Below are 51,296 nucleotides of genomic sequence, written 5' to 3'. Positions count from 1 at the left end.
TGATGATAGATTTGGAGACAATGAAGTGTCGTGGGGATCGAATCATTGGTGTTTCCTTGCACAGTGACTCTGTGTGCTGTGACCAGAATATTGGTGTGTGTGTTTTAAGTCACTCCCGGTGAATCCAGTTGCAGAAACCACTGAAAAGGGCTCTTGAGCAAGTCAGGAGCAGCCGCGGCAGACAGAGGCGGCAGCGTTAGAGTGAGTGCAGGCCGCTTGCTAGGGCACGTGCCCTCGGGGAGGAGAAGTACCCAAACCTTCCGGGGGTTATTGGGTGCTGGCTCTAAGCTGCTAATTCCTGAGTGCCACTGTGGCCCACTAGTCCACTAGCTAGAAGGGGGACTTTAGGCACTACAGGGAAATTGGTAAGTCAGATAGAATTCTTTTTTTTTTTTTTTTAAGTCCTTTATCCACTTTGAGTTTATTTTTGTTTATGGTGTAAGTTTGTGGTCTAGTTTCTTTTTTTCTTTTTTTTTTTTTTTGCATGTATCTGTCCATTTTTCCCAACACCATTTATTTATTTATTTATTTTTATTTTTATTTTTTTTATTGCTTAAAGTATTACAAAGGGTATTACATATGTGTCCATTTTATCCCCCCGCCCTAGACAGTCCCCTAGCCTCCCCTATCCCCCAATGTCTTATGTCCACTGGTTATGCTTATATGCATGCATACAAGTCCTTTAGTTGATCTCTTACCCCCCTACCTCCTGCCCCGCAACCCTCCCCGGCCTTCCTGCTGCAGTTTGACAATCTGAGAATTCTTAACTTATCCACACGCTCAGATTCCCAAACAGCAGTAGGAAATACAGTTAAAAACAATGAAAATCCGTCTGGCTGGCGTGACTCAGGGGTTGAGCGTCAACCTATGAATGAGGAGGTCATGGTTTGATTCCCAGTCAGGGCACATGCCCGGGTTGCGGGCTCAATTCCCAGTGTGGGCATATGGGGTGTGCAGGCGGCAACAGCTCAATGATTCCCTCTCATCATTGATGTTTCTATCTCTTTCTCCTTCTCCCATCCTCTCTGAAATCAATAGCCAAAATGTATTAAAAAATAATGAAAATCCAACCCGTGTTGTTCAGGGGTCAATTGTAGTAATAAGAGGCAAGTCAAACTGCCGCTGCTATTCCAGGTGATTCTTTATTGGGGAAAAATCAACACAGCCCCTGGCAAATGCTTCATTCTCTGTCCCAATAGGCAGAGAATCCAGAAGTCATTTGTTTTTACCTGGTGGGGATAGCAGCACACCTTTAAAATCTTGCTTCAGAGTTATGGCAACACAGCATCCAGTGCTCATGTCAGGGGTACACAATGTGGCATCTGCTCCCAGATGAGGGGGAGACAGCAGTGCCCTCACCAGACATCTCAGCAGCACGATTCTGAGCACTGGTCCTTGCTGCATATCCCCTGGGCCAGTTCTCAGACAGCATCCACTTTCTGTGCGCACAGACCGTTCATAAATGTATTTCTTTATAGTTCAGGCAGAAGTGTGGCTTTGCTTATAGCTGATGACATTGATGGGGGCACATACCGCTAGGAGTCTCTGGAGGGCAGTGGACACATGCACTTGAGAGGCGGTGGTGCCAGGAAGAAGCAGCACTTTGACCTTGACTCGAAGGCCCTGAGGACCTAGAGTGCCGGTAGCCGGTCCACCCTTGCTGCTTGACACAGTCGCTGCAGGGAAGAAACATCTGCACAGCTTATGTTTCAAGGGACCTGTCGTATATGGCATATGTTTGCTCCCCCTCTTAACGCTATGTGTTTTAAACAGGACCACCTCCCCGAGAAAGGTTGTTTCCCCAGGTGAGGATTTTTCCCTGGAGTTAGGGAGGGAATAAAACCCCTTAACTAAGTGCCAGGCGGGTAATTAATCACTTTAACTATGAACAATCACACTTAAGCTACATAATCTTTACTTAGGATAATCTCCTTCAGTTACTTCCTTGTAGCTTAATAGAACAATAGAGTAACCTTGGAATGGAGATAAGAAACGCCCTAACCTTTGGAATAGAATGGATAGGATTAAAATCAACTGGTATAAATACAGATGTAACAAGACAATAAACACAGAACCTGGCCACAGAACCTGGCTAGAGAACCAACTATGATGATCATCTGAACGCTGCCTCTGTGTCATTCCTTCTTCGCCGACTCCGTCCACACCTTTGGGAACCCTTGGACCTGCTGGGGTTTGACCCCAACATCTGGAAAGTGCAACACTAGAGCAGTGATGGCGAACCTATGACACGCGTGTCAGAGGTGACACGCGAACTCATTCTTTTGGTTGATTTTTCTTTGTTAAATGGCATTTGAATATATAAAATAAATATAAAAAATATAAATCTTTGTTTTACTATGGTTGCAAATATCAAAAAAAATTCTATATGTGACACGGCACCAGAGTTAAGTTAGGGTTTTTCAAAATGCTGACACGCCGAGCTCAAAAGGTTCGCCATCACTGACCTAGAGGGCAAGGAGGCCATATGTGCTTTCCTGACTGCTGGCTCCGAGGTGCAGTGTGTCTCACACCCAGACTTAGAATGGGGAGTTCAACTCCAGTAAGAGGTCGTTGGTCCGTGTCTTGTCTGAATATTCCTAAAGCAGAAGGCCTGAATCTGGAAGTAGCTTTGAAGTAGGATGCTGTCCCTTTCTTGGCAGCACCTAGGTCTTTTTTCACTGCTTTTATCTTTTGCCAAAATGTTCCAGTTGCCTTTGGGCCCAGTCCTATCCTCGGCTGAAGGCCTTATTTCACGTAGACACTACTGACTGTAGTGGGTTTACCAGGTTTTCAGCTGTCTACTCTCTATTCTCTTTCCTAATAGCATCGAGATTTTTCTACTGGGGAATTATTCCCCTCCCTAACTCCTTCCTGTTGTGTGGAGTTCCAAGATTTGGGGCTGATCAAGGAAAAAAAAGCATGACCACCAGGTGGCAGTAGCACCCAGAGAGCGGTGTGTGGGTGGTGCCTGGAGAGGGCTGCCTGGAGGGGAAGTCCCCAGTTGCAGAAGACCTTCCCGGAATGGGAATGGACCTCTTGGGGGAGAAGGGACTGGAGAGGGGATTTCCGTAGGCGTCTAGGTCCCTGGAGGAGGGGAGTCCCTGGTTGGAGGGCTCTGAAGGGCAGCAGTGGCTTGGGGTCTTACAGCCCTGAGGTTTGTCGTATCTATGGCCAGCAGACATTGGATAAAGTTTACAAGGTATGCAAAGCAGGCAGGCACTAAATGGGTAAAAATATGCTTATCCGGGCTATGCTTAAAGCAATTGGGTATATATAAATTTGAGTCTGCCTTCTGTGGTCTTTTGAGCCATCAGGCCCCAGCCTGCTATGAAGAAATACACACCACAGGAGCCAGTATACAGGGCTCAGCCATAGCCCATTCATCTGACAGAGGCGGACACTGTCAATACACTCTCCCCACTACAGAAGCGGAGGGAGCAAACCCCTCCTCCGCCTATCCTGCTGGTAGAGCAAGGACATGCATGTGGCTCAGCCAGTTAGACAAGTGCCCTCAGGGCTTTTCCTCTGGGTGAGGGACTTGACTATTTGGAGACTATTTGTGTCAGTTTGCATATTACCCTGTTACTATATAGGATAGAGGCCTGGTGCACGGGTAGGGGCCGGCTGGTTTGCCCTGAAGGGTGTCCTGGATCAGGGTGGGGGTCCCACTTAGGTGCCTGGGTGAGGGGATAATGGCTGTTTGCAGCTGATCACACCCCCTTCAGGGTGGGGGTCCCCACTGGGGTGCCTGGCCAGCCTGGGTGAGGGGCTGAGGGCCATTTGCAGGCTGGCCACAGCCCCTTCAGGGTGGGGGTCCCTACTGGGGTGCCTGGCCAGCCTGGGTGAGGGGCTGATGGCTATTTGCAGGCTGGCCAGGGCCCCCAGGCACCCAAGCTCCCAGTGGAGGCTGGCTGGAAGCAGGTATCTGTAATTTATTTGTCTTCTATAATTGAAAATGTTGCCATGAGCAGAGGCCACAGCCGGCTCAGGTTAGGTGGGAAGCTTGGCTTCCTCCATCGCCCGGGCAACCAAGCCTCCTGCTTGCTCCAGCTCCATGGCTGCTGGCTGCCATCTTGGTTGGGTTAATTTGCATATAGTTGCTCTGATCGGCTGGTGGGCGTGGCTTGGGCATAGCGAAGGTATGGTCAATTAGCATCTTTGTCTTTTATTACTATAGATGAGACTCACTGACCAGCCTGGCCCTACAGAGAGACAGTGCCATGCTCTGGCTTCATAATCTGTTAGAGCAGGTTTTGTCATCCAGTTACTCACTGAACCACAGAGCACAGAAGTGACTGAATGAAAATTTCCCCAATTCCTCCCAAAGCTTTTGCCTTTTCTCTTCCTTCCTTCCTGGAACTCAGAGACCCAGGCCAAGTGGTTGGGAGCTACACTAAGGATGGGATGGTAAGGAGCTACTAGTAAGAGGAGCCTGTGCTCTGATGACTTTGCAACCAGTAATGAGCCCTAGGTTGCCTGTTTTTAGATTTCTTGTCACATGAGAAAAATAACCCCTTATTTGTGAAGTGTGAGGCTGAAAAAATAGGACTCAGAGGGTGCCATCTTAACACAATTTTTTAAAATAAATATTTTCATTGATTTCGGAGAGGAAAGGAGAGAGAGATAGAAACATCAATGATGAGAGAGAATCATTGATTGGCTGCCTCCTGCACGCCCACACTGGGGATCGAGCCTGCAATCTGAGCATGTACCCTGATACTGTAACCTCCTAGTTCATAGGTCGATGCTTAATCACTGAGCCACATCGGCTGGGCCATCATAACACAATTTTATTTCTATCTCCCAATCTCCATTGAAACTTGTCCTGTGGGGATGGTTTGTCGCCACCCTTTGCATTGAACATAGGGCGGGCCCATGTCTTCTCTGGCTACTCTGTTGGTAAAAAGTTTCTGGGTCGCCCTGACCGGTTTGGCTCAGTGGATAGAGCATTGGCCTGCGGACTGAAGGGTCCCGGGTTCGATTCCGGTCAAGGGCATGTACCTTGGTTGCAGGCACATCCCCAGTGGGAGGTGTGCAGGAGGCAGCTGATTGATGTTTCTCTCTCATCGATGTTTCCAACTCTCTATCCCACTCACTTCCTCTCTGTAAAAAATCAATAAAATATATTAAAAAAAAAGTTTCTGGGTCACTTCAAATTAGAAAAGTCTCATTCCAGTAACTGCAATTTAAAAAACTGGACAGAGCCCTAGCTGGCTTGGCTCAGTGGATAGAACGTCAGCCTGCGGACTGATGGGTCCCAGGTTCGATTCCGGCCAAGGGCATATGCCTGGGTTGTGGGCTCCATCCCCAGTAGGGGGTGTGCAGGAGGCAGCCGATCAATGATTCTCTCTCATCATTGATGTTTCTATCTCTCTCTCCTTCTCCCTTCGTCTCTGAAATCAATAAAGAAATATATTAAAAAATAAAATAAAATAAAAAACTGGACAGAGCCTAGCCGTTGTGGCTCAGTGGTTGAGCGTTGACCTGTAAACCAGGAGGCCATGGTTCGATTCTAGTCAGGGCACATGCCTGGGTTGCAGGCTTGTTTCCCAACAGGGGGTGTGCAGGAGGCAGCCAATCAGTGATTCTCTCTCATCATTGATATTTCTATCCCTCTCTCTCCTTTCCTCTCTGAAATAAAAAAAATATATATATTAGAAAAAAAACACCACACGGGACAGAGTGGTCAGATTCATGGAGACAAGGGGCAGAATGCTGGTGCTGGGGCAGGGCAGGGGTAGTGGGGAGTCATTCTTTAGTAGGTAGAGGCTTCAGTTGGGGATGATGAAAATGTTCTTGAGATGGATGTACAACAATGTAAGTGCACGTGGTGTCACTGAATTGTGGTTAAAATGGTAAATTGTTATTTATATTTCACCACAATAAAAAATACAAGAAAATGGAAGTTCCTTTACAGTTAAAAACTCCTCCCTAGCACCTTCTTGGTCTGTTTTGGGTTGGCAGCATGCAGTGGGGAAAAGGGTGCAAGTGTGTGTGTGTGTGTGTGTGTGTGTGTGTGTGAGAGAGAGAGAGAGAGAGAGAGAGAGAGAGAGAGAGAGAACGTGTGTGTATCTGATTAACTCCTTCTCAGTTTCCCCTCCCCTCACTGCTCATACACCCTGAGATTCTCTTCCTCACACACTAGCCTGCTTTTTGCTCCTCCAGAGCTGAAGTGGGGGAGAGAGAGGACCAGGGCAAGAAAGCTCGTGTTCTGACCGGTTCTGTGTGAGCTGCCACAGTCTCCCCAGGCTTGGTGTGTGTGTAAAGCTGACTCCTCACCTAGTGGGTTCTTGTAAGTTCTTCCAAAGCCCTTTAGCGCCTGGTACCATTATCAAGGTGAGTCCAGGGATGTGGTGGATCCGCAGCTGGTAGCTCAGGCTTTAGCTTCTTGCTGCTAAGGTCTCATCTCTCCTCCAGGGGGCACTCTTGGACAGGTTTTAATAGGGCCCTATGTAGGTCTTTGCTCATATCTGGACCATGGATATTCACACATCCTTTATTCTCCTCCATAGATTTTAAAAAAAATTTATTTATTTAAAAAAAATCTTTTTATTGATTCAGAGAGGAAGGGAGAGGGAGAGAGAGATAGGAACATCAATGACGAGAGAGAATCATCAATTGGCTGCCCCACCTCCCCACCCTCGCCCAACACTGGGGACTGAGCCTGCAACCCCGGCATGTTCTCTTGACTAGAAACAAACCCAGGACCTTTCAGTCCGAAGGCCGATTCTCTATCCACTGAACCAAACCAGCTAGGGCTCCCCCATAGATTTGAGGGGTACCAATTCCAGTGCAGCAAACTGTTTTAACTTTATTATAAGAAACATAATAGGTCAGCGAGTCTGTCATGAGTTCTATTTTTTAAAAAAGTTGATTTCAGAGAGGAAGGGATAGGGAGAGAGAGATGGAAACATCATTGATGAAAGATAATCATTGATGGGCTGCCTCCTGCACGCCTCCTACTGGGGATCAAGCCCACAACCCGGGTATGTGCCTTTGACTGGAATCAAACCCAGGACTCTTCAGTCTGCAGTCCACTGAGCCATACCAGCCAGGGCGATTTTAAGAATCAGATTTACCAACAAACGACAAGTGTTGGAGAGGATGCGGAGAAAAAGGAACCCTCGTGCACTGCTGGTGGGAGTGCAGACTGGTGCAGCCACTGTGGAGCACAGTATGGAGTTTTCTCAAAAAACTAAAAATGGAACTCCCATTTGACCCAGTGATCCCACTTCTAGGAATATATCCCAAGAAACTAGAAACACCAATCAGAAAGGATATATGCATCCCTATGTTCATAGCAGCACAATTCACCATAGCTAAGATCTGGAAACAGCCTAAGTGCCCATCAGCAGATGAGTGGATTAAAAAACTGTGGGACATATACACAATGGGATACTACGTTGCGGTAAAAAAGGAGTTCTTACCATTTGCAACAGCATGGATGGAACTGGAGAGCATTATGCTAAGTGAAATAAGCCAGTCAATGAAGGAAAAATACCACATGATATCACTCATTTGTGGAATATAATGAACAACATAAACTGATGAACAAAAACAGATCCAGAGACAGAGAAGCATCGATCAGACCATCAAACCTCAGAGGGAAGGTAAGGAAGGTTAAGGGAGAGGGTGAGGGTGAGGGTGAGAGATCAACCAAAGGACTTATATGCAAGCATATAGGCCTAACGAATGGACACAGACACCGGGGGGGGGGGGGGGCGGGGGGCGGGGGGGAGGGCATGAGTAGGGGGGATAGGGGCTAACGTGGGAATAAGGACACTTATGTAGTAACTTAATCAATAAAAAAAAATCAGATTTATTGAGGTATAATTGACATAATCTAAAACTCAGCAATTTTAATGTATAAAGCCACAATCAAGATAAAGAACATTCCCATCACCCCAAAAGTTTCCTTGTGTCCCTTTGCCATACATCCTCTGCAACCACCAATCTGATTTCTGTCCCTACATGTTGGCCTTTAGCAAAGGAATCATGTTTTGAGATTTACATATTATAAGCAGAATGATAAAATATGTAATTATTCATATCTGGCTCCTTTCACCTTGTATAAAGCCTTTGGGAAGCATGCACATTATTGCATGTGTCAGTAATTTTTGTTTTTATATATCCATTGGTGGAGATTGGATTGTTTCCAATTTTTTTATTATGAATATAGCTACTATAAACATGTGTACATGAGTCTTTGTGTAGACACAGGTTTCCATTCCTCGTAAGTAAATATCTAAGAGTGGGATTTCTGGAACATATAATAAGTATATGTTTAACTCAATAAAAAACTATTTTTCAAAGAAAAACAAACAAACTATTTTTCAAAGTAGCCATACCATTCGTATCCCTACCAACAATGAATGGAAGTTCCAGTTGCTCTGTGTTCTTGGTGTCACTTAGAATTGTCAGTTTTTAAAATGTTCGTGTGTGTTTGTGCAGTGGTATCTCACGTGGTTCTAATTTGCATTTCCCCAATGTCTAACGATGTCAAACATCATTTTATTTGCTTATTTTCTGTTCATATATTTTCTTTGGTGAAGTGTCTGTTCAAATCTTTTGCCCATTAAAAAATAAGTTATTATTATTGAGTTTTAAGAATTCCTTGTACATTCTAGATACAAGTCCTTTACTGGATAAACATGTGTTATAAATATAGGGTATCCCCCCAAATGTATGTACAAACTTTGAATAATTATAAAGACAGTGTTGATTAAAATACCTTTCATTTTCAAAATTGAGCTGTTAAGGTGTGTATACATTTTTGGGGGGACCCCCTGTATGCTTCCTCAGTCTGTGGCTTGACCTTTTGTTTTCGTTTTCTTGCCTCTCCTCCCTGCTCCCCAATGCAAAAAGCTTTGTTGTTTCCATTGGTCCAGCGCATGGGCGAGGGCTTGAGGGTGGTGAAAAGGGTGCCTGCTGGTTTCAGGGCGAGGCTCAGGCAAAAGCCGGACACCAGGGGAACGCATGGGGCCTCTCAAAGGCTCTGGCTCCAAGGCTCCCAGCTGTGTTCCGTCCAAACACTGTGGAAGCAAGAGACAGACCCGGGCATCACTGAGGCACTGCTGCCCTTTTGTTTTCTTAACGGCCTCTTTTGAAGATCAGAACTTTTCATTTTTGATAAAATTCTATCTATCATTTTGCTTTTGTCTAAGAAAGCTTTGCCTAACCCCAGGTATGAAGATTTTGTTTTTAGTTTTCTTCTATATTTTTAGTTCTTATAGTTAGGTCTAAGATTAATTTTAATTAATTTTGGGGTATGGTGTGCTGTACAGGTCAAGGTTCATTTTATTTTTGCAATTATTCCAGCTGCATATATATATATATATATATATATATATATATATATATATTTGATTTCAGAGAGAAAGGGAGAGGGAGAGATAGAAATATCAATGATGAGAGAGAATAATTGATTGGCTGCCTCCTGCATGCCCCCTACTGGGGATGGAGCCCACAACCCAGGCATGTGCCCTGACCAAGAATCCAACCATGACCTCCTGGTTCATAGGTTGATGCTCAACCACTGAGCCACACCGGCAGGGCTCCAGCTGCATTTTTAGAACTTATTTTGTTTGTTAATTCTCACCGGAGGATATTTTTCCATTGATTTTTAGAGAGAGTGGAGGGGAAGAGACAGAGAGTGAGCGAGAGAGAGAAACATTGATATGAGAGAGACACATGGATTGGTTGAGAGCGAATTTGCAATCGAAGTATGTGCCTTTGACTGGAATTAAACCTGGGACCCTTCATTTGAGGGCCAACGCTTTATCCACTGATCCAAACCAGCTGGGGCTCTAGCTGCATTTTTAGAAAAGATTTTCCCTTCCCCACATTTCAACATTTCTTGAAAAGCAATCAACTATATGTGTGTGACTTAATTTTGTTCCAGTGATGTCACTGTTTATCCTAAATGGAGAGAACACTATTTTGATTACCGTAGTTTTAGAGTGGGTCTGAAAATTGAGTAGTTTGAGTCCTCCTACAGGTATATTTTTTAAATTTTGGGATACATTTTGGAATTACCAATTTTTAAGAAAGAAAGCCTGCAGGAATTTTGAGTGGGATAGTAAGGCTCTATAGACTCATTTAGGGCGAATCGACAGCAGCACTGATCCTATGGTTTGTGAACACGGTGTACCTCTCCACTTATTTAGGGCTGCTTTAGTTCACCTCTGCACTGTCTTGCCATTTTCCATGTACAAGTCTGTTACACACTCTGTTACATATGTCCTTGAGTGTTTTTTTAGTTTTCCCCATTGTCAATGGAATCGAGTTTTCTGCTATGGTAAATACTGTTGTAAGTAGTATTTTAAACAATTTCAGTGTCCCACAGTTTCTTGCTCATATAAAGAAAGGCAGTTAGCTTTCGTATATTGACCTTTATCCTTACATCCTGAGACCTTGCTACACTCAGCTGTAGTAGATTTTTAAACTAGGTTGCTTAAGATTTTCTGCATGGACAATCATGCTTTGTGAATGAAAGCGTTTCACTTATCCAACCTGTATGCCTTTTTAAAACCTTGCCTTATTGCACTAGCTGAAACCTCACATTTATAAGATTTAAAGTAGCTGTTCTAGAGTCTTTACCTACTAATGCTGTCATCGCTGTCATGTCTGGATCTGTTTATACACACACACATTTGATGTATCCGTTATTCTATTGATGAACAATGAGGTTGCTCCCATACCTTGGCTGTTGTGGATACTGCTGCAGTGCTTGGTGTATTATAAGGTCTCTCCACTCTGGCTGGTGGCATAGGAACTATTCCCACTTCTGTGTGAACTCCAGACATTGTTTGGTCTACTATTTTATGGTGGTTCTCTCCCTTGCCTTGGGTAGCTTCCTCTCGCACATGAATGTATCAGTTCTTACTCCAACCCTCCAGGAGAGCCCCCTGCAGGCATCTGGTGCTCTATTTCTAGGAAACTCCTTCCTCAGTACTTTGCGCTGCAAATCCCGGCTGCCTTGACCTCTGAACTCCAGGCTCTGAGCCAGGGTGTTTGCACTGTGCGTTGGTCTCCCCTCTGTTGTTCAATGTCTGGAAATATGCTTTGTATATTTCCTCCAGAGTTCTAATCGTTTACAGGAGGCCTGACGATTCTTGAGGCAGGTAATCCTTCATAGCAGAAGGGGAAGTTCCCCTCATAGATTTCTGAGGCATGGATCAGAGACATTCTACTATGTCCTCTGAGTTACTGAGGGTCCCTATTGCCTCCTCAGCTGAACCCTTAGTTCCTGGAACCATCGGCAGCTTATTGATCGATGGAGCTCTCTGAGTGGTCCTATGGAAGCCCCGTTCCCTGGACCTGTGGTAAGCAACAAACACACCTCCACTCCCTTCCCATTACTGGGGGGAGGTTGGTGGTGGGAATCACTGTGTAGATCCCGCCAAAGACATACCACCTCTACTTTCTAACCCCTTTCAGCTTCTCCAACTCCTTTTGTGAGCTGGATGGGGTGGTCCGCCGAGGGTAACAAAACTGGTCTCCATCCACCTCCTTTGCAAGTCCCGCTTGGTGGTGTTACCCCACTCTGCAACGTAGGAGTCATTGGCACCCATTGTCCTGGCGTCTAGTCAGTACGGAGACAGGTTCTCATGTCTTGTTACACTTGTTTAAACCACTGCAGGCCGGTTTCTGTTGAAATTTCTAACTCATGTAAGCCTTGAGAAGAAAATAGCTCCTGGGACACATGGGTAATTTTGACCTAATTTGGGCAACTGAGTGGGACTGGGTTAGGGGAGTGACAGCGAGCTTCTGTAGGGCTGGGGGGTGGATAGGAGGGGGATGGGGATGGAGCATACTTGGAGGGACTGTGGGGCTGAGAGAAACCAACAGGATCTAGGGCGGTGCTGCTCAACCTTCCTGAGGCCGCGACCCTTTAATACAGTTCCTCATGCTGTGGTGACCCCCAATTTCATTGTTACAAATCGAACATAATTAAAGCATAGTGTTAATCACAAAAACAATATATAATTATATATGTGTTTTCTGATGGTCTTAGGCGACCCCTATGAAAGGGTCGTTTGACCCCCAAAGGGGTCGCGCCCCACAGGTTGAGAACCGCTGATCTAGGGATCCTGGAGGTAGTGGGAGTGGTTAAGACAGGGCAGAGGGCTCAGAGGGGCTGGAGGTCATGGAAGGATTGGGGAAAACGGGAGGGATGGAGCTGGAGAGGCTGGAAAAACCAGGGGAGTGGAGGGGACATCCGTTTCACATGGGAAGAGACACGAAGCAAAACAGCAGCTAGGGCGAGCTGGAGAGGACTGGGGTGGGGGTGGCGGGGAGGGAGTAGCTGGGAGTGACCAGCAGCTGTTTCTTGTATAGAGAAAATAATTTGTTTCTTTCTTTTATTGTGGTAAAATAGACATAACAGTTACCATTTTAAGCATTTTTAACTGTACAGTTAGATGATATTAGGTACATTTACAATGTTGTGCAACCATCCCCCCAAATCCACCTCCAGAATTTCCCCATCTTCCCAAATAGAAACCATTAAACAGTCACTCCTCCTTATCCCCAGCCCCTTGTAGCATCTATTCTACTTTTTGTCTCAGACAGAGAAAATTTAAAGCATAATTTCCTTGTCCCTAGCCTTCTTCTTCTTTTTTTTAAATTAATTAATTTATTTTTTTTATTGCTTACAGTATTACAAGGGTATTACATATGTGTCCCTTTTTTTCCCCCGCCCTTGACAATCCCCTGGCCTCCCCTACCCCCCAGTGTCTTATGTCCATTGGTTATGCTTATATGCATGCATACAAGTCCTTTGGTTGATCTCTTACCCCCCTCCCTCCTGCCCCCCACCCCTCCCCGGCCTTCCCGCTGCAGTTTGACAATCTGTTTGAGGTTGCTCTGCCTCTGTATCTATTATTGTTCAAAAGTTTATAATGGTCTCTATTATCCATGAATGAGTGAGATCATGTGGTATTTTTCCTTCATTGACTGGCTTATTTCACTTAGCATAATGCTCTCCATTTCCATCCATGACGTTGCAAATGGTAAGAGTTCCTTCTTTTTTACAGCAGCATAGTATTCCATCGCTAGCGTTCTTCTTTACAGAAGTATGGGGTATGGGGACTGGGAGGCAGGGAGGGGCTGGGGAAAAGGGGGTTTAGGAGAGACTAGGAAGCCCTGTGCAGAGCTGAAGGCACTGGGCGGGGGAGCGGGGCTCACGGGAGGCCAAGGGAGGCCTCAGCCCTGTGGCTGTGTGCAGGTTCTTCCCACCACGCAGGAAAGAATTCAGGAAGGAGACGGATTCAGCAAAGCACAGCAGATTTGCTGAAGCGGTAGTACGCACTCAAGAAGGAAGGGAATGTGGGCGAAGTCAGAGAAGAGTCGCCCCAATGGGGTCTGAGTGGAGATTTGTTGTTGTTTTGTTAATCCGTCGATTTTTAGAGAGAGTGAAAAGGAGGGAGGAAGGGTGGGAAGGAGGGAAAGAGAGTGAGAGAGAAACATCGATAAAAGAGAGAGATACATTGATTGTTGCCTCCTGCACGTGCCCCGAATCAAACCCAGGACCCTTCAGTGTGCAGGCCGATGCTCTAACCACTGGCACACCGGCTGGTGTTGAGTGGAGGTTTTTATCAGCTCTGGCCAAGGGGAGGGGATGGGTGTGGTTTGTGGTCTCTGACACTGAGTGGGTGGTCAACGGTGAGCTTGTCTCAGTCCCTCCTCTCCGGATGGCGGCTCTTTCTTTGGTTTCCTGGGGACTGTCTTGGTGATCTGGAGGGCAGAGCCCTTCAAAACTGCAACATAGGTCAACGTGGATGCCAGCTCTGGCTGAGATCAGTTTTTATCGTCTCAACTATTTCTTTTTAAAAAATACATATTTTTATTGATTTCAGAGAGGAAAGGAGAGGGAGAGAGAGAGATAGAAACATCAATGATGAGAGAATTATTGATCTGCTGCCTCCTGCATGCCCCCGCCTGGGGATTGAGTCCACAACCTGGACATATGCCCTGTTAGGGAATCAAACCATGACCTGGTTCATAGGTCGACGTTCAACCACTGAGCCATGTTGGCTGGGCTCAACTATTTCTTACCCTGGGAGGTTGGGAGGGGGGGATTGTGGGGACAGGTGTGTACCCGCAAGTCACATGCTCAGTGCTTTGAGCCAGAAAGGGGGTGCAGAAGAATTATGGGAAATGGGTGGAAATTGGCAGGCCTGGGGGTCTGGGTTTTTAAAGACTGAGTATCTGGAAGGGTTAGAAAGGGACTGGGGAGCTGGATGAATATAATCGGCAATGATTTTGTGATTTGAGCTGTTAGAGGGGACAGGGAATGGAAGGAGCTGAGGAAGTTGGGAGGAGCTGAAATTTAAACTGGGATGAGTAAGAGAGGCTGAGGGGAGGGGAGTGGGGGATGGAGAAGAGAAAGGGTGAATGAGGAGAGTAGAAGAGGCTGGGAAGGCGGGGAGGTTATTGGAGGGACGTTAGGGTCTGGAGTGGGCCTGAGGAAAGGCAGTGACAGGCAGGGACAGGGAGGAGCTAGGAGGTTCTGGGCGGGGCGGGTAATGAGAAGAAGTGGGGGTGAGGAGTGGGGGCATGGCCTAGAAGGCTTGGGAAAAATGTGGGAACTACAGGACAATATGGGAGGGGCTGAGAGAGTTGCTCCTTTTTTTAGAGGTAAAACTCCCCACTGTGATTAATAGATTTCTCAACTTCTTGTAGTTCTACCAGTTTTGGCGTTTCCCTACTTTAGGGATGAGTTATGTGCACACCTGACTGGAATCCCTACCTTCACTCTGGCCCCATTAAAATCCACTCTCCATGGCATTAAAGCGAATCATGTCCTTCCCTCGCTTAAAACTCTCCAAAGCTCCCATACCCCATGCCATTGCCCTTAAGGACACCCCTCACCCGGCCCCGCCCTTCACCTGGTCCTGCTTCCCTCTGGGTCCTCAAGTCTCTCTACCTCCATGCAACCCTCTAGCCTCACTGCTGTCTCTGCTCCTAAACACTCCCAACTGGATTCAGGCTGAGGTTTTTGCTTCTGCTGTTGCTTCTGTCTGGAATGTTCTTACTCTTCAGGTCTTCACTCAACTTTTACCTTCTTTGGACAGGTCTTCCCAGACCACCCTAGATAAAGCAGCTCCCACCTCGCCGGTCACTGAGACCACAGGCTTGTACCCCGTTTCTCCAGGCACTGACCAGCACTTGCCGTCACATGATGGCTACATTTGTGTGCGTGTTGACTGACCCACTAGAATATAAGCTCCCGAAGGCTGGATGCTGTCTTCTTCACTGCTGTATTCCCTGTACCCGGAGAGTGCCTAGGAGGTGGTAAGTGCTCAAAAAATGACTTTTAGTTGACAATTGACTGACTCATTCATTCACACCCATGTTCATAGATAGCATCATTATTCACAACAGCAGAAGGTGGATAGACAGTTGAGTGGATAAACAAAAGGTGGTATATCCATACAATGGAATATTATTCAGCCTTAAAAATAAAGAAGCCTGGCCAGTGTGGCTCAGTTGGTTGAGTGTCGTTTGTGCAGTCAAAGGTTGCTGGTTTGATTTCCAGTCAGGGCAATTGCCTAGGTTTTGGGCTCAACTACCAGTAGAGGGTATGCAGGAGGCAGCCGATCCATGTTTCTTATCAATGTTTCCCTCTCTCCCGCTCTCTTCCTCTCTGTCGAAAAATAAATAAAAACATATTTAAAACAAACAAACAAACAAAACCATGAAGGAAATTCTGATCCATCCTATATAATAAAAAGCTAATATGCAAATCGACCAAATGGCCAAACAACCGGTCGCTATGACGCGCACTGACCAACAGGGGGCTCAATGCAGGAGCTGCCCCCTGGTAGTCAGTGTGCTCCCACAGCACCACTCAGCCAGCGCAGCAGTGGTGGTGGGAGCCTCTCCCTCTTCCGTGGCAGCGCTAAGGATGTCCAACTGATGGAGGGGAGCGGGCCTATCAGTTGGAGGGGCCCTGAGGGATCCTGGACTCAAGAGGGCACAGGCTGGGCTGAGGGACCCCCAAGTGCACAAATTTCATGCACTGGGTCTCTAGTACTATAATATAGGTGAACCTGGAGGACATCTATGAAATAAATGAAATAAGCCTGTCATAGAAAGACAAATACTGTATGATTCCATTTGTATGAGGTGCTCAGAATAGCCAAATTCAGAGACAGAAAATAGAAAGGTGGTTGTCAGGGGCTGCAGGGAGGGGGAATGGGGAGTTGTTGGTTAACAGGGACAGAGTTTCAGTTTTGGAAGATGAAAAAGTTCTGGGGATGATGCCTGCACAACATGAATGTACTGAACGCTACTGCACTGTACCCTGAGAAATAATTAAGATGGTAAATTTTATGTTATGTGTTCTTTACTACAATAAAAAAGGATATCATTGTTATACTCATGATTGCTGAATTCTACTGGTGGATTGCTCATTTTATTAGCATGAAATCACCATCTTAATCTTAGTGCCTTTGGTACTGAATTCAATTTTGCCTGCCATTGCTGTTGCCATACCACCTTTCCTTTTTCTTTGGTAGTTGCCTGAGAAAGATATTTTCATCCATCCTTTACATTTTAATCCTCCTATATTGCAGTAGCTTTTCAGGCATGTCTCTTGTTAATAGGATATAGTTGGATTTCACCCATTTTGAAAGGCTTTTCTTAATAAGTGAGTGTAAACCATGTGAATGTATTGGGATTGAAACATTGGGCTTATTTTGTGTTTTCTATTTACCGTGTTTTCTTTCTTATTTTTTCCCTTATTTTTCATTCCCTTCAGTTATATATGCACATAGTTTAAAGAATTCGTTTCTTTCAAGGTTCGTTTAGAAAAATATCTGTATGCTGTTCCTTTCCATTTCTTCTTCCCCACAGGAATCACTTCTTAAATTTATTTTTCACTGGATTTTAAAAATGTTGCCGTGTTTCTAAATAACCTGTTTGTGTCCTGTTTCCTGATTATTAAACTATAATCTTGCAGCTAAAACCCACCCTTCCATGTTTTGTTCTGCCATGCAATGGAATACCGTTCAGCCATCAAAAGGTATGAACCTTGGGAACATTGTGCTGGTGAAAGAAGCCAGTCACTTAAGACCACATGTTGTAAGATTCCATTTATATGAAATGCCCAGAATAGGCAAATCCATAGAGTCTGAAAGTAGATTAGTGGTGGGATTGGGGTGTGATTGCTAATGGGTATAGAACTTCTGTTTGCAGTAATGAAAATGTTCTGGAATTAGATAGTGGTGATGGTTGCACACCTTTGTGGATATACTAAAAATCACTGGCTTTACATCCATAAAACTCCTCTAATGAACTATATCTCCATAAAAACAAACAAGCAAAGAACCCGTGTCTCTATGATCCTCTGAAGAAGACAAGAACCTTGGTGTCTGAACTCAGAGTCCTTTGGAAAGCAAAGCCAGGGGAAGGCCTTGTGAGCTAGAAAGTTGATTGGCAGGAAACGGCAGGAAGCTGGAGGGAGGGACCGGGAGAGTGGGAGATGGAGAGAAAGCCACTATGAGTGTGTTACTGAGGTCTCCACTGTGGGCAGTTTGGGCTCAGCTTCAGGGGGGACTTTCTGAGGAGCCTAAGAAGCCTTTTCAAAATGGCCCACGCGAAGAGTTAGTGGGAGAAGCGTCCATCCATCAGCTGCCATGCCCCTGGGTGAGGGCCACCTCTGGAAGTGTGAACTCCAGAAGTCTTGCAGCGGGAAGTGAAACACACCCTAGGAGAGAGCCTGTCTTCCCCAGCGAGCGCAGGAGCAGCTGGCCGCAGCTCTGGCTGGCGTCGGAGGTGAGGCCGAGAGGATGTGATGGGCACATCTGATACGTGGTGCTCTGCACAGCCTCCATACTCCGTCCTCCCAATTCCCATGTTCTCCAAAATTTTAGTACCAGCACCGAAGCACAATCCAATTAAGATGGCTCGTTGGGTTTGCCAATATGTTTAGCTGACTTATTTGCCCATTAGTGCTTATTGCAAACCACAGCTTCTCTTGAGGTTCATTCTTTTCTTTTAGATGATGTCTGAAAGCGGATTTAATTTGTCATTACTCTTAAAGGGTAGCATTGCTGTGTCCACAACTCTAGGGTCAAACTTATTTTCCTGTATCCCTTTGAAAACGTTATTTTATGGTCTCCTGGCTTCTAGCCTTGCTGATGAGGACCTTGATGTCAGATTCTTGTTCCTTGTTTTTAGGTAATCTGCCTTTTTTTTTTTTTAATTTCTTCTGGTACTAGGATTCCCCCTCCTCCTCCCCCACCCCGCCTTGATCCTTGATGTTCTGAAGTTTTACTGAAGTGAAACTAGTATGGACTTTTTCTTTGTTTTTCATGCTTAGCGTGTGGTGAAAACTTTCCCCAATGTAAGGATTTATGTCTTGTTTTGTTTTTTTAACTTCTGGGAAATCCTCAGCCATCACCTCTTTAGCCCTTTGTCTCTATCACTTTTTCTACCTCTCTGTTCTGGATACTTCAGTTTCTGTTCTCCTCGTGTCTATTTTTTTTTCTTTCATATTTTCCATTTCTGATCTCTTAGTTACATGTTTTTGGAGATTTTCTCAGGTCAGTCTTCCAGTTTATTTTGTCTCTCTCCACTGTATTCAGTCAGGGATTCAGTTCATCCTTTGAGTATTTTCCCTATGATTTTAATTTCCCATATTTCTAATGGAATCTTTGTCATTTGTTCTATTCTTTCCAGAATTTTTTTTAATCCCTATCCAGGGATGTGTTTTTATTTATTTTAGAGTGAGAGGAAGAGAGAAAGAGAGAGTGAGGAAGAGAGAGAGAGAGAGAGAGGTATGAGAGAAACATTGATCAGTTGCCTCGAGTATGCACCCCCATCGGGGATCAAACCTGCAACCTAGCTATGTGCCCTGATTGGGAATTGAACCCGAAACCTTTTAGTGTACAGGACGATGTTCCAACCGACTGAGCCACTGGCCAGGGCTATCCTATTCTTATTTCATGACTCCTTTGTGGTTTTGTGGTTGCTATCCCTTTGATTTCTTTGAAGACTTTTAAAATATTCATGTTAAAGTGCTTTCCAAATTGCTTAAAACTTCATTTTTTCAGCTCTTAGTTCTTTCATTTGCCAATTTTTTTTTTTTTTGCCTCCTCAGTGCTCTGTGATTCCTGGTGGTGAGGAATCTGGAGATTCTGCGAGTGGCCTCAGCTTGGTCTGCATGTGGCTGGGCTCCAGGCCAGGATTTTCTCAGAAGTGTCCACTGTGGCCTCCACTCCATGTTAGTGATGTATTTCTGGGACAGTGGCTTTGAACTTGGTGGCTCTGCTGAGGACCAACCACAGGCCGTGGCTTTGGGTTTTGCCCTGACCTTGAAGAGTGCCTGTGGCTACTTGGGTTTGTGTTCTTCAACTAGCAGCACAGGTCCAGACACCAACCGGGCTCAGGCCCCAGCTGGGCTTAGCATTGACATCGTGGCCACACCTTGCACAGCCGGCTGCTCACTTCCCAGGCCCCAGGGACCGCCTTTCTTTTAAGGAGAAGTCTCCATTTTTTGGTCTACAACCATGTCCCTCGAGTGTTGCTGACTGCATTTGTGTGATGATTAATCTTTAAAATCTCAAGTCTATGTGTTTGGATCCGAAGGAGATGTTTTCAGCTGTCTTCCACCAGAAGCGATGCGACTTCCCCACGGGTGGTCTGGCCTGTTAGCCACACGCTGTTTCACAAGCAGATCTGCAGAAACGCACACACCCAGAGCCGCGTGCTGCTCCTGGACTGGAATTATAGCCGCTCGCATCAGGCCTGTCTGGACCTGTTGGTGACCAGGGTCTGGCTCAGCCTCAGGCAACAGGATTAAGGTGAAACAACCTGTAGCTTTTGAGAGTCAAGGTTAAAGCATGTATGCAAAGCAGGTATGCATATAAGCCCTCACTATCTGCTAAGGGCTTTACGAACATGAATTAATTTAATACAGCAATCCTAGGATGCAGATACTAGTAGATAAGACAACAGAGGTACACAGAGTAGTGAGCCATGACTGAGATTTGGAGTCCTGTGCTCTGAGCCACTGCCCCGTGCTATGTGTGTGTATGTGTCCGTGTTTGTACACTAGCTTGCACATGGGGGTGGGGGGCATGAGGTCAAACTCTGGCTGTGGTGTGACTTTCCACAGCTCGCTGTGGAATGAGGAAGGACAGAGGACTGGCCCACTGACACGGCCTGCTGCCCAGCCCTGGCCACTTCCTTCCTGCCTGCCCTGTGGCTGTGGGGCTGGCCTTGGTCTGGCTCAGACACAGCTGGAGGGCACCAGGGAGCCCGGCTGCAGCAGGGGCAATGGGTCTGTCCTCCCCCATCCTCTCCCACCCCTGTACCACCATCAGGAACCAGCTTTTCCCTGCAGACTGTGGGGACCGGGGCTGGAGAGGGAGGAATGTGCAAGCTCCTCCTTAGAAGAAAGGCGAACGTGCCACTCCATCGTGACTCTTCACATCTGGGGAGACACAGAGAAATGGAAAGAGACGGTGATACAAGGACCAGGGGCATAAAAACATGCAGAGAAAGGTGGGGAGTGAGACAGAAAGGGGCAAAGACAGAAACAGACACAGCGACTGGGAGGCAGAGAAAGTTGGGCCGGAAGGGTGACTGAGATGGAAGCGAGAGATGGGGCAGGGGTGAGTCAGAACTGACATGGGTCTGACCTGCCTGGCTCCGTGGTTGAGCATTGTCCTATGAACCAGGAGGTCATGGTTTGATTCCTGGTCAGGGCACATGCCCGGATTGCGGGCTCGATCCCCAGTGTGGGGTGTGCAGGAGGCAGTCGATCAATGATTCTCTCTCATCATTGATGTTTCTATCTCTCTCTCCCTCTCCCTTCCTCTCTCAAATTAATAAAAATATATTTTTAAAAAACTGACATGGAGGGTGAAATTCAAGGAGCTGAGCCCCTGGGGTCCTGAGGGGCTTGGAGTCCTTGGGGGAATCTGGAACAGAAGGGCCTGGAGCCAGGGGTTCCCTACCTGCCGATGCAGCCCTTTATCCGGGGGCTGGGCTGGAGCTGGGCTGGAGTAATGTGTGTTCAGCCTCCGCCCTGGGCTGCTGGCCTGGTGTCCCGGAGCTGGGACAGGTGCCTTGCCTCTCTGCGCCCTCCTCCTGAATGGGCCCAGCCTCCCCCCGACTCCCCAGTGTCAGGTTTTCCAGGCTGTTCCCTGGGGGAACTTTGATCTGGAAAGAATGAGAGTGACCGATCTGGCTGCCTCCCAGAGCCAAGCCATGTCACCGAGCCCTGGCCTGGGCTGCCCCGCTGCCTTCCGCCCACTGGGACACCAGGCGGTGACGTTGGGCTCAGGAGATACAGAGGGGTCTTTTCTGCTTTCCCTCTCTGCCGTGTTCTCCCCACCTCCACTCACCCCCCAGCCACTAGTTCCTGTGCTCATTCATTCATCCCTCCCTCTCATTCACTCATTCAACAGCAATGGCTGATGGAGCTGGGAACTGGGCGATGGGCGGAGGGAGGAGTGAGCCGGGGCCTGCTCTTTCTGGAGTCCCTACCCTGAGGGGTGCAGGGAGCCTCACACCCACACCCACACAGAGATCAGAACTCAAGAGCGCACAAGCCCCGCATTGGAGGAGGGAGACCAGGGAAGGAGAGGAGTGATGGCTCCATCAAGGATGGCTTCCCCGAGGAGGCGGCCTTAACGATGGGCTCTTAAGAGTTGAAGAATGACCAGGAGTGTGTCAGACAGGATGGGACTGCAAAGGGTTGCTTCTGGCAGAGGGACCAGCACCGGCCTGATCGCAGAGGTGCGAGTTTTGTGCATTTTGCTGGAAGGACCTTGAATGACACCCTCAGGCATTCCTGTTGGTGGAGGGAATCCACGGGTCAGAGGGACCATTTTGTTAGAGAAGATGACTCTGGGGGCTTGCAGGGAGGTGGCGGCCTGATGTTGGTCTTTGCCCTCCGGGCCTTCCCAAGGAGGGGCTGGTGCCCCCTCAAACCTCCCGTACAAGCCCCCTGCCCCACTGAGTCTCCAAAATGCCGAGGAAGCCCAGCTTCTCTATGGATTGCAAAAGGCTCCCGGGGCCCTGGATCAGGTCCCAGCCCAGCCCCCCCTCAGCCTGGCCTCCCCACCCCCACTGATCACTCTGAGTGACAGGCCTTTTGCTTTGCTGGACTGAAAGCGGACACTGCCCAGGCTGCGGGGCCCCTGGGGAAGGCCCGGTGAGCGGCAGTCCTGAGCTCTGGCTCCTCTTGTCCTGGAGGCCCCTGAGCCAGGCCCTATAAATAGCCCACGGAGGGGGAAGGGAGGCAGGCCAGGCAGGGCTAGAGGGGCCAGGCCTCTGGGTGAGCAGTCGCGGAGGGGGTAGAGAGAAGGAAGAAGGAGCCCAGAGTTGGAGCCCAGAGTTGGAGCCCAGTTTGCCCCTCTGGGTCTCAGGGTCCGTGTGCTGGGGCAGCCAGGCTGGGCAGGGACTGTTGTTGTAAGAGGAGGGGCCCATCCTTCCTCCTATCTCTGGGCGGGTTTCCGGAAGCCCCAGGGCGGGGCCTGTCCTACCCTAGAGACCATGTCCCCAGTCCCCAGTGGCTTTGGTGGGTGCATGCTCTTCCCGGACTTCAGTCTCTCCGCTTGGCTTCTCAGTTCCCAGGGTGGGGGGTCGGGGGGGGGGGGGGCTGCGTGAGTCAGTGGAGGCCTCTCGGGGCCATGGCCAGGGCATAGGGGCTGGGACCCGAGGCAGAGGATACTGGAAATGGAAAATGTGAGCCAAACAGCCTTATCGGGGCTGGAGGCAGCTGTCTCCACTCCACACCCTCTGCAGCCTCCACCTCTCGGGGCAGGACCGCAGGCCCTTTCCCGTAGGGATGCAAGCTGTTTGCTCTCTCGGTAGCCTGGGCTTCAGCAAAGGCCTGTGGGAAATTCTTCCTCTACTGGGACTGTAGTAGGCAGTTAGATAGACATGTGCGGCGCAGGAAGGATGGGCCAGGTGCAGAGGGTCACCAGGGCGGAGAGCCCTGGGTGCCTAGCAACGGGCAAAACTACAAGCCCTTGCAAGACCACTCCCTTAAGCATTAACCCCTGGAGGTGACATCTAGGCTTCAGCTGTGTTTCAGCTGCAGGCCCGAGAAGCAGCAAAATCAGAGGGAGTGAAGCTGTGGCTGACATCAGGGCCAGCTGCACTGACTAATGACCCCCAACTCAGACCAATCAGTGGAGATGATGAAGGGGCACACCTGGAAAGTTGATGAATAGAGAGCCACCCCTGAGACCTCAGATACAAGCCCTCAGGATAGAGGACCCAGCGTGGCTCTCTCTATGGAGCATGCCCAAGCCCCCACTCCCTCCTCTCTCTCTCTCTCTCTCTCTCTCTCTCTCTCTTCCCCCCCTCTCCCCCCCCCCTTTCCTTTCCTCTCCCTCCTAGACTCTGAGGCCCTTCTTTTGCTGTAACTTGTTTCCTGAGTCCATTTCTTTTTTTTTTTTTAAATATATTTTATTGATTTTCTACAGAGGGGAGGGGAGAGGAATAGAGAGTTAGGAACATCGATGAGTGAGAAACATCGATCAGCTGCCTCCTGCACACCCCCTACTGGGGATTTGCCCTCAACCAAGGTAAATGCCCTTGACTGGAATCGAACCTGGGACCCTTCAGTCCGCAGGCCGATGCTCTATCCACTGAGCCAAATCAGTCAGGGCGAGTCCATTTCTTTTATGACTCACTTCTACCCCTGTAACTTTCTACATAAACCTTCTCTTATAGTTCGAGTCTTGCCTCTGAATTCTTTCTTATCCAGAACTCAAGTACCAAGGTTGCTGAACCCAGGTCTAACACCTGGTGTCATTTTCCTGCTGCTAACAGGACCAACAGGGCGTAGTTGGTCCAGGAAAGTGGGAAGCTCTGCTCTCTATACCACCTCCCCAGGTCAGGGTCACCCTTAGAATTTTATATGCAAGAGTCTTGGCAAAGCATCCAGAATCTGTACCTTCTAGAAACAGACTTCTAGGTCTGGTTAGGTAGTAATAAATGTGACACACATGGTCAGACTCACACGTACACTCACATTCATACAATGATACCCACAAAGACATTGGACACCCGTAAGCACATGTAGACACATGACATACATGTATAGGCACATGTGTAGTATCAGTGGCATAGGTCACATCTTGATGTCCGTGCTGACATGTGTACTACAGGGAAACATACGTAGTGTGTCTATAAACACATTCACCACCTACTAGCAAATGCATAAATATCCTTTCTAGAAACATAGGTACTTGTAAATGTGCATACACCCGACATGTCCCATATGTGTTCAGGTATATGTGCTGGTCTTAGAAATCTATAACCCCCCACATCTTTCTTCTACACAGATACCCCTGCCCCATGTATGTGTCATCATGATTCACGCACAAAAACCCTCAGGTAAGGGGAAAAAGAAGAACATTACAAGTTTACATGTGTGTCTGGCAGTGTCCCTGGGATGGAGGGATGAAATTTAAAGAAGGGGTTGGTAGAGAGGAGTTGGCATGACCCAGGGGTTGAAGTCTCTTTCTCACTGCCCAGGGGTCTCAGGGTTCCAGGATGGGCCCCAGGGGCTCTGCTCCCAGAGCTGTGGGGCAGAAGGCAGAGCCCCATGAGGCCTAGAGACGAGGCCTGGAGGCTCCAAGTCTTGCCCACCCTGGGGCTTCTGCTTTTGTGCAGCTCCACCGCAGCTCCTGGCTCCCTACTTAGCACTCTTTTTGGCTCCTGAACCCAGCAACCTGGCAGGAAAAGATAAATACAAGCCCTGCGTCCCCACCCCTATGGATCTCACAACATGGCAACGGTTTCCAGGGCAGAGGCTGCATTTCAGGATTTGGGAGGAGAAGTGGGGGATGGTATGTTCGCCAGGGAGTCCTGTTCTGAGGTGTACTTTTCTGTTGAGTCCTTGTTAACTGGCTTGACCCCTGGCCCGGCCAGTTGCACATCGGCTGTGGGGCCAGGGGTCAAGCCAGTTATGAAGCCTGGATGCTAGGCCCCTAAGCTGCCTCTGCAAGCAGAGGGCTGCATGGAGGGTGCGGTAGGGTCAATCAGGGCCTGACAGATAATGGGTCTCACCTGGCCTATGACGCTCCAACCTGAGCCCTTCCTGGCAGAGGAGGAGTGAGGTGACCAGTGAGGTCGGCAGCTGTCTTTGACCCAGTGCAAAGGCTGATGTGACCTTGGAGACAGATTCTGTGTGGCATCTATGGACACCCCCATGGCTCCCCATGCCCTGTAAGGCACCCTCTCTGTGACTTGTCTTAGTGAGTGGTACCTCCGTACGGTACCTCCAGATACCCAGCATTTTGGAGCCATCTTTGCCTTTCTTCCCATCATCCATCCATGCAGCAGTCCTGTTGGTTCCATTGGCTCTTCAATGGTCCCCTTCCCAGGTTTCAATCACCCAATGCTATTGAGCACTTTCTAAAGCCATTGGTGCTCCAGGTGTGGGGATAGAGGAACAGCTGAGGCAGACGGTCCCTGCTCTCCAAGGATGGGGTCTGACATGAGCATACACGTGTGTGTATGCACTGCGCCCATGCACATGGACCCCGTGCATAGGCTGAGGGCGGTACCAGGTAGGTGGGCAGATGGCAGAGGACTGAACCGTCCCACTTCTTATGTCCTTTCCTTCTCCCTGTGTGCTTTCTCAGGACCTGAGGAGTCTAGGGATTGATTGGGTGGGACCTTCAGGGTAGCAGGCTGGAGGTGGGTGGAACAGGGAGAGGGGCTGGGCGAGAGGTGGAGAAGTGGGAGTCATCACCATGGTGACACCCTGTGGGAAAGGTCTGCAAGTGAAAGGGGTACAGGCCCAGGTCAGAGCCCTGGGGACCACCATGTTAAGGGATGAGTGAAAGAACAGCCACTCAGGAAGGTCCGTAGGGAGGAGAGAGCAAGGAGATGAGGAGAGTCTGGAGGGAGAGGAGGAGGAAGGAGTGGTCCTGGGGGCCACTTCCGCAGGACATGGGTGGGGGTACTGGAGACCTCTGAGGAGCAATTTCAGGGGAGCGGAGTCTCTAACCAACCTGAGAGCAGGCAGGAGCTGCCCAGACGTGGCTGAATTTGACTATTGCCCTGGGGAGGGGCTCTTGGACTGCTCACAGGAAGGAGTGTTTCAAATCTGGGGTAAGGCCCTGGTCCCAGTTCTTTGTATGCCTTGCTGTGTGTCCTGGGGCCAGTCCCTGTCCCGCTCAGGGCGTTTCCCCATCTCAGGTCCATGACTTTAGCTCACTGGACTTCATGGTTCTGGCCTGGCAAGAATTTGCTCTCATGAGGGGACTGGCAGGGGAACTCAGGAAGGCCTAGAGCCAGAGCAAATCAGGGACCAGCAGGTGGCTGAGGGGTCAGAGCCCGGTGAGGGGGAGCTAGGAGGGCAGGCGCCAGAGCCCCCAGGACTCAGTGGGAGGCCAGCCTTGCAGGCTTGCTGACATCAGGGCTGGTGAATGTGGAGGGAGTTCATCAGGTTCATCAGCCCTCACCTCCCTCACAGCCTGGTACCAGGCAGGAGCTGAGCTGGAGGAGGCGGGGAGAAGAGGGGGGCTGGAGGCCTCACCGCCTCTCTCCACCTGGCATGGAGCCAGCTCTTGGGTGGCACTGGTCTTCATACCCCACCTCCACCCAGAATCGTCCCCTTCTGCACCCCTTGGCCCTCTGCCCCTCTTCTTCACGTTCCTGGTTCATCTCCTTCTATCTCTAGGCTAATCTCCAGCTGACTCAATGGTCTGACTGCTGAGGGAGAGGAGCCAAGGGGGATGGTTTGATTCTTGTACTGTCTGCCTTCCTGGAACCCACAGGGAGCCCTGTCTCTGCCCTTGACAGAATCCCGCCCCTAAGCAGCCCCTCTTACTAGTAGATAGTCTCATGGTGGATCAAGGGAGACCAGATAACCTCTGTGAGGTGGGAGAGGGTGGATGGATCCTGGGCAGCCAGTCTCTACAGCCTCACACCTATCCCACCCCAGAGACCCAGCCAGCCTTCCTTCCCCTGGAGAACAGGAGAGAAGGCTGGACTCCTGCCCCTCTCCCCCCTGCCCCCCCCCCCCCCCACCTCTGCTGCTGGCCCAGGCCCAGGCCCAGGTGCACATGGGCTGTGGGGCCAGGGGTCAAGCCGGATAGTGCCTCCTGAGACTTCCCCACATAGTCCTTCCTTGGGTCCTGCAAAGGGAATGGGCTTTTCTGGCTGAGACCAGGGTCTCTGAAGGAGCTACCAGTGCAATCTGGGGTGGAAGCTGCCGCAGCAGTCTCCCACGGTCTCTATCAAAGATTCTACCCCGGGAAAGAATGCAGGGAGCGGTTTGGCTTACCCTGTCCAGACAGCTATTTGGAACACACACACGCACACACACATGCAACATGCACGCCTTTTGGCACTTGACTTTCTCATGAAATAATTGCTGGAAGGCTGCTTGGATTAGGTAACCCAGCGTTCCTTCCTGTCCCCATGGTGGAGGGGGAAGGGGGATCAGCACTCAGCATCTGCTAGGCTGACCCAGCCTCTCAGGGGCAATGCAGGCCAGTCCAGGAGGCCTGTGGCTCCACACATCTTTGGAAACCAAATGCAACAGGAACAAGCCTTTCAGCTCTCTCGTCCCTGCGGTCATCTGCTGGTGCCTGCCCAGCCACCAGGCTCCTTCAGGTGGCCAAGGCCCAGAAGGAGAAGGCTAACCAGGAAAGGTGTTTTGCACGGACAAGGATGTTATGTGCCCACTTGTATTTGAAATCAGTTTCAGTATACATGGAAATTTACATATCTCATCATCCTAAAGTGAGGAGTATCTGGGTTCGGGTATAAAAGGGGCAGGAGAGGGAATAGAAACAGGAGCCTGGCCTGTGGATAGAGGTCAGTGACGGAGACTTTGATGGAGGGAGGGCGTGATGATGCTTTCCTGAGGCATCCCCACAGCTGCCCATCCCAGGATTTGGAGAGCAGGCCCTAGGCACACCCTTTCCTTTCTGTCTGACTTTATAGCCTCTTCTGACCTCTCACCGGAGCCCCTTGGTGAGCCTGGAGCCCCTACTGACCACTGGCGGGACGGCACTAAGATCGTGCTGCAGAGAGTGTGGCCGGGAGGGGAGAGGCAGCGAGCAAACCTCACCACTTGTCTTTTTCTTCCTTAGGTCTTACAACAGGTGCAACACAACCCAGGCCAAGACCCACAGGTGAGGACCGTGCCCATGTAATAGAGAGGCCGTGTGAGAGCCGTGCCCAGGTAACAGAGGGCAGTGCCCGGCACAGGGTGAGGGTCAGGGGGCAGTTCTGGGGGCTGCTACTGCTCCTCTCAAGTCTCCCAGGGCAGGGGGGAGTTTCCGCCCCCAGTAGGACCCTGACCTGGGGGTGAGAATGCATACTCCCCTCACCCCGGTCCGTGGTCTCCAAAGTAAAGCCCACTTGGGAGGGGAGGCCTTCTTCCGGTGGGCCCGCAGCCCCTCTCCCAGACCGCAGGCCGCTGCTGCGGGGTCGGGGTGGGGGCTCGGACTCGGCACTGCCGCCGCGACTCGCACAGAAGGAGCGACGAGGCGGGGCTAGCCCTTCCCTGGTGCCTCCGGGGGTCCTCACCCGCACCAGCCGCGGGTCTCCAGGGGAGGGGGTGGCCGGGAGTCGGCCGAGGCCCCGCCCCCGAGGCCCCGCCCCCACGCGGCGCCCAGTCCCCGGGCTCCCGGGACCCGCTCCGCCCTCCACCGCCCCGCCCACCGCCCCTCGGGCGAGCCCAGCTCCCCAGCCCCACTCGCGGCCGAGCGCTGCGGAGCCTGGCTTCTCTCGCTGCGGAGCCTGGCTTCTCTCGCTGCGGGGTTCGCTCCGGGTCCTGCGCTCCCCCTCGGCCATGGAGCCGGCCCCCGATGCCGCGGAGGCGCGCGCGGTGCGCGAGGCGCTGGGCCGCTACGAGGCGGCGCTGGAGGGCGCGGTGCGCGCGCTGCACGAGGACATGCAGGGGCTGCAGCGCGGCGTGGAGCGGCGCGTGGCCGAGGCGCTGCGCCTGGCCGGGCCGCTGGCGCGCACCGTGGCGGAGCTGCAGCGCGACAACCAGCGGCTGCAGGCGCAGCTCGAGCGCTTGACGCGCCAGGTGGAGGCGCTGGGTTTGGCGACCGGGCTGTCCCCCGCGCCTGGCACACCGGGCACGCCCAGCCCTCCGCCGGCGCCGGGCGTCCCGGACCACGCGCCCCGCCTGGGCTCCGCACGCTTCGCCAGCCACGCCACCTTCTCGATTTCGGGCCGCGGCCAGGTGAGCCTCGGGAAGCGCGGGCGCCGGGGAACTGGGGCCCCGCAGGTGCCGCTGCCGCCCCGAGTGCGAACGTCTGCTGGGCTGGGGGCGGGGGCTGTGCCTCCACCGGCGGCGAGGACTTGGTGGTGGGAGGCCGGCCCCACTTCGGATTTGGGGAACGCCGAGAAGCACTCTCTCGGCCGGCCTGCGACACTTGTCTCGGGCCCCCTCCCTTCTGGGGAGCCGGGCCTTGTCTGCCCTAAGTTTTGTCTCCCTCTCTCCGCTGTCCCGTGACAATAAGGGCTGGGACGCTGAGGTCCGGCCCCTGACCGGGGCCCCGCCCGCACGTTGGAATGGTCAGCATCCCCGACTCCCCCACCTCCCTTCACGCGCCCGGCGTTGCCGCTTCACTGAGGCCCGAAGGTTCCGGTTATTGATTAACCAGATTGAGAACGCGAGCCCCGTTGTGGGGGAGGGGCGGACGCACTGTGGTCAGGTGCAGCCAAGCAGGCGTGTTTTGGAACTCGCACTGCAGGGGGCAAATCCCTTACCGTGAAGGGATAGATGGAGAAACCAGACTGGAGCAGCGTCTAGATTCCTGAGCTCAGGGACTGGCCGGAGGCCCACACCGAGTGGGGGTGGGGCGGAGGCCGGTGTGGACCAGTCACTGCCCTGAGCACGGGGCCTGGGGAGGCCGGTGAGAATGTCTCCGTGGGGTGTGCAGTGGCCCTCAGGTGAGATTTCCCCCTCTGCATAGACATGTGCTCTTGGTTTGGGTTTCCAGGGTCTGGGTGTGAGTAATCTGCACCTGCTGCCCCTAGGTCAGTCCATCAGGCACTCAGGTCTCCTGGGGGGCGGGGCTGCACCGCAGGGGGCAGGGGTGGGGGATCAGATTAGCCCTTGACCCTGGAGGTCCCACCCTGGGTGGGAGATGGCCCCAGATAGAGCAGTTCCAACAGTACAGGCAGCCAGAACAGATGTGCTCCAAGCGCAATCATCCCTTCCCATGCGAGTCCCAGGAAGGCTTTAAGCCGCGGGCTCAGAGCTTGCTGCTGCTGGTGTGGATGGGGGTGCGGTGGGGGGCTGTGCAGCATCCTCCAGAAGGCTGAAAGGACTCTCTGGCCAGAGGGGAGCCTGGTGGCTATGAGAGTGGAGGTGCACGTTGTGAAGGCCCCCTGGATGCTGGGCACGGGACCTGGGCTTTGTCCCTGGGCCATGAGAGGTCCTTACACACGTGCTGGTGGCAGAGTCCCTGGGTGTCCCAGTGATCCATATGAAGTGTCTGGAAATAGAGACACGTTTAATTCTGTCCATAGTGTAAAGTCACCACAGTGAGCTCACGTGTGCCTAGTGAGCTGTGTCATCCGCGGTTTCTGAGGGTTCATTTTAACATGCATGTGCTACTTGTCTGCTCGTGGAAGCAGCTGCCCAAGTTTTAACAAAAATACTCCCAGAGCCATATATGTATGAATATGTATGTGTACATGCATACACGTACATATGTGAGAGCATTCTCTCCAGTCATCCAACTCTTTCAGCGGGAGTTGGCCACGATCACCTGGGGTGAACTAGTCCTCTCGGTTGTGGGGATGGTGGGTGAAGGGCACTGGGCAGGGGAGGGACAGGTCCTCCTTGTATCTGGCAGCTCCCTCAAGGATGGGTGGCGGGCTGGAAGGTGGCTGGAGACAGGCTAACTTAATTATGATGGTCCAGGGAGAGAGGACAGTCATGGCTGGGGCAGTGGTGGGTGGATGGAGAGCTGGGGTTGCCTTGGAGAGGGATCTTGGAGGGAGAATCAGCAAGGTAGAGAGTCTTTGGACGTTAGTAGAGAGGCAGAGGGAGGCGCTCTGCCTGGGGGACGACTGGGTCACAGATCTGGTGGAGATGCTCCGTTCCGTTTCGGTCGTGCTGAGTGTGAGGGGCTGTGGGACACCCAGGGTGAAGCTGCCCCAGAGCAGGTAGAGGCACGGATCTGTTGCACTGAGAGTGGTCAAGGCTGCCAGTTAGGGAGATATCAGGGCAGAGCTGGTAGGTGAAGCCCTGGGGGGGGGGGGGGGGAGTCTTCAGTTGTGCAGAAGGAGAAGGTGGGCAGGAGCCCTGGGCAGAGGCTCCACCTCCAGGGCTGTGCCTGTATCCACTGTTTGTCACGCTGTAGCTTGGCCACAGTGAACCCCGGGGGAGAAGGGGGGAGGCACAGGGCCTCAGGGCCACACAGCGCGCTGCAGCCCTGCATGTCTTGTGCATGGAGCTGCCAGGGAGTCAGGAGGCCCTGGAGAGCCCACCCTTAGACATGGAGAGAGGGGAGCCTTCTCCATTGTTGGGCTCAGCAGGGAAGCTGCTGCAGCTGGGGGAAGAGGATGGAGACTCGGTTTGGGAGTAGGTTGTGAACGTCAGAGAGGCATGGGATGAGGTGGAACGGCAAGCATAGCTGAGCATGGGGTAGGAGGTAGCCAGGGTCTCCAGTGGGGTCAGGGGCTCTGCAACCCCCTGAGCCTGGCTCCCTGGCCTGAGACAGCTTCCCCCCACCTGACTAGGAGCACTGGTGCCCCCTTCTCTTGCAGCCCCCCTCTCAGAAGCCCCAACACAGGCTCCCAACCAGTTTCTGGCAGTTAGGAGGGCTGTGTGGAGCCACCCACAGGCTCCCACTCCTGTGCTGTGACCGATGGTGTGTTCCTGGGCACTTGGTCATGAATAGGGAATCAGGGTTCCAGGGCAAGACTGAGCAGGGTCATGGCTGGGTGCAGGGGCTGCTGCTTTTCTGGCATCTCTCTCTCTCTCTCTCTCTCTCTCTCTCTCTCTCTCTCTCTCACACACACACACACACCGTCGTTGTGTCTCTGTCCCAGGGGAGTCTGGGTGTGAGGGTCGCCTTGGCACACTCTGGCCAGTGGTGGCTGTGCTCAGGCGTGTGGAGGCTGTGCTGTGCTGCTCGTCTGTACAGCACTGAGATCGGGAGACCCGTTTGCGTCCCGCTGTTTTAAAGTGGGGACTGTTGGGGTGGGAAGTGGGTCATATTCAGCATGTCAATGTGCCCTGAACCCTGAGTACGAAAACCCTGACCTTGCTCGTCAGGCTTACAGAGGTCCGATGGGAGCCAGGGAGTGAGGGGACAGAAGAGCAGCCAGGGAGGCTCCAGGACAGGGAGAGGGCAGGTCAGTGGGGTAGGAGTCACCAGGGAGCACTCCATGCAGGAGGCCTGCATCCCTGGAGCAGGTGGAGCTGGTTTGGGGGCATTTGCTGAGGCCTGGAGGGCATCTCCTCCCAATTAGACCTCAGTTGCCTTGTATCTAAACCAGGGGGCACTGTCCCAGCCCAGCTGGGCCTCTCGCACTGAGCAGGGTGGGTGATTATAACGGGGGCACCAGCCCAGACTGCTCACCAAAGTGTCTGTGGAGCCACAGCTGTGATCTGGCGGGTGAAGGGAGCCGGCTGGGGGCCTCGGTGGATGGTGGATGGCCGCGGCCGAGGCCAGGCTGGAGGCCAGGCCACAGTTGTTCCCTGGAAATGCCCTCTCGGCTGAGCTGGAGCCACTGGGTCCTCATGGCCGAGGTGGTGGAGTCCCTCAGGAACCACTGCCAGGAGCGAGGTGTCAGGCTGATCATGAAAGAAACCAGACTCGCCTTATCTGCCTTCCTTTCCCAGACACACTGTGTGATAAGGGAGTTAAATGCTTTGGGGAGAAGTTTGAGTTGAGTCTTTAAAACCATGGTGTGAAGGAGGAGGAGAGCGGGCAGCCGTGTTAACTGGCTTAGAATGGCGGCTCTGGCCGTCTGGGCTGGGCTGGACATACGTATGGGCTCATGCTTGGGCTCCCGTGTCCACACATGGGCCTGTGTGGGATCACGCGGCACCGAGTGTGCCTGAGATACTGTTCCTGCTCTCACAAAAGTGTTTAAAACGGCCCCAGGGAGAGTCTGTGAAATCAGACTTATCGCGTCCCTGCCTATGCCTCGAACATTCCCAGGCCCAGGCTCCCGCACAGGGAGCCTCCCCTTTCTTAAATAATCCTCACCCAAGGATATTTTTCCCATTGATTTTTTTTTTTTTAGAGAGAGTGGAGTGGAGGTCGGAGGGAGGGAGGGAGAGAGAGAGAAACATCAATGTGAGAGAGACACACGATTGGTTGCCTCCGCTCCGGCCCCTCTCCGCTCCTTGGCTTAAGGCAGTGGTTCTCCACCTTCTGGCCCTTTAAATGCAGTTCCTCATGTTGTGACCCCCCCAACCATAAAATTATTTTCGTTGCTACTTCATCACTGTAGTGTTGCTACTGTGATGCATCGTCATGTAAATAGCTGATCTGCAGGATGGTCTTAGGCGACCCTGTGAAAGGGTCGTTCGCCCGCCAAAGGGGTCGCGACCCACAGGCTGAGGACCGCTGGCTTAAGGGCTCAGGCCCTGCTAGGGTGCTTACACTCACCCTTTTCCTCCCCCTCGTCTGATGCCGATGCCTCTCCCTGCCCGAGGTCCTGGGAGACGGTTTGTCTTGAGTGTCCTCTCTGCCCTCCAAAGGCCAGAGCTCTGTGTTGGGGTAGGAGACACGAGTCCCAAACCTTGACTCTGCTGGACCTTTAGTCCAGGCTTGAAGTTAGGGGTGACCTTCTCCACCCTCGGCTTGAGCTGTGGGCAGAGTCCTTCCCCTGGGTGAGGAGTGGCTCCAGACACAGGGATGGGGAGTTCGGGGCAGCTGCCGTGGGCCCTCCCAGCATGCGTTCGCCCGACCCCTTTCCCTCTGCTTTGCTGAGACCCCTTGGCAGGAATCCGGCTGGTTCGGAGCCACCTTCCTGTCTAGTTGTGACATCTGGTCCCCGGGGGCATCATGGGGTGTGAGCCTGCAACATGCAGGGGCAGGTGGCTACGGGGGTCCCCCCCAGTAAAGACCCACCTTCTTGGGAAAATGGTTTCATCATCAGCCTGTCCCTTCAAGCCCCTGCCTGGACCTGTAGAACCTGCTGGACCAGAGCGAGATGGATGGAGGGACACGGAGATAGGTGGGGGCTGGGGTTCAGGAGGGACTGGCTGTTTCTCCACCTCCTGCTGATCTGGCTTCCAGTTAGCAATGGTGTGGCTCTAGGGGTGCCCTCCCCATGCTGGAATGTCAGGAGATGCACCCCCACCTTCTCTATTTTTCCTTGGAGTAGGTGTGGCCCCTCCCCTTCTGTCCCCCTGAATCAGAAGTTGAAGGGTCATCTTCTCTCCAAGGCCAGGCTCTTGAGGCCTGTCCTCTCTCACTTCCCCAGAGACCCCACCCTGCAGAGGGTCCCCTCACCTTCTGGAGCCTCTCTCTCAGCCTATAAATGGCACCCTGCCCCTTCCATCTGAAAGAACCCCTTAGACCCCTTTGCTCCTCTCCCCTCGGGGCTAAACTGACTGTGTGGCCTCCATTTCTCCCCAGCGTCTCCCCCAGGCCATCTCCTGTGCCCTGCCCTCACCTCTGATTCAGTCCCTAACCGTCCCAGTGACCTCTTTTTCGCTAAACCCAACGGCTGCTTTTTAGATCTCATCTTGACCTTCTTTTCCTTGACCTCAGGTCACCTTTGGATGCCACCGACATGCCTGACCTCTTGATACACTTCCACCTGCCTTTCTCAACATTCTTCTGGTTTTCTCCCTGCCTGCCTGTGCCTTCTCACTCTCAGATGTCTCTCTGCCCCCCAAATGTGGTGCCGCAGCCCTGGCCCCATCAGCCCCAGGCAGCTCTCCCTCTGCTGTGCCCTGGATTTGAGACCCCTGCTTCTTCATTGTCTGTGTCCTTCCTCCTAAACTTCACGCTCAAATATCCAGCTACTTCCTGACCTCAACTCCCTGATGCCCCAGGGCACCTTACCCTCTCATGTCCCAAACTGAAGTCCTTATGTCCCCACCAGCGTCCCTTCCCTTCCTAGCCACATCACTCACACCGGAAGCCCGGGCTTGGAGGAGGAGTGGCACCCTCTCTTCTCTGAGTCCTTCTTGCCCTTCGCTCTCCCGCTGTCCCATCACCCCACCTGGGACTAGTGAGGTGGCTGGCCATCTGGTTTCCCCTCCCATGCCACTCCCTTCCGGCTTCTGAAGGATGTCCCTGAAACACGGAGCTGATAACCTTCAGCTCTTTCTCACATGTACATCCCCCTCCTGGGCCCTCAGCCTGTAAATGGGGCTGGTAGCACCCACCTGGGAGGGCAGGGCAAGCGGGTGTAAGCGGCATGCCCGGGAAAAGGGCCTGACACTTGGTAGATCTCAAGTGGCACTTGCATAGCCTACTTCCATATTTCAAACAAATAAACAGACTCAAGGGGGGCATGACCTAACCCAGGTCACCTGGTGGTTGGCAGCCCAGCCGGGATGCCAGGCACTCCCGCTGGCTCTTGGTCTTGGCGCTCTCTCTGCACCCCTCCCCCATTTCTGCAGTGTGAAGCCAGTCAGGCCCCTGTGCCCTGGACCTCTGGGTGAATTTGTGCCCCTGTATCAATGCAAAGGCCGCAGCAGGAGGGCTCAGTGCCCGTTGTGGGCCCAGAAGAAGCTTGCGTATGTCTGCATTTCAGCTGCTGCCACATAGACAGCCGGGCCAGCCTGCCCTGCTGGGATGAGCCGGAGCCACACTCTCCTGATCCCAGTCATCTGGTCCAGCCTGGGATGGGGGCGGGGCCATCTTGCGCACTCCTTTGGAACCCTCTCCATCTTGACCCTTGTCCCTAGCATTTTGGGGTTCTGAGATGAGGCCAATGGAGGTGGCGTTTGCCTCACAGGATCCCAGGGGCTCAACAGCTGGGGCTGGGTTTGCCCCAGTTTGCTGTGTATCGTTGGCCTCTCATGGTATGTGCTGCGGGCTCCCTCTCTCACATATGAATGTTGTTTGCTCTGCCAGAATCAGGAGGGCTTTGGGGAGCGATTTTGGGAGGGTGTTGGGCCCTGGCTGACTGGGCCTTTGCTGTTTCTGTGTCTCTCTAGAGTGTGGATCATCATGATGAAGCCAGCGAGTCGGAGATGAGAAGGTCCTCCAACCTGTGCGTCATCGAGAACGGGCACCAGCCAGGGGCAGGTAGGGGCCGGCTGCAGAGGATGGGTAGCACTGGGGTCAGGGCCTTGGCAGCCGTGCATCTGTGCCAGGCCCCCTCTTGGCTGGGTGGGGGGACTTGAGCATAAACCCTAACACATGGAGAAGCTGCCAGGAGAGCAGTCTCATTCAGAGAGAAGGAGATGTCAACACAGAGGGAGATGGGAGATCCTGGGAGGGGTGAGCTCTCCTGTTTCTGGAGGAATGCAAGCAGGGGCTGAGGGATTGTCCAGGCCTGAGCAGGGTAAAGAGTGTACGGACAGGCCATCTAGTGTTCATTGACCTGGCTGTGAGGGGAAGTTGGACCCGATGTCAGCTCTGGTTGGAGCAGTGAAAAATCCCATTAGAGGAGGTCAGGGAGGCTGGAGTGGTCAGGGAGGCCTTCCTGGAGGAGGTGGGGAGGGGGTTCAGGGAGGCTCCAGCCCCAGTGGATGCCAGGCTGACACCACCACCTCCCTCTTGTCACATGTTGCAGGTCCAGGTGATGGACCCCCTGAGGCCACCCAGACCTTCCGGGCACCAGAGCCCCCCAAGCCTCGCCCCATGAGCCTCTCCTTGGGGCTGCCGCACCAGCCAGTCACGGCCGTCATGCGGGTCTCCGAGAGGTTCTCTGGAGAGACTTCAGCCACAGCTCTCTCGCCCACGTCTGCTGCCGTTCTGGGGGGCCTCAGCTCGAGCCCCAGTGAGGCCACCACACCCTGGACTCTAAGTCCCAGTGGTAGGAGCAGGGGAGACCCCAACTCTGGTCTGGGAGGGTGGGCAGGGGCTGGGGGTTGTTTAGCCACAGTCTCAGACAATCTGGGGTCAAGCCCCAGCTCCCCCGCCTGTCACGCCCTTCTTTAGCCCGTCCGCACCCTCCATCCTTCCCAGAATGCTCTCCCAGAGCGGCCATAAAGCAACAACGTCCTTGGCAGGTGATAACCGTGGCTTTCATTACAGGTCGAGGCTGTGGTTAGAAGGCGGCCTTTACCCTGCACACTTGGGCATAGTCCCCTCCAGGCCCGACTTGGGCCTGTGGTCAGGCCTCGGTGGTAGACCTGGGGTGGGACCACATGGGCCTCCACAGTGAGGGTTTGCTAGATGCATAGCAGGGAGGCCCTGGGCCCTGTGCTCCCAAAAGCAGGTGGGAGCACTTTACAAGACCTTTCATGTCATCGCTCTATGTTCCCAACCTCCTTTCTTCACAACTGTTAGCTGAGGTGGGGCCAGCTTAGCTCAGGGGTCTTACGTGTCCACGGAGTGACGCTGGGTAAACAGTGCAGGGCCGGGTCAGATGAGGGAGGCAGGCGGGGGCTGGCCCTCCATGAGACCATGGTTTGTTGTTTCTCTCCCTCCCTTTGTCCTGCAGAGAAGAATTCTTCTCTCCCACGGTCCTTGGGCTCTGGCTATGGGGCAGTGACAGCAGGCAGGAGCAATGACAGGTGAGTGGGGGCCTGTGTTCCTGGTGGTGGTGGTGGTGGTGGTGGTGGGGGATCATCGCTCCCTTGGTGTCATCTGGGCTTGGCCTTGGACCCAGGGTGCCCAGGCCACCTGCAGGGAGCTCCCCGTGCTGACTCCAGGGGAAGGCACCCTCCTGGGCTTGTGGCCTCCAGAGAACTGAGGCAGCGGGATGCTGGGTAGGGTCAGAGCAGGGAAAGTGAGGCAGTGGAGTTCGGTGGAGAGTTTTGCTTAGAGAAATATGGCTTCAGGCTGGTTTTCCTATGGACCCTTCAAGGCAAGTCTGTTGAAAGACGGGTGGGATGTCTCCATTCCCCTGGAGGAAGGATCTCCACTCTCCTCTTTATCCATCCAGCCTGGCCAGGGTCCCTCAGAGCCGGCTGCTGCCTGCCCCTGGCCTGGGAAGGTACCTGGAGAGGCCATAGGCTGTGGTACAGGCCTCCTCCTGCCTGCCCTGCGGGTGTCCCTGTGTTCCCCCAGGCCGGCTGGACTGTGGTTGGAGATGGGGATGGGAGACTGGCTTGGCTTTCCTTTTTCTTTTAATAATAAAAGAATTGTGACTTTCTGGCAAACTGTTCCAGGGGGAGGACAAAAGGGGGTCTTATCTAGCGGCGGTGGAGGAGGGGAGTCTGGTTCTGGTGGGACCGGTTCTGGGCGTACCTCCTGCCCGAAAGGGTGTCCCCTGCCTGCCTTGGGCATTGACACCCTCACCCAGTGAGGGGCCCTTCTCCCTCCTGCTTCAGACAGCAGCTCAGTTCAGAAAACCTGCCTAACCGGTCAGGGCCTGGAGCAGGTGGCGCTTTCTTCCTCCCGCCTGCCACCAGGCCCCCATGTCTGCCTCATCTCACACTCAGTGGGAGGAGGGGCCCGGGCTTGGGTCAGGGGGTGATGGCTGGTGATGGGAGCTAGTGATTGTGTGAGGTGGCGATGACTCGTGGTTCTCTCCTCAGCCCCCCTCTGGTGACGCCGCCCCAGTCGCCCCCATCCCCGCAGCCGCCAGCCGCCACTCAGGCCCATCGCCGGGAGCTGGTGAGGTCGCAGACGCTGCCCCGGACCTCCAGTGCGCAGGCCCGGAAGGCTTTGTTTGAGAAGTGGGAGCAGGACACAGTGGGCAAGTACGGACACTAGTCCTCAATCAGGCTGGGCCCCCAGAGTAGGCCCAGACCCTGCCTGGGCTCCACAAGGCACAGGCAGGACTGCTGGCCCTGAGCTGTTCCCTGGGGTCCTTCCTGAAGGTGTGACCTCTTGGGTGAGACACAAGGTCAGGGCCCGGCCACAGGTGGGCTGGGAGCCGGACAAGGCCTGATGAGAGTCCTCTCTGCCCAGTCCCCAGGGGGGGTTCCCGGGCTGCCCTCATGCCCAAGTTCCTTGTGAGTCGTAGTCCCTGTGGTTTCTGGGAGAGACCAGAAGGCCAGGAGGGCAGTCCATTGGGATTCCCAGCAGGAGCTGGGAGGTGACACCCAGGACCCAAGCGCCCACCGGTCTGCCGTCATGCCTCGAACCCTCGAACCCTTTAGAGACGGGACCCACCCTTGCACTTACCGGGCCCTCCTGTCAGTGCGGGGTAGTGACACCTGCTGCTTGCAGGGGGCAGCCCAGGCCTGTGATGACCACAGGACCCCAGTGCTGGCTCCCGAGGCTCCGACTCTAGTGAGGGAGACAGACCCAGGGGGTGTCCCCAGGGCCCAGACAACCCCATCTCGGCTGTTAGGCGGTGTCCTTGGGGCCCAGAAGAGGAAACCATCCTCCTAGGTTAGGAAAGAGCCATCAGCATGGGTGGCCTCAGAGGGAGGCTCAGAAGGAGGGGTTCCCAGGGGCACCTGGAGGCTGGAAGGGGCGATGGTCCTCACAGTTCCATCAAGGGCGGCTGTGTAGCTGGTATGCAGGGCTCACGCCTGGACACGGGGGTGAGGGAGGCTGTGTACCAACAGAGCGCCTCCCTGGGTGAGCAGAGCTGGTGGGGCCACCTTCCCGGCAAAGTGGGGTGGCCGGGGACTCCCCTGTTTCTCAGTGGAAATGACGGCCCCCACGGCAGGCCTGCACTCTCTCCACAGGGGCAAAGGCGAGGCCCGGGCCAAGCTGAAGCGGTCCCAGAGCTTCGGGGTGGCCAGCGCCAGTAGCATCAAGCAGATCCTGCTCGAGTGGTGTCGCAACAAGACTCTGGGCTACCAGGTGAGCCCAGGTCCCACCCTGGCCCCTGGGCCCCCGGCCAGGGGCTTGACTAAGCATCACCCCTTGCTTTTGTTTTCCTGGCCAGGGTAACAACCTGGGGGGGGGGCAGGGTGGAGTGGGGGTAGGAGCTAGAGAAATTGTGCCTCCCCAGTCAGTCCCTAGCAGACCCCAGAGTCCTGTGTCTGGACCCATGTAGATTGGTCTAGTGCTCCTTGTGGCGTGAGGTCAGGTGACTGTAGCTCAGTGATGGTGAACCTCTGACACGCGAACTCATTTTTTTGGTTGATTTTTCTTTGTTAAATGGCATTTAAATATATAAAATAAATATCAAAAATATAAATCTTTGTTTTACTATGGTTGCAAATATAAAAAAAATTTCTATATGTGACACGGCACCAGAGTTAAGTTAGGGTTTTTCAAAATGCTGACACGCCGAGCTCAAAAGGTTCGCCATCACTGCTCTAGTGCCCCTTGTGGCTTGAGGTCCGGTGACTGTAGCTGGTGCCTGTGGCTGAGCTGAGTGGATGCTGGCCCTTGAGCAGGGGCTGGAGAACCTGCCCGTGGGATTGCACTGGGCAGGGAGCGGAGGTGGGGCCACACCCCCTCACCTGCCGGCGTGGACCTCGCCTTGCTTGCAGCACGTGGACCTGCAGAACTTCTCCTCCAGCTGGAGTGACGGGATGGCCTTCTGCGCCCTGGTGCACTCTTTCTTCCCCGACGCCTTCGACTACAGCGCCCTGAGCCCCACGCAGCGGCAGAAGAACTTCGAGCTGGCCTTCACCATGGCCGAGTGAGTAGATGGCAGTCCCACTGGCTCCCAGCCAGGCCCCGTCCCGGAGCCCCACCTCTGCATGGGTGGAGCACAGGGGCCGGCAGAATACGGGGCAGCCCACGCACGCAGGGCCGAGGACCTTGAGGCCTGCCAGTCTGCTCTTCCCTGGATAGATGGGGAGACTGAGTCCTGGAGGTGGGGAGCTGCCTGGGCCCCCCAGCACTTGGTCTTGGAGCCGGGCTCTCTCCTTGGCGCACCTGCCCTTTTTGCTGGGTGGCTGGCCTCTGGCGGACAGTCGGGGAGACGGCATGATGGGCAATGGGATGACGCTGTCAGAGCACTGAGTCTGCCCTCGCGGGGCTGGTGGAAAGATGCAGCCGCCTGGGCAAGCCACAGCTGTGATTGATCAGCAGGAAATTCAGTGATATCTGCTTGGGGGACATTTAAAAAACTTCTCCAATAAGTATAGGGTGCCCCAAAATTCATGCAAGATTTGCAATTCAATTCAATTGCAAATCTTGGCGTGACTTTTGATACACCCTATAGATGTTGCTTCCTAAACATTATTCTAGGTCAGTGATGGCGAACCTTTTGAGCTCAGTGTGTCAGCATTTTGAAAACCCTAACTTAACTCTGGTGCCGTGTCACATATAGAAATTTTTTGATATTTGCAACCATAGTAAAACAAAAGATTTGTATTTTTGATATTTATTTTATATATTGAAATGCCATTTAACAAAGAAAAGTCAGCCAAAAAAATGAGTTCGCGTGTCAAAGGTGAACGCGTGTCATAGGTTCGCCATCACTGTTCTAGTGTCTCATAGAACACTGTCTACCTTCTCCCTACCCACTTACAGGGAGAAGGGGGATGGGGGCAGCTCTGGGATCAGGAGGCGCTTGGGAAGCCAGTGGAGGTTTGGTTATTGTCAGAGGGCAGCCCCCGCGTCAGGAGCAGGCGAAGCGGGATGCATCTGCCAGGGTTCTGCGGGGGTGCGTGCGCGCTGGGTCAGCGAGGGACTCCTCACGAGGTGGGGGCGGGAGTGAGGCCTGGGGCCAGGTGCCAGGCAGGGCCCTTGGCTAGTCAGCCTGAAGTGATGGGGACCGGGGAGCAGAGCTGTGTAGATTGCTGGCTGAGAGGAGCTGCGCTTTGGGGCAGTGGCTCTGACCAGCTCACAGTGACCTGGCAGGGCGGGAGCTGGGGAGATGGACCCTCTGCCCTCGCTCTCCTCCTGCCCTCCTTCTTCCTGGCTGAGCACAGGCAGAGCGCAGGGGAGCCATTGCTGCCTCCGTCGAGGCCCCAGAGCAGCACCAGGCACAGATGAGCGTGTGCAGGGCCGCCTGATGCTAAGCCTGGTGGCCTTGAGGGGAGGAAGGCCTCCCAAAGCGCAGTTTCCTGGAGGGAACATTCTCATTGCCTCCTGCCCAGCCGCTCACCTGCCCACCTGCCTTTGTGCCGGTGGCTTAAGCCTCTGCTTTGTGGTCTGTGCCGAGGGCCCAAGTCTAGGAGGTGCTCTCCTGTGCTTGTCGAATTGGAGGAGCCCTCACCCCAAGGCCTCCTCACTCCATTCCCTGCCTACCCTTCCGGCCCCCGCACCCACCGGAGCCTGGCCAGGGAAGGAGTGGGAGCCAGCAGGTGACGGGACCCGCATTGGGTCCCGAAGGACTCGCCCCGAGTGGAGGCAGCGAGGCAGCGGCCCCTCTCCGAGCAGCAGCTCTTGCTCTGGGGGCCGAATGGAGACCTGGCTCCCTGCTCCTGGACCGAGTTGTTGGAACATGAGCATTGCCCCTGTTGTGTTGTCTCGGATGACGCGCTTGGACTCTCGGCCCCCTCGGGGTCATAAGAACTCCTTGTATACTTTAAAAGCCTTCTCTTTCTTGGCTGCTTGGGATTAGCTGTCATCCTAATTGCAGAAACAGCTTCGGATGGAGTGTGTTATGCAACTGGATCCAGACCATGGTGAAGTAGAGCCAAGTGCACGAGGCTGGGGAGGGGCGCCTCCGCGGGATGAGGCCCAGCTGCCTGAAGCCCAGCAACGGGACCTTCAAAACTCAGACTGTCAGAGTCCGCAGGGCCGGGTCTCTGGCATGGGCACCCCGGGACCCACCCCAGCTGGGTGAGGCCACACCTGGCTTACGGAGCTCTCCATCAAGTCCAGTGGGCCAGGCGGGGCCAGCTCATGCCCTCGCTGCCTTGGTTCCCCTCAGCCCTGGGCCTGTGGCAAGGAGAGGGAGGCCGTGGGCCATGGCGGGGGGTGGGTGGGGGCAGGGGGCGGCCCTGCACCCCGGCTCGCAGGGAGCACAGCTTCCCTTGGCAGCCAGAGCTGGAGCGCTTGGTGGCTCTGCTTTCCCAGCATGAAGTTTGAGCGGGGAGCCTCCAGACTCCAAGCAGATGTTTCTGCTGTCCCAGCCTGGGGAGCAGTGGCGGAGGCTGCTCCAGGCTTTGCCTCCCTCCTCCCTCCTCCCCAGAGCAAACGGCCGGGGTAAGAAACTTGGCCCTGCCTCCCTGCAGCCCAGCCTGTTCCTGGCTGGGGACGGGAGGATGGTCTGCCAGGCCCCTGAAATGCATTCTTGCTTTTCTGCTGACTCGAGGGGGCCAGCATGTCTGTGTGGGGAGCTTGCTCAGAGTCTGGGAAGGTGCCTCCCCTCATGAGTCATCCAGGAGGTTATCTCGAAGGTACTTACTGCAGAGGGCTTGGGAGGTGGGCCTGGCTGTCCGAGGCGCTGGGGGGACAGCAGCTTGGTCACCCCGTTTCCTGGCTGGTTAGAGGAGATGGAAAGGAAGCACAGAGACACCTGCTCGAAGATCCCGTCTACCAGCGTCTTACCCCGTATTCCTTAGGTTCGGCACCCAAAGCCAAGCAGGCGTGCGGGGCTGCTGGAGGCCGCCAAGAGCCGTACAGGCAGTGGGTTGGAGCTAAGAAAGGCAGTTTAGGAGCAGGCAGTGTGGGGGAGAGGAGCCTGGGCTCTGATGAAGTTACAGGCTTTGGAAGGGCACAGAGGACAGGAATGGGGCCTCCCGACATTGGGTCCACCTCACATCAGGAAGGAAAAGTTTCCAGATCCTTCTGTGAGCGAGTTCCTTAAAAGCACAGAGACGCATCCAGCCGGCGTGGCATAGTGGTTGAGTGTCGACCTATGAACCACAAGGTCAAGGTTCGATTCCTGGTCAGGGCACATGCCCGTGTTGCGGGCGCGATCCCCCGTAGGGAGTGTGCAGGAGGCAGCTGATCGATGATTCTCTCTCAGCATTGATGTTTCTATCTCTCTTTCCCTCTCCCTTCTCTGAAATCAATAAAAAAATATATTTAAAAAGCACAGAAATGCATCAGGGCCTGCAGAGTAAAAGTGACTTATGCTTCTCCTCCGCCCCCCCCCCCCCGCCAATAATTTACAGCCCCAGAGATTCCTCGTGGCCTAATCCGTGAGAACGGATGCGGTGTTGACAGCAAGATGAGCTCTTTCTGTCGGACAGGTGTTCAGGACTTGGAAAGCGGAGGGCCAGCCCCTTTTATGGGTACTTGACCCTCTGCACCCTTTCCCCCCTCATCTCCCATGGAGCCAGACGTGCGGCCCGAGGCTCCCACTTGCCCTGCGCGGAATGTGCCCCGCTCTCGGGTTACTCGGAGCAGAAGGGGCTTCCAGGCTATTTGTAGTGTCCATGTGTCTCTGCCTAAAACCAGATAGGAGGCTGCAGCCCGAGCTCTGGCATCCTGGTCTTAGAGAAGCTTAAATAAGTAAAAATAACCCCTGCCGGCCCTCCCCCACCTCCCACACGGGCCAGCCCTGCGGTGGCTGAAGACCACGATGGACTGGAGCAGGAGAAAGCCCTGCTATAACCCCCTTCTAACCCCCGCCGAGGTGGGGCTCGGTAAATGCATTTAACACGGCTGGTACCCAGATGTTATCCCCGGTTCTTGCTGTGCGGGGACATTGGGAGTGATTTGTATTTTCTCCTTTGGACTGTTCCATGTTGTTTAAATTAGTTAAAACAAGTTTGTATTGTTTATGCAAAATTTAAATTTTATTTAAAAGGCAGTTAAGGCCTCTAATATTTGAAACTTAAACATTTTTGTTAAAGTCGCCGATCATCACCTTTCTCATCTCCGGTCTCATAAACTGTGTCCTCAGCTTCGGGCAATCTCGTCATTACTATCGTGGTGGGTCAGCTGGGGTGGGGGCCCGATGGATGTGGCCCAGGCATCCTCGTTGTTTGCTGGGGAAGCCAGTACCTTGCCCACCGCTTCCTGCCTGGGTAGGAGAGGGTAAGGCCAAGGGTGAGGCCTTAGCGCCAGTCCTGCCTGCCACCCTGCTTTCAAAGACTCGCTGCCTGGGCAGGGATGTCATTGCTCCGAGGGTCAGTGCCACCTCTAGGATAGAGAGGGACCAGCTCGCCCTGTCCGCACAGGTTGGACGACACCTGGGATGTGCTGACAGTTCTGGATGCGCTCCATGAGGGGACAAGAAATCAGAACAAGCGCAACAGACAGGGCCCAGTACCCTTTGGGAGCAGTGAAGGCACCACAATATTTAGTTTGAGGGAAAGACATGGATATGAAAATTATCTTCCAACAGGGCTCCTTTGTGGGGGGAAAATTTTTAACCTGAGAATAGCCTGTGAGAACAATAGGTGTAAACAGTCAAGAGGGCAAAGAGTGCCCAGCCAGTGTGGCTCAGTGGTTGAGCAGGGACCTATGACCCAGGAGGTCACGGTTTGATTGTCCGTCAGGGCACATGTCCAGGTTGCGGGCTTGATCCCCAGTGTGGGGCGTGCAGGAGGCAGCCAATCAGTGATTCTCTCTCATCATTGATATTTCTAGCTCCCTCTCCCTTCCTCTCCGAAATCAGTAAAAATATATCTGAGAAAAAAAAGGGGGGAAAGAGCATGAGAAATGAAGGGAAACCTCTCATGGCAGTGCCACCTGTAGAGGGATCCGCACTGTCCTCCTCAGATTCCAGGGCCCCTTCCCTGGACCTGGCGATGGGCGGGCCAGGCAGGGCCTTCAGAGGGACGGTTGGTGCTTCTGATGGGGGTGTTTGGAGGATGGTATTTCAGTTCTCTTCCACGGCCGAGGTTCCGGGTTCTAATGCTGCCCACATTTAATAGGGGGCTGCTGAGGCCACGCTGTTGGTGGTGATGCCCTGGGCACACAGGCGGCGTCCGCTCACACACACCTGAGGTCCTCTGGCAGCAGTCCCGGGAGGGAGGGAGGACGGGAGGTGCTCTCCTGGGCTGCAGGTGAGGAGGAGGGCGCCAGATGCTACACGATAGCTCAGGAAGGTGAACTCAGGTCCCCGGAGAACCCTCGGGAGAACTCCGATTTTCAGACCTTGACCGTGGACAAAGCACCTTTGCATGCCTGCCCTTGTCAGAGCGCCGACTTTCCTGACACTGAGCCCTGTCTGGCCCGACCTGGGGAGCAAGGGTGCCCGCTCATTGGGCCAAACCACTTGCCACCCCACAAAGCTGTTGGATTCTCTTACAGGCTGCCCGCTCCAAACCGAGGGGGGAGGCGGCAACGGGATCTGGGACAGTTGTCTCCATTTCGCCTTGACATTTGGTTTCTGATAGGAGGCCTGGCGTCGGGCCAGCACCACGAAGCAGGGCCCTGTGCTAATGTCATGGGCCTTGTCTCTGGAGCACGCAGGCCCAGGGTCAGTGGGGACTAGTAGGAAGTGCTGCGTGAGCCACGGGAACGGGGTCACAGCTCTGGGGTACAAGGCACATGAAGACACACAACCTCCCAAAAAGGAGCAGGGCCGGGGGAGCCCACTGGGAGGGAGAGCAGAGGCAGGGGGGTGATTTTTCTGCTGTTTCTTGAGCTCTTTCCATGTGCCAGACACTGTTCCATCTTGTTTGCATGGATTAGCTCACTGATCCTCACATCACCCTGTGAAGTGGCTGTTATTCCAGATGGGGAAACTGAAGCGCAGAGCATTTAAGTCTCTTGCCCCAAGTCCGATGGCTAGTAAGGACAGAGGTGGGATGGGAACCCTGACAGCCATGCACTTAGTGGTGTGGGTGAGGAAGACCGGGGACCCCTGGGACTGCAGAAGGGCACACAGATGTTGAAGGGAGGACACTGATGGCTGGACCAAGTGCAATTGTCTTTGCCCTTTTGGGTCTGCCTGGCGCCGCCGGGCCAGCCCCACCTGGTGCCCCGGGGAGGCGTCGCTCGGCATCGCAGAGGACGTCGTTTAAAGACTCAGTGCTGAGGTGCGCAGCGCGTCGTCCCTGAACTATGGGTTCTCACTGTCCTACCTCCATGGAGCCAAGGCCTTCAGCCGCCTCCCAGCTGGGATGGTGGAGGGAACAGCTTCCGTTACATCCAGCGAAAGGCGCCAGTTCCCACACGCATCTGTGCCAGTGGCCAAAATTAAACCAGTGTCTCCCATTGCATGAGGCACAGGGCCTGGGGGGAGGGGAGGCAAGGTGATTTTAGGCAATGTTTTAAACTTTGAGTGGTAACCCATCAGTAGGTGGTAAACTCAATGCAGTGGCTCATCACCAGCATTAAAAAAAAGAGGCAGGGGAGAAATAAAGATGGAATATTATAGAGAAAATATGGGTAGTAGGGTATTTTTGTGAAATGTTATTTCCACATATATGTGTGTGCGGAATCATGATGAAAAATCTCTCTCTAACCATGGATCACGGTAAGAAAAAGTTTAGAATCGCTGTTTCAGGAGGCATAGGGGTGAATTTGTTTTTACTTTATTCTTTCGACAACAGGTCCTTGAATAATGTTTCATTCAACGTCGTTTGGTTATAACGTTGATGAGATGGTGTAGAGCAAGCATGTCAAACTCGCGGCCAGCGGGCCTCGCATGCGGCCCGTTGAGTTTGACATGCCTGGGTAGGGACTCTAGTTTATAGCAGTTAGCCTTTGGTAAAATTGGTTTCGTTGTACATCCTTTTGCTAAAGTTGCAGAACCTATCCGCATGGTTAAATAAGGACGTTCCCTGCATTTATTTTTATAGTTTATGCTGATTTTCCATATACTGCTGGGATACAGTGAATTTTTTAAGTTAAATTTAGTGAAATTTAATTTGAGTGAAAATTGATGTACGTCTACCTAAATGAAAATCTGAGTTGCATGGGTGCTTCCCGAATGTGGGAGTTCGGTAAACGCTGTGTTAGAGGAAGTGACTGCACAGGGTCTCCTGAGGGGGCTGGAATTCTCTGCTGGGTGGGGGCGGGGCGGGGGGCGGGCGTTCGGGAGCCTCCAGCTCCAGGCTGAGTTCCCCTCTCCTGCGGGGCTGACCGCCAGGGGCTGGCGGATGTCGAGGACCGAGGACCTGCGTTCTGACGGGGCTTCTGTGTTTCAGGAACCTGGCCAACTGCGAGCGCCTGATCGAGGTGGAGGATATGATGGTGATGGGCCGCAAGCCGGACCCCATGTGTGTCTTCACTTACGTCCAGTCGCTGTACAACCACCTGCGTCGCTTTGAATGAAGCCCCGTGGGCCTGGAGCACCGCATCGCAACCCCAGGAGGAGCCCCCAGGGCGCTTACGCCCCCGGAGCCAGGGCAGGCGAGACGCCGCGTCCTGGTGTGGGCGCTGCGTGCTCCGTGGTGTGTGACCGCGCCGTCCGCCCAGCTGTGTTACTGATTAAAGCGCCCTGAGCCTGCTCCGACTGCGTTGATCACAGCCAGGGGCTTGAAGGAAAAGGGAAAATTACCAGAGAGAGAGAAATTGGTGCTAAGTAATTATCTTCCTTAAAAAAAATGCTTGTCTGTAGATCCCCGAATGCTAAATCACAAGTTTCCCTCTGGTGAGTCTGATCCATTGGTTTCACAGGGTTAGGTTGATTACCAAGTGTTTTTTTTATCAAAATACCCAGAGTTTTTTACTTCCTCACACTATTGTAGTTTCCTTTCCTCCCTCCCTCCCTCCGGGCCAAGGCCAGGAAACAGAGAGGCCGCTTAATCAGCAGCCTGACAAAGAAGACCGAAGTCTTGGGAAGAAAGAGTTTAGTCACTCCCAGGTCCTGGGCTACAGATGACCTTCAAGTCACCTTGGCTCTCCAGGGAGATGGGAGGGCTCTCGCCTGGTCCCAGAGGCTCCGGTCCTTCCCGGGAGGCCCCGCAAGTGTTTGGCTAAGAATAGGCTGTCCTGCAGTTAACACTTTGGGGATGGACAGGCCCTTGGTGTAGAGAGGTAGTTTGTATTCACAGCTTTTTTTAGAGGATTTGCTGCAGATATTTATAAAAAGTAACTCCATCTGTACCATTGACCGTTTGTACATAAAAGATGTGTCGAACTTCCCTTGGGGTTTGTTCTTTCTTTTGGGGGATGTGGGGCCCATGACTAGGCGGTTCTGCTGACATGCCCCCTTTATTGTTTCTGTACCTGAATCACTCGTCGGAAGGTTGAAAGTCACATTTGCTCATCTCAGCCGTGGAAGGAGCATGGACAGAGAGCCCTCCTTGTGGATCCGTGTTGGCTGACAAGCAGGGGTCCACCACAGCAGATTCTGGGGAGGACCCACCAGCGAAGGAAGCCTATCCAGGAATGCTGGGCTTATTTTCACAGCTGTTTGGTGGCAGGCTTTTTAAATTTAAGAAAAATATTTTTATTGATTCCAGAGAGGAAGGGAGAGGGAGAGAGAGAGGAACATCAGTGATGAGAATCATTGTTCAGCTGCCTCCTGCACAACTCCCACTGGGGATCGAGCCTGCAACCCGGGCATGTGCCCTGACCAGGAATGGAACCCTGAGCTCTTGGTTCATAGGTCAACGCACAACCACTGAGCCACACCGGCCAGGCGGTGGTAGGCTTTTAGTAGAACATCTATAGATTCTTTAAAGCCACAGCCATTAGCTTGCTCTTATTCAAGAACCATTTTCTACTTGGGTTGGGTTTTCTTTTTAAGGAACGAATATGTGTCTTCAGCTCAGACAATGGGCTCCAAACACCACCACACCTGTACGCCTGCTCAGAGTTACGTGGGTGTCTACTATGTTGTGTATTGGGACAGAGCTCTTTTGGGGTGGCAGGAGGATCGGGGCGGAGCTTGCCGTGTGGGTGAGCCATGGCTCAGCAGTCTTGTTCAGTCCTTTGGATGCTCCCACCGTGGGGACCACTCCCTTTCCAGCTCTCATCTCCGGAGGCTCAAGAGGGCAATTCCTATTAGCGAAGACCCAGTGCCTGGTCCTGTCATGCTGAAGCTTAGGGTTTCAGGCCCAAAGCCAGTTTGGGAACACGAGGGTTCTATAAAAAGCCCGCCTATGTTACCGAGTACTCACACATGTTACATGCAGCTCTCCCGAATTGCAGACATGGCCTTGCATCTCCGCACATAAAGTGGAGCAGGTCCTGCCAGAATAAGGAACGATTTCTCTTAAACTTGAGGGATCGTGTCCCTCATGTCTCACAATCAGAATAATACAGACTTGATATTTTAAAAGTAGGTTCTGTAAAGTTGTTGTCTGTGGCCTTGGGGGAGGGCTCAGATTTGATGGGCTTTAAACTTGATTACCTCTAGGACAAAGCCTGCGGGTTCCAAGCCACAGGGGAGAAGGGCAGGAAGGCCACATGATCTCAAGATGTTTGGAAACCACTGTATTAGATGACGGTTACACACAGGTTCCCATTTGTGAAACTCTATTTCAGGTTGCCTTCTACCATGGTATAAATGCTTTCACATCTTTCCCCCCTCCCCCTCCTGAGAGAATCATTTCTCAGAGCTGCTTGTAAGATTCTTCTGTTTTTTTCCAGATACATTTCTTCACCTGGATTTTGTTAAAACTTATTAAATCTGCCCAAATTGGCTTGTGTGTTTCCCTGCAGTGAACGTTTCACCAGAGCCAAGAGGGGTTTTAGCTTTTCTGACGGCTGATGGCTATTTCTCAAGGCAAGCGAGAGCTTAGAGGCGCTTTCTGAATGTGATACAGTGCACGCTGGTTAGAGGAGAACGCACAGGCCAGGTGTTTGGGGAACAATTTGTTAAAGCCAATGAGTTTCGCAAATGTGTTAGATGATGAAAAGCTCTCAGCTTTCCCAGTTGCAGTGGTCAGTACGCGGTAACCGGAGGAGGCAGGCACGACAGGCTGTCATCCGGGTCTGTATGACTCCAGGCGCAGGGGTGGCAGGCTAGAAACGCTGATTAAGTGGGGCCGTTTCTCAACCGTGACAGGTGGCCAGCTCATGCTGATGAATTGATTCTGCTCAGTGAGATGGCCAACTGGTTTCCTCTTTTTCCCCGTCTCCTAGCTCTGCTCTCATATCTACACGATCATCGATCATTGGCTTCTGCTGAGTGATAAATGTCCCTGGTATGATTATTATCCTTCATCTCTCTTGATTTTAAGATCTGGTGTGGGCCTGCTTTTAGAGCCTTTGATCTCTTATCTCTTGGTTCTTGGACTTGCCTTGATGTCAAGCTGCCCCCCTCTCCAAACCCCACCTTCATGCCTTGGGCTGACTCAGGGCTGTCACGTAGGCACCCACACTCCCCGGCTGTTTCTTTCCAGGCCCCTTCATGGTCTCCTTTTCCTCTATCCATCACCCTTGTGCTTTCTACATCTCATTCTATGATCTGTCTTCTATATCAGGGGTCCATAACCTAGGCCTGGTGTGGGCTTTGGGACTCTGGACGCCTGAATTGAGTGTTTTACTCCCCACTTCCCTTCTAAAACGGGCTCCTTCTCCCGTGTCAGCCACCTCAGCAGATGGCAGCATGGTCCCTACCTGTTGTCCGTGCTGGAGACCTGAGTG

The 51,296-nt window shown here is 53.0% G+C and overlaps 1 protein-coding gene across 4 annotated transcripts; it reads left to right on the top strand.

The window, feature by feature from the left end:
• Positions 1-28,101: 28,101 nt before the first annotated feature.
• SMTNL2 (smoothelin like 2) lies at positions 28,102-48,844 on the top strand. Of its 4 annotated transcripts, none has more exons than XM_036341721.1 (8): positions 28,102-28,124; positions 36,092-36,182; positions 36,673-36,915; positions 37,546-37,618; positions 38,585-38,749; positions 39,689-39,806; positions 40,445-40,596; positions 47,906-48,844. In XM_036341721.1, the coding sequence occupies exons 2-8, from the start codon at positions 36,128-36,130 to the stop codon at positions 48,030-48,032; spliced, it is 933 nt and encodes a 310-aa protein (XP_036197614.1). In that variant the 5' UTR covers positions 28,102-28,124; positions 36,092-36,127; the 3' UTR covers positions 48,033-48,844. The 4 variants fall into 4 exon arrangements, with proteins under 4 accessions (XP_036197614.1, XP_036197612.1, XP_036197611.1 ...); XM_036341718.1 differs by lacking the exon at positions 28,102-28,124 and adding an exon at positions 28,695-29,185; XM_036341720.1 differs by lacking the exon at positions 28,102-28,124 and adding an exon at positions 29,758-29,898.
• Positions 48,845-51,296: the final 2,452 nt, after the last annotated feature.

The sequence above is a fragment of the Myotis myotis genome, unplaced genomic scaffold (assembly GCF_014108235.1).
Source record: "Myotis myotis isolate mMyoMyo1 unplaced genomic scaffold, mMyoMyo1.p scaffold_m19_p_17, whole genome shotgun sequence".
In the NCBI taxonomy this organism is placed as follows: domain Eukaryota; kingdom Metazoa; phylum Chordata; class Mammalia; order Chiroptera; family Vespertilionidae; genus Myotis; species Myotis myotis.
This window is presented reverse-complemented; position numbering and strand designations above follow the sequence as displayed.

Excerpts from the sequence above, each read along its gene's own strand:
- SMTNL2 (XM_036341718.1), top strand. The coding sequence starts at position 28,787 with ATGGAGCCGGCCCCCGATGCCGCGGAGGCGCGCGCGGTGCGCGAGGCG. Across the intron at positions 36,916-37,545 it reads CTGGACTCTAAGTCCCAGTG|AGAAGAATTCTTCTCTCCCA; the intron begins GTAGGAGCAGGG and ends TTTGTCCTGCAG. Across the intron at positions 39,807-40,444 it reads ACAAGACTCTGGGCTACCAG|CACGTGGACCTGCAGAACTT; the intron begins GTGAGCCCAGGT and ends CCTTGCTTGCAG.